A 71,212-nucleotide genomic window follows, 5' to 3' on the forward strand; every position below is an offset into this window, starting at 1 on the left:
CTTCCCGTACATTTTTGAGGCGGCCACTATGGCCGGAGGGCCGACAACCCCGGCCATAGCCTTCACGCACGCCTCAATAGTCATGTTGGGGTGGGTGTAGCTCTTCACCCCGCTTGTCTTGTCCTCTTTTTTATAAACCCAAAAATAAACCCTTAAACAAATAAACCCTTTAAATGACCCGATTAATCAAATTAAAATTTGGCCTCTTAAATCGATTACGCACTCCAGTCCCCGCGGCGCCCACCGGTCACGAAAGAGCTCGAGCTCGCCGGCGGACACCGCGTGCTCCATCTCCAGGGCCACCCGGCCGCGAACATGGCCGCGGAAGAGAGGGAGGCAATCCGGCCGGACGACCCCCTCGGCCGCCCGCTGCCTGGACCAATTAATGGCTTTCTTGGCCAGGCCCAGGAGCAGGCCCACGAGGAGGTCCTCCGACCTGCCCGCTCCCCTCCGCACCGGGTGACCGTAGATCAAGAGCGTGGGACTGAAGTGCAACCAAAATTTGAGGAGCAGCCCCTTCAAATAGTGAAAGAGGGGCTGCAACCTCCCACACTCGACATACACATGGAACACGGACTCCTCCAGACCGCAGAACAAACAGGCGGCCCGGGAGTCCGTGAACCTACTTAAAAACCTATTGCACGGGACTGCTCTGTGCAACACCCTCCAGGCCAAGTCCCCAATAGAACAAGGGAAGACTCCCGCATAGAGAGCCCCCCATTGGGGACCTCCGCCTCCGCCGGAAGGTAAAACGGCACGCCACGGCGTGTCCGGACGGCAGGCGAAGATGGCAAAGTGGAAGGTGTGCAAGAGCAGCCCGTACAGGAAACCCCTCCGCGCAGAATGGAAAGGCATGGAGGGCGTCTCCTCGAGACGGCTCAAGTTGTGAGGCACCAAACCCCTAGGGGAGCTTTGGGGCAGGGCGCCGATATGGAATTCCGTCCGAACGGGAGTAAGCCCGGGCGGGATCGCCCCACGCGCTTGAGCCGCCTCGATACACCTCGTGGCGCCGGGGCGCAACCTCGCCTTCACCGCCTCGATGGCATCGACCGCGAGCCGGACGTTGCCCCACGACATACGCCGCGCCAACTCCTCCGGCGCCATCCAGCCCGCTCCTCCGCCATCGAGTAGGTCCCCGACTCTAGTCACCCTGCCAGGCACAGCCCTCCGCTCCGCCAGCCGCCCGAACTCACGGACGCGGAGGTGCGGATTCCTGAACAGCGGCTCTCGAAGGACAGCCGCCATTCCTGACGGGGGAGAGCTCCGCCTGGAGGCGACGGAGTTCCAAACCCATAGCAGTTCCTGGTAAAAGACAGGCAGCTCCTGCAGGCTGGCACGCCTGCTGCCCACTTCCAGAAACAGGAGCTGCATGTCGTAATTGAGGCCGTGCAGCTGGCGGAAGAAATACGTCGCCAGCGCACACCATCTGGGAGGATTCTCGACGTACAGGTATCTCTGCAGCGTCTGAAGATGGAAAGTCGCAGCCTGGGTGCGAAGGCACACCAGCGCCTGACCGCCCTCCCTAAGCGGGAGACTCAGAACCGCGGCAGCGACCCAGTGTATCCTATTGTTCCAGAAGAAGTCGACGAGCTTCTTCTGTATCTTGGCGACAAACGCAGGGGGGGGATCAGAGTAACCAACCGGTACCACAACATGGCGGCCACCAGTTGGTTTATGACCAACGCCCGACCCCTGTAGGACAACACTCGGAGCAATCCTGTCCAGCGTCCTAAGCGAGCGGTGACTTTGGCCTCCAGCTCGTGCCAGTTCGCCGGCCAGGCGTCCTCGGCCGGGCTGAGGTAGACTCCCAAGTAGAGGAGGTGCGTCGTACTCCAGGCGAAGGGCCTGAACTCCTTCGGCAGAGAGTCCACCTGCCACTGACCCACCAGGAGTCCAGAACATTTCCCCCAGTTGATCCTGGCGGCGGATGCGTCCGAGTAAATCTGCTGGCATTCCCGCATCCTCCGCAAGTCAACGGGATCCGTGACCATGAGGAGCACGTCATCGGCGTAAGCCGAGAGGACCACCTCCACGCCCGGCCCTTGCAGAGCCAATCCCGCCAACCTCTTCCGCAAGAGGCGCAGGAAAGGCTCCACGCAAATGGCATATAACTGGCCGGACATGGGGCATCCCTGACGCACCCCCCTCCCGAAGCGAAGGGGCGCCGTCAAGGACCCGTTAACTTTAATCAGACACTCCGCGGCAGCGTACAGAAGTCGGATCCGGGCGACGAAATGCGTCCCGAACCCGAATGCGCGCAGAGTCCCGAAAAGATACTCGTGATCCACCCTGTCGAACGCCTTCTCCTGATCCAGGGAAAGGAAGGCGACCGACAGACCAGCCCTCTGGGAATGGTGGACCAGGTCCCGGACCAGATGGATGTTATCGTGAATGGTCCGGCCCGGGACCGTGTAGGACTGGTCGGGATGGATCAGGTGGGCCAGCACGGTGCCAAGGCGAACGGACATGGCCCTGGCAAAGATTTTGTAATCCGTGCTGAGGAGGGAGACCGGGCGCCAGTTCTTGAGGAGGCGGAGATCACCCCTCTTAGGCAGCAGGACGATCACCGCCCTGCGCCACGAGAGGGGCATCTCCCCGGTCGCCAAACATTCCCCCAGGACCCGCACGTAGTCGCCCCCCAGGACGCCCCAGAACGCCCTGTGGAACTCCACGGTCAGCCCGTCCAGCCCCGGGGACTTCCCCCTAGAGAGCTGGCGGAGGGCGCCGGACAGCTCCTCCAAACTCAGAGGAGCGTCCAATTTTTCGGCGCCGTCCAGGCCGACCTTCGGCAGGTCCTCCCACAAAACTCTGCGCGCTTCCTCGCTGGACGGATCCGGAGAGAACACAGCCCCGTAATAGGCGCGGATTCCCTCCGGATCCGAGACCGGAGATCCGTCGTCGGCCAGCAGCTCCAAAAGCTGCTTACGGACCCCCCGTCTTTTTTCCAGCGAGTAGAAGAAGGGGGAGCCGCGGTCCAGGTCCCGCAGGAACTGGATCCGCGACCTCACGTACGCGCCTCGGGACCGGACGAGCTGCAGGTCCTTCAGCGCGCCCTTCTTCTCTTCGTACGCCAGCCGCAGGGCCGGGTCCTCGGCGACTTGACCGAGACGGGACTCCAGGTCGAGCACCTCCTTCTCCAACTGCCCGACCCGGGCCTCCCGCCTCTTGGTCGACCCCTTCGCGTACTCCTGACAGAAGAGACGGATGTGAGCCTTGCCCACATCCCACCATAGCCTCAAGGAGGGGAAGCCCCCCTGCTTCCTTCTCCAGCCGGCCCAGAACCGACCGAACGAATCCCGGAACCGCACGTCCTCCAGCAGCAGGTTGTTAAAGTGCCAGTACGCGGACCCCCCCCCGGCGCGCAGCTGCACGAGCTCCGCCCACACCAGGTGGTGGTCCGTGCACGGCACCGGCCGCACGGAAGCCGTCGGAACGCAGGAGACGTATGCCCGGGAAATGTAGAGGCGGTCGATCCTGGACGCTCCTCCCCCAGACCTCACAAAAGTGAAGGCGCTGGAGTCGGGATGGAGATTACGCCAGACGTCCACCAAGTCGAGGGACCCGACCAGGTCCCTCAGCTTCCCCATCGCCGCTGGGCACGGCTGGGTACCCGTGCGGTCCCTCGCCTCGAGGGTACAATTAAAATCCCCCCCGAGGATGACGCACTCGCCCGCGTCGATGGAGCCCAAAAGAGTGGACACTTCTTCAAAGAAGCGCGCTTGCTGCGCACCAGCCTGAGGGGCGTACACGTTCACTAGATGGAACAGCACGCCCCCCAGGCGAACAGTGACCTGGAGCAAGCGGCCCGGCACGAGCTCCTTGACCCCCAAGATCTCCGGCTGAAAATGCGGGGCCAACAAGATAGCCACCCCACTGGAAACACTGGAGAGGTGACTCATGTTGACCCCTCCTTGCCACTCCAGGAGCCACGTGGCCTCGTCTCCCGGAACGGTGTGGGTTTCTTGCAGGAAGCACACCGCATACTTCCCGTCCCGAAGGACCGAAAAGTTATTAAATCTGCGGCTAGCCTCCCTGCTGCCGTTGACGTTGAGGCTGGCTATGGTTATCTTCATTTCAGAAGCACAACCAACCCCTACTTAAACCTAACGGGGGAAGGGAGGGCGGCCGCTAGCCGACCGCCACTCCCTTAGCAGCCCGGTGAGGAATGCCCGGAACCGACACAGCTCGGACGGGCTCACGCCCGCGTCCGCACCCATGGTCTTGTAGGCGACGCGGGCCGACCCGATGAGCAGCGCCAGCCCCGATCATCTGTCGAGGGCCTGCTGGGTCCTGCGGCGACCCTGGCTCGTGGCCACAAATTCCCGGAGCTCCCTGATGGGAATGAGAACGAGGGGGGTCCCGGCGAGGGGCGCGAGGTCATCCATCGCCTCGTCGGCGACGGACTCTAAGTCCTCCTCCGCCCCCACCACCGAGTCCCCGTCCTCCTCCGGGGGGTCGCCACCGGCGGCCAAACCGTCCACCACGCAATGCGCATCGGGCGGCCCGGCCGCGACAGCCGGCCCCGCCTCCGCCTGGATCCCACCCCCAGGATCGGTAGCGGAGGATTCCCCCCCGGGCTCCTCTAGGGGGGCCGGGCCAGCAGGCGGCGGCGGTTCGGAGATCCCCTCCGCCCCAGGCGCCGGAACGACCGGAGAGGCCGGAGAGATCGGAGAATACAAAAACCGGACCTCCTCCAAGTCGCCCGGCGCCGGAGACACAGACCGAGGGCCCTCCTCAACGACGCCACCGGCCTCCGACCCAGCAGACGGGGGAAAATTCTGACACACCTCGACGAGGTCGAGCAGCACCTGGGAAAAATCCGGGTCGTTCTGGGCGAGCTCGTCCTCAGACGACTCGCCCGACCCGGTCCCCTGCCCGCCCGACCCGTCGAGGGGCAATGCCACCAGCAATGGCTCAATAACCGCCGCGGGTTGTTCCGCGACCCCCCCCGCGGGCAGGGTCTCGTCCCCATCCCCGGGAGGCACGAGCTGGGCAGACGCTTCTGCCTCAGCCTCCCCAGGGACAGGCGACCCCTGCCGTTCGCCCGTAATGGTGTTAGCGGTGGGGTGGGGCGCAGTGCCCGCGGCGGGCGACGACTCCCCCTGACCGGAGGGACCTTCCTCCTCCCGGTCCTCCTCCTCATCCAGGGGGTCGCGCCTTCTTTTCAGCGCGGAGGGGTAAAGGGAGGCCTCCATTTCCTCAGGGGCCTCCCCTGCTCCTTCTGGTGGAGCAAGTTCTTTGGGTCCCCCGGGCCCGAGCCCGGCCGCAGGTTCTGGCGTGACCGCCTCGGCGGTCGCGGCCACAGGCTCGGGCACGAGGTCCCCCCCACCTCCGCACTCCGCGATTATCGCGATTACGCGCTCGGGCGTCAGGGCCTCCAAATTCAGGGGGACGCCCTCCGCGGGGGGACCCACCCTACGGTTTCTGGTCTTGTCCCGCGCCTTCTTTCTGACCGGACCTCCCTCCTCCCCCCCGCCGGAGGCCTGGATGTCGTTGGCCTCCGACGACGACCGCGCCCCGGTAGCACTCGATTGAGCGGGGGCGCGGCTAGACCCGGAAGGAGGAGCGGCGACGGCGCCAGCCTTGGCCACGCCAGATGACTTGGCGGCCTTGGAGGCGGGGCAGTTTTTCCGCACGTGCCCCACCTCCCTACAGGCGTGGCACCGCACGCCGTCCGACGTCCAAAAGACGCGGTACGAGGTCCCCCCGTGGAGGACCGTGAAAGCCCCGTCCGTCTCCCCCTCCCGCGCCAGCTGGATAAAGGCCTGGCGCCGGAAGGAGAAGACATGGCGAAGGCTGCTCTCCCGGAGTCCGAGCGGGATCGGGGAAATCCCCGACCTCACCTCCCCGAGTTGGTGTAGGTGGGGGAGGAGGAGCTCACAGGTGATAAAGGGCGGGACGTTTGATAACACCACCCTCTGCGCGGTGGCCTCCAGTGGGTCCACCGGCAGGAAAGTCCCGCCCACGGTGAGCCCCTGAGCGATGGCCAGGGCCACCGCCCGCTCGGACTCCAGGAAGAAGACAGCCTTCCCGTACATTTTTGAGGCGGCCACTATGGCCGGAGGGCCGACAACCCCGGCCATAGCCTTCACGCACGCCTCAATAGTCATGTTGGGGTGGGTGTAGCTCTTCACCCCGCTTGTCTTGTCCTCTTTTTTATAAACCCAAAAATAAACCCTTAAACAAATAAACCCTTTAAATGACCCGATTAATCAAATTAAAATTTGGCCTCTTAAATCGATTACGCACTCCAGTCCCCGCGGCGCCCACCGGTCACGAAAGAGCTCGAGCTCGCCGGCGGACACCGCGTGCTCCATCTCCAGGGCCACCCGGCCGCGAACATGGCCGCGGAAGAGAGGGAGGCAATCCGGCCGGACGACCCCCTCGGCCGCCCGCTGCCTGGACCAATTAATGGCTTTCTTGGCCAGGCCCAGGAGCAGGCCCACGAGGAGGTCCTCCGACCTGCCCGCTCCCCTCCGCACCGGGTGTCCGTAGATCAAGAGCGTGGGACTGAAGTGCAACCAAAATTTGAGGAGCAGCCCCTTCAAATAGTGAAAGAGGGGCTGCAACCTCCCACACTCGACATACACATGGAACACGGACTCCTCCAGACCGCAGAACAAACAGGCGGCCCGGGAGTCCGTGAACCTACTTAAAAACCTATTGCACGGGACTGCTCTGTGCAACACCCTCCAGGCCAAGTCCCCAATAGAACAAGGGAAGACTCCCGCATAGAGAGCCCCCCATTGGGGACCTCCGCCTCCGCCGGAAGGTAAAACGGCACGCCACGGCGTGTCCGGACGGCAGGCGAAGATGGCAAAGTGGAAGGTGTGCAAGAGCAGCCCATACAGGAAACCCCTCCGCGCAGAATGGAAAGGCACGGAGGGCGTCTCCTCGAGACGGCTCAAGTTGTGAGGCACCAAACCCCTAGGGGAGCTTTGGGGCAGGGCGCCGATATGGAATTCCGTCCGAACGGGAGTAAGCCCGGGCGGGATCGCCCCACGCGCCTGAGCCGCCTCGATACACCTCGTGGCGCCGGGGCGCAACCTCGCCTTCACCGCCTCGATGGCATCGACCGCGAGCCGGACGTTGCCCCACGACATACGCCGCGCCAACTCCTCCGGCGCCATCCAGCCCGCTCCTCCGCCATCGAGTAGGTCCCCGACTCTAGTCACCCTGCCAGGCACAGCCCTCCGCTCCGCCAGCCGCCCGAACTCACGGACGCGGAGGTGCGGATTCCTGAACAGCGGCTCTCGAAGGACAGCCGCCATTCCTGACGGGGGAGAGCTCCGCCTGGAGGCGACGGAGTTCCAAACCCATAGCAGTTCCTGGTAAAAGACAGGCAGCTCCTGCAGGCTGGCACGCCTGCTGCCCACTTCCAGAAACAGGAGCTGCATGTCGTAATTGAGGCCGTGCAGCTGGCGGAAGAAATACGTCGCCAGCGCACACCATCTGGGAGGATTCTCGACGTACAGGTATCTCTGCAGCGTCTGAAGACGGAAAGTCGCAGCCTGGGTGCGAAGGCACACCAGCGCCTGACCGCCCTCCCTAAGCGGGAGACTCAGAACCGCGGCAGCGACCCAGTGTATCCTATTGTTCCAGAAGAAGTCGACGAGCTTCTTCTGTATCTTGGCGACAAACGCAGGGGGGGGGATCAGAGTAACCAACCGGTACCACAACATGGCGGCCACCAGTTGGTTTATGACCAACGCCCGACCCCTGTAGGACAACACTCGGAGCAATCCTGTCCAGCGTCCTAAGCGAGCGGTGACTTTGGCCTCCAGCTCGTGCCAGTTCGCCGGCCAGGCGTCCTCGGCCGGGCTGAGGTAGACTCCCAAGTAGAGGAGGTGCGTCGTACTCCAGGCGAAGGGCCTGAACTCCTCTGGCAGAGAGTCCACCTGCCACTGACCCACCAGGAGTCCAGAACATTTCCCCCAGTTGATCCTGGCAGAGGATGCGTCCGAGTAAATCTGCTGGCATTCCCGCATCCTCCGCAAGTCAACGGGATCCGTGACCATGAGGAGCACGTCATCGGCGTAAGCCGAGAGGACCACCTCCACGCCCGGCCCTTGCAGAGCCAATCCCGCCAACCTCTTCCGCAAGAGGCGCAGGAAAGGCTCCACGCAAATGGCATATAACTGGCCGGACATGGGGCATCCCTGACGCACCCCCCTCCCGAAGCGAAGGGGCGCCGTCAAGGACCCGTTAACTTTAATCAGACACTCCGCGGCAGCGTACAGAAGTCGGATCCGGGCGACGAAATGCGTCCCGAACCCGAATGCGCGCAGAGTCCCGAAAAGATACTCGTGATCCACCCTGTCGAACGCCTTCTCCTGATCCAGGGAAAGGAAGGCGACCGACAGACCAGCCCTCTGGGAATGGTGGACCAGGTCCCGGACCAGATGGATGTTATCGTGAATGGTCCGGCCCGGGACCGTGTAGGACTGGTCGGGATGGATCATGTGGGCCAGCACGGTGCCAAGGCGAACGGACATGGCCCTGGCAAAGATTTTGTAATCCGTGCTGAGGAGGGAGACCGGGCGCCAGTTCTTAAGGAGGCGGAGATCACCCCTCTTAGGCAGCAGGACGATCACCGCCCTGCGCCACGAGAGGGGCATCTCCCCGGTCGCCAAACATTCCCCCAGGACCCGCACGTAGTCGCCCCCCAGGACGCCCCAGAACGCCCTGTGGAACTCCACGGTCAGCCCGTCCAACCCCGGGGACTTCCCCCTAGAGAGCTGGCGGAGGGCGCCGGACAGCTCCTCCAAACTCAGAGGAGCGTCCAATTTTTCGGCGCCCTCCAGGCCGACCTTCGGCAGGTCCTCCCACAAAACTCTGCGCGCTTCCTCGCTGGACGGATCCGGAGAGAACAGAGCCCCGTAATAGGCGCGGGTCTCCGCGCGGATTCCCTCCGGATCCGAGACCGGAGATCCGTCGTCGGCCAGCAGCTCCAAAAGCTGCTTACGGACCCCCCGTCTTTTTTCCAGCGAGTAGAAGAAGGGGGAGCCGCGGTCCAGGTCCCGCAGGAACTGGATCCGCGACCTCACGTACGCGCCTCGGGACCCGACGAGCTGCAGGTCCTTCAGCGCGCCCTTCTTCTCTTCGTACGCCAGCCGCAGGGCCGGGTCCTCGGCGACTTGACCGAGACGGGACTCCAGGTCGAGCACCTCCTTCTCCAACTGCCCGACCCGGGCCTCCCGCCTCTTGGTCGACCCCTTCGCGTACTCCTGACAGAAGAGACGGATGTGAGCCTTGCCCACATCCCACCATAGCCTCAAGGAGGGGAAGCCCCCCTGCTTCCTTCTCCAGCCGGCCCAGAACCGACCGAACGAATCCCGGAACCGCGCGTCCTCCAGCAGCAGGTTGTTAAAGTGCCAGTACGCAGACCCCCCCCGGCGCGCGGCGGCACGAGCTCCGCCCACACCAGGTGGTGGTCCGTGCACGGCACCGGCCGCACGGAAGCCGCCGGAACGCAGGAGACGTATGCCCGGGAAATGTAGAGGCGGTCGATCCTGGACGCTCCTCCCCCAGACCTCACAAAAGTGAAGGCGCTGGAGTCGGGATGGAGATTACGCCAGACGTCCACCAAGTCGAGGGACCCGACCAGGTCCCTCAGCTTCCCCATCGCCGCTGGGCACGGCTGGGTACCCGTGCGGTCCCTCGCCTCGAGGGTACAATTAAAATCCCCCCCGAGGATGCCGCACTCGCCCGCGTCGATGGAGCCCAAAAGAGTGGACACTTCTTCAAAGAAGCGCGCTTGCTGCGCACCAGCCTGAGGGGCGTACACGTTCACTAGATGGAACGGCACGCACACCAGGCGAACAGTGACCTGGAGCAAGCGGCCCGGCACGAGCTCCTTGACCCCCAAGATCTCCGGCTGAAAATGCGGGGCCAACAAGATAGCCACCCCACTGGAAACACTGGAGAGGTGACTCATGTTGACCCCTCCTTGCCACTCCAGGAGCCACGTGGCCTCGTCTCCCGGAACGGTGTGGGTTTCTTGCAGGAAGCACACCGCATACTTCCCGTCCCGAAGGACCGAAAAGTTATTAAATCTGCGGCTAGCCTCCCTGCTGCCGTTGACGTTGAGGCTGGCTATGGTTATCTTCATTTCAGAAGCACAACCAACCCCTACTTAAACCTAACGGGGGAAGGGAGGGCGGCCGCTAGCCGACCGCCACTCCCTTAGCAGCCCGGTGAGGAATGCCCGGAACCGACACAGCTCGGACGGGCTCACGCCCGCGTCCGCACCCATGGTCTTGTAGGCGACGCGGGCCGACCCGATGAGCAGCGCCAGCCCCGACCATCTGTCGAGGGCCTGCTGGGTCCTGCGGCGACCCTGGCTCGTGGCCACAAATTCCCGGAGCTCCCTGATGGGAATAAGAACGAGGGGGGTCCCGGCGAGGGGCGCGAGGTCATCCATCGCCTCGTCGGCGACGGACTCTAAGTCCTCCTCCGCCCCCACCACCGAGTCCCCGTCCTCCTCCGGGGGGTCGCCACCGGCGGCCGAACCGTCCACCACGCAATGCGCATCGGGCGGCCCGGCCGCGACAGCCGGCCCCGCCTCCGCCCGGATCCCACCCCCAGGATCGGTAGCGGAGGATTCCCCCCCGGGCTCCTCTAGGGGGGCCGGGCCAGCAGGCGGCGGCGGTTCGGAGACCCCCTCCGCCCCAGGCGCCGGAACGACCGGAGAGGCCGGAGAGACCGGAGAATACAAAAACCGGACCTCCTCCAAGTCGCCCGGCGCCGGAGACACAGACCGAGGGCCCTCCTCAGCGACGCCACCGGCCTCTGACCCAGCAGACGGGGGAAAATTCTGACACACCTCGACGAGGTCGAGCAGCACCTGGGAAAAATCCGGGTCGTTCTGGGCGAGCTCGTCCTCAGACGACTCGCCCGACCCGGTCCCCTGGCCGCCCGACCCGTCGAGGGGCAATGCCACCAGCAATGGCTCAATAACCGCCGCGGGTTGTTCCGCGACCCCCCCCGCGGGCAGGGTCTCGTCCCCATCCCCGGGAGGCACGAGCTGGGCAGACGCTTCTGCCTCAGCCTCCCCAGGGACAGGCGACCCCTGCCGTTCGCCCGTAATGGTGTTAGCGGTGGGGTGGGGCGCAGTGCCCGCGGCGGGCGACGACTCCCCCTGACCGGAGGGACCTTCCTCCTCCCGGTCCTCCTCCTCATCCAGGGGGTCGCGCCTTCTTTTCAGCGCGGAGGGGTAAAGGGAGGCCTCCATTTCCTCAGGGGCCTCCCCTGCTCCTTCTGGTGGAGCAAGTTCTTTGGGTCCCCCGGGCCCGAGCCCGGCCGCAGGTTCTGGCGTGACCGCCTCGGCGGTCGCGGCCACAGGCTCGGGCACGAGGTCCCCCCCACCTCCGCACTCCGCGATTATCGCGATTACGCGCTCGGGCGTCAGGGCCTCCAAATTCAGGGGGACGCCCTCCGCGGGGGGACCCACCCTACGGTTTCTGGTCTTGTCCCGCGCCTTCTTTCTGACCGGACCTCCCTCCTCCCCCCCGCCGGAGGCCTGGATGTCGTTGGCCTCCGACGACGACCGCGCCCCGGTAGCACTCGATTGAGCGGGGGCGCGGCTAGACCCGGAAGGAGGAGCGGCGACGGCGCCAGCCTTGGCCACGCCAGATGACTTGGCGGCCTTGGAGGCGGGGCAGTTTTTCCGCACGTGCCCCACCTCCCTACAGGCGTGGCACCGCACGCCGTCCGACGTCCAAAAGACGCGGTACGAGGTCCCCCCGTGGAGGACCGTGAAAGCCCCGTCCGTCTCCCCCTCCCGCGCCAGCTGGATAAAGGCCTGGCGCCGGAAGGAGAAGACATGGCGAAGGCTGCTCTCCCGGAGTCCGAGCGGGATCGGGGAAATCCCCGACCTCACCTCCCCGAGTTGGTGTAGGTGGGGGAGGAGGAGCTCACAGGTGATAAAGGGCGGGACGTTTGATAACACCACCCTCTGCGCGGTGGCCTCCAGCGGGTCCACCGGCAGGAAAGTCCCGCCCACGGTGAGCCCCTGAGCGATGGCCAGGGCCACCGCCCGCTCGGACTCCAGGAAGAAGACAGCCTTCCCGTACATTTTTGAGGCGGCCACTATGGCCGGAGGGCCGACAACCCCGGCCATAGCCTTCACGCACGCCTCAATAGTCATGTTGGGGTGGGTGTAGCTCTTCACCCCGCTTGTCTTGTCCTCTTTTTTATAAACCCAAAAATAAACCCTTAAACAAATAAACCCTTTAAATGACCCGATTAATCAAATTAAAATTTGGCCTCTTAAATCGATTACGCACTCCAGTCCCCGCGGCGCCCACCGGTCACGAAAGAGCTCGAGCTCGCCGGCGGACACCGCGTGCTCCATCTCCAGGGCCACCCGGCCGCGAATATGGCCGCGGAAGAGAGGGAGGCAATCCGGCCGGACGACCCCCTCGGCCGCCCGCTGCCTGGACCAATTAATGGCTTTCTTGGCCAGGCCCAGGAGCAGGCCCACGAGGAGGTCCTCCGACCTGCCCGCTCCCCTCCGCACCGGGTGACCGTAGATCAAGAGCGTGGGACTGAAGTGCAACCAAAATTTGAGGAGCAGCCCCTTCAAATAGTGAAAGAGGGGCTGCAACCTCCCACACTCGACATACACATGGAACACGGACTCCTCCAGACCGCAGAACAAACAGGCGGCCCGGGAGTCCGTGAACCTACTTAAAAACCTATTGCACGGGACTGCTCTGTGCAACACCCTCCAGGCCAAGTCCCCAATAGAACAAGGGAAGACTCCCGCATAGAGAGCCCCCCATTGGGGACCTCCGCCTCCGCCGGAAGGTAAAACGGCACGCCACGGCGTGTCCGGACGGCAGGCGAAGATGGCAAAGTGGAAGGTGTGCAAGAGCAGCCCGTACAGGAAACCCCTCCGCGCAGAATGGAAAGGCATGGAGGGCGTCTCCTCGAGACGGCTCAAGTTGTGAGGCACCAAACCCCTAGGGGAGCTTTGGGGCAGGGCGCCGATATGGAATTCCGTCCGAACGGGAGTAAGCCCGGGCGGGATCGCCCCACGCACTTGAGCCGCCTCGATACACCTCGTGGCGCCGGGGCGCAACCTCGCCTTCACCGCCTCGATGGCATCGACCGCGAGCCGGACGTTGCCCCACGACATACGCCGCGCCAACTCCTCCGGCGCCATCCAGCCCGCTCCTCCGCCATCGAGTAGGTCCCCGACTCTAGTCACCCTGCCAGGCACAGCCCTCCGCTCCGCCAGCCGCCCGAACTCACGGACGCGGAGGTGCGGATTCCTGAACAGCGGCTCTCGAAGGACAGCCGCCATTCCTGACGGGGGAGAGCTCCGCCTGGAGGCGACGGAGTTCCAAACCCATAGCAGTTCCTGGTAAAAGACAGGCAGCTCCTGCAGGCTGGCACGCCTGCTGCTCACTTCCAGAAACAGGAGCTGCATGTCGTAATTGAGGCCGTGCAGCTGGCGGAAGAAATACGTCGCCAGCGCACACCATCTGGGAGGATTCTCGACGTACAGGTATCTCTGCAGCGTCTGAAGACGGAAAGTCGCAGCCTGGGTGCGAAGGCACACCAGCGCCTGACCGCCCTCCCTAAGCGGGAGACTCAGAACCGCGGCAGCGACCCAGTGTATCCTATTGTTCCAGAAGAAGTCGACGAGCTTCTTCTGTATCTTGGCGACAAACGCAGGGGGGGGGATCAGAGTAACCAACCGGTACCACAACATGGCGGCCACCAGTTGGTTTATGACCAACGCCCGACCCCTGTAGGACAACACTCGGAGCAATCCTGTCCAGCGTCCTAAGCGAGCGGTGACTTTGGCCTCCAGCTCGTGCCAGTTCGCCGGCCAGGCGTCCTCGGCCGGGCTGAGGTAGACTCCCAAGTAGAGGAGGTGCGTCGTACTCCAGGCGAAGGGCCTGAACTCCTCCGGCAGAGAGTCCACCTGCCACTGACCCACCAGGAGTCCAGAACATTTCCCCCAGTTGATCCTGGCGGAGGATGCGTCCGAGTAAATCTGCTGGCATTCCCGCATCCTCCGCAAGTCAACGGGATCCGTGACCATGAGGAGCACGTCATCGGCGTAAGCCGAGAGGACCACCTCCACGCCCGGCCCTTGCAGAGCCAATCCCGCCAACCTCTTCCGCAAGAGGCGCAGGAAAGGCTCCACGCAAATGGCATATAACTGGCCGGACATGGGGCATCCCTGACGCACCCCCCTCCCGAAGCGAAGGGGCGCCGTCAAGGACCCGTTAACTTTAATCAGACACTCCGCGGCAGCGTACAGAAGTCGGATCCGGGCGACGAAATGCGTCCCAAACCCGAATGCGCGCAGAGTCCCGAAAAGATACTCGTGATCCACCCTGTCGAACGCCTTCTCCTGATCCAGGGAAAGGAAGGCGACCGACAGACCAGCCCTCTGGGAATGGTGGACCAGGTCCCGGACCAGATGGATGTTATCGTGAATGGTCCGGCCCGGGACCGTGTAGGACTGGTCGGGATGGATCATGTGGGCCAGCACGGTGCCAAGGCGAACGGACATGGCCCTGGCAAAGATTTTGTAATCCGTGCTGAGGAGGGAGACCGGGCGCCAGTTCTTAAGGAGGCGGAGATCACCCCTCTTAGGCAGCAGGACGATCACCGCCCTGCGCCACGAGAGGGGCATCTCCCCGGTCGCCAAACATTCCCCCAGGACCCGCACGTAGTCGCCCCCCAGGACGCCCCAGAACGCCCTGTGGAACTCCACGGTCAGCCCGTCCAACCCCGGGGACTTCCCCCTAGAGAGCTGGCGGAGGGCGCCGGACAGCTCCTCCAAACTCAGAGGAGCGTCCAATTTTTCGGCGCCCTCCAGGCCGACCTTCGGCAGGTCCTCCCACAAAACTCTGCGTGCTTCCTCGCTGGACGGATCCGGAGAGAACAGAGCCCCGTAATAGGCGCGGGTCTCCGCGCGGATTCCCTCCGGATCCGAGACCGGAGATCCGTCGTCGGCCAGCAGCTCCAAAAGCTGCTTACGGACCCCCCGTCTTTTTTCCAGCGAGTAGAAGAAGGGGGAGCCGCGGTCCAGGTCCCGCAGGAACTGGATCCGCGACCTCACGTACGCGCCTCGGGACCCGACGAGCCGCAGGTCCTTCAGCGCGCCCTTCTTCTCTTCGTACGCCAGCCGCAGGGCCGGGTCCTCGGCGACTTGACCGAGACGGGGCTCCAGGTCGAGCACCTCCTTCTCCAACTGCCCGACCCGGGCCTCCCGCCTCTTGGTCGACCCTTTCGCGTACTCCTGACAGAAGAGACGGATGTGAGCCTTGCCCACATCCCACCATAGCCTCAAGGAGGGGAAGCCCCCCTGCTTCCTTCTCCAGCCGGCCCAGAACCGACCGAACGAATCCCGGAACCGCGCGTCCTCCAGCAGCAGGTTGTTAAAGTGCCAGTACGTGGACCCCCCCCCGGCGCGCGGCGGCACGAGCTCCGCCCACACCAGGTGGTGGTCCGTGCACGGCACCGGCCGCACGGAAGCCGCCGGAACGCAGGAGACGTACGCCCGGGAAATGTAGAGGCGGTCGATCCTGGACGCTCCTCCCCCAGACCTCACAAAAGTGAAGGCGCTGGAGTCGGGATGGAGATTACGCCAGATGTCCACCAAGTCGAGGGACCCGACCAGGTCCCTCAGCTTCCCCATCGCCGCTGGGCACGGCTGGGTACCCGTGCGGTCCCTCGCCTCGAGGGTACAATTAAAATCCCCCCCGAGGATGACGCACTCGCCCGCGTCGATGGAGCCCAAAAGAGTGGACACTTCTTCAAAGAAGCGCGCTTGCTGCGCACCAGCCTGAGGGGCGTACACGTTCACTAGATGGAACGGCACGCCCCCCAGGCGAACAGTGACCTGGAGCAAGCGGCCCGGCACGAGCTCCTTGACCCCCAAGATCTCCGGCTGAAAATGCGGGGCCAACAAGATAGCCACCCCACTGGAAACACTGGAGAGGTGACTCATGTTGACCCCTCCTTGCCACTCCAGGAGCCACGTGGCCTCGTCTCCCGGAACGGTGTGGGTTTCTTGCAGGAAGCACACCGCATACTTCCCGTCCCGAAGGACCGAAAAGTTATTAAATCTGCGGCTAGCCTCCCTGCTGCCGTTGACGTTGAGGCTGGCTATGGTTATCTTCATTTCAGAAGCACAACCAACCCCTACTTAAACCTAACGGGGGAAGGGAGGGCGGCCGCTAGCCGACCGCCACTCCCTTAGCAGCCCGGTGAGGAATGCCCGGAACCGACACAGCTCGGACGGGCTCACGCCCGCGTCCGCACCCATGGTCTTGTAGGCGACGCGGGCCGACCCGATGAGCAGCGCCAGCCCCGACCATCTGTCGAGGGCCTGCTGGGTCCTGCGGCGACCCTGGCTCGTGGCCACAAATTCCCGGAGCTCCCTGATGGGAATAAGAACGAGGGGGGTCCCGGCGAGGGGCGCGAGGTCATCCATCGCCTCGTCGGCGACGGACTCTAAGTCCTCCTCCGCCCCCACCACCGAGTCCCCGTCCTCCTCCGGGGGGTCGCCACCGGCGGCCAAACCGTCCACCACGCAATGCGCATCGGGCGGCCCGGCCGCGACAGCCGGCCCCGCCTCCGCCCGGATCCCACCCCCAGGATCGGTAGCGGAGGATTCCCCCCCGGGCTCCTCTAGGGGGGCCGGGCCAGCAGGCGGCGGCGGTTCGGAGATCCCCTCCGCCCCAGGCGCCGGAACGACCGGAGAGGCCGGAGAGATCGGAGAATACAAAAACCGGACCTCCTCCAAGTCGCCCGGTGCCGGAGACACAGACCGAGGGCCCTCCTCAACGACGCCACCGGCCTCCGACCCAGCAGACGGGGGAAAATTCTGACACACCTCGACAAGGTCGAGCAGCACCTGGGAAAAATCCGGGTCGTTCTGGGCGAGCTCGTCCTCAGACGACTCGCCCGACCCGGTCCCCTGGCCGCCCGACCCGTCGAGGGGCAATGCCACCAGCAATGGCTCAATAACCGCCGCGGGTTGTTCCGCGACCCCCCCCGCGGGCAGGGTCTCGTCCCCATCCCCGGGAGGCACGAGCTGGGCAGACGCTTCTGCCTCAGCCTCCCCAGGGACAGGTGACCCCTGCCGTTCGCCCGTAATGGTGTTAGCGGTGGGGTGGGGCGCAGTGCCCGCGGCGGGCGACGACTCCCCCTGACCGGAGGGACCTTCCTCCTCCCGGTCCTCCTCCTCATCCAGGGGGTCGCGCCTTCTTTTCAGCGCGGAGGGGTAAAGGGAGGCCTCCATTTCCTCAGGGGCCTCCCCTGCTCCTTCTGGTGGAGCAAGTTCTTTGGGTCCCCCGGGCCCGAGCCCGGCCGCAGGTTCTGGCGTGACCGCCTCGGCGGTCGCGGCCACAGGCTCGGGCACGAGGTCCCCCCCACCTCCGCACTCCGCGATTATCGCGATTACGCGCTCGGGCGTCAGGGCCTCCAAATTCAGGGGGACGCCCTCCGCGGGGGGACCCACCCTACGGTTTCTGGTCTTGTCCCGCGCCTTCTTTCTGACCGGACCTCCCTCCTCCCCCCCGCCGGAGGCCTGGATGTCGTTGGCCTCCGACGACGACCGCGCCCCGGTAGCACTCGATTGAGCGGGGGCGCGGCTAGACCCGGAAGGAGGAGCGGCGACGGCGCCAGCCTTGGCCACGCCAGATGACTTGGCGGCCTTGGAGGCGGGGCAGTTTTTCCGCACGTGCCCCACCTCCCTACAGGCGTGGCACCGCACGCCGTCCGACGTCCAAAAGACGCGGTACGAGGTCCCCCCGTGGAGGACCGTGAAAGCCCCGTCCGTCTCCCCCTCCCGCGCCAGCTGGATAAAGGCCTGGCGCCGGAAGGAGAAGACATGGCGAAGGCTGCTCTCCCGGAGTCCGAGCGGGATCGGGGAAATCCCCGACCTCACCTCCCCGAGTTGGTGTAGGTGGGGGAGGAGGAGCTCACAGGTGATAAAGGGCGGGACGTTTGATAACACCACCCTCTGCGCGGTGGCCTCCAGCGGGTCCACCGGCAGGAAAGTCCCGCCCACGGTGAGCCCCTGAGCGATGGCCAGGGCCACCGCCCGCTCGGACTCCAGGAAGAAGACAGCCTTCCCGTACATTTTTGAGGCGGCCACTATGGCCGGAGGGCCGACAACCCCGGCCATAGCCTTCACGCACGCCTCAATAGTCATGTTGGGGTGGGTGTAGCTCTTCACCCCGCTTGTCTTGTCCTCTATGCCTCTGGCCTCACCTGTGTGTTGTTAAAGTATTTGTCTCCTGTCTCATTTGAATAATTATGTCACGTGACCACTCTGGCCTGTATTTAAGCTTCCTGTTTCCTGTCTTCTTTGGCTCAGTCCTGGGTTTGCCTGCCTGGTTGGAACAGTTCTTGCTGTGTCTCTGGTGTTCTCAAGTTTTTCTGTGTTTTCGAGTATCAAGTGAAGCATCTTTCGAGTTCTACCTGGTCTCGAGTCCTTGGATAGGTTTCCTGCACTTGGGTCCACTGCCGAAACCCTAGCAAAATGGCCCCGTGAATGCACAGCCCCGTGACATTGGTGAGTCCACACCTTGAGTATTGTGTGCAGTTATGGCCACCTTATCTGAGGAAGGATGTTCTTGCCATGGAGGGAGTGCAGCAAAGATTCACCAGACTGATACCTGGGATGGCAGGAATGACGTATGAGGAGAGATTGGGTCGATTGGGCTTATACTCGCTGGAGTTTAGAAGAATGAGAGGGGATCTCATTGAAACTTATAAAATTCTAACAGGACTAGACAGACTAGATGCAGGAAAACTGTTCCCGATGGTGGGGGAGTCCAGAACCAGGGGTCACAGTCTAAGGATAAGGGGTAAGCCATTTAGGACTGAGATGAGGAGGAATTTCTTCACCCAGAGAGTGGTGAACCTGTGGAATTCTCTACCACAGAAGACAGTTGAGGCCAATTCATTAAATATATTCAAGAAGAAGTTAGATATATTTCTTAAGGCTAAGGGGATCAAGGGAAATGGGGAGAAAGCAGGGACAGGGTATTGAATTTGGATGATCAGCCATGATCGCATTGAATGGCGGAGCAGGCTCGAGGGGCCAAATGGCCTACTCCTGCTCCTATCTTCTATGTTTCTATGTTTGGTGTGTTCTGTTAACCGAAGCTTCTCATCCTTTGGTTTCGCGCTGCCTTCAGTGTTCAATAGTTGTTCCTTTATACCTTTTTTCCCTTCAACATACATAGCAATTTGCAGCTGCTTGGGCTATCTCACCATTCTGACCTTCAATAGTACGGTCTATGATTTCCTCACTTTTTCTCCTGTGAGCTTTGAGTATTAGAACTTTTACATAGCCAGGCTTCCCACGAATTACGGCAGATGTCTTTTGCCTTTCCCTTAGCCCATTATCTAGCTTTTCTGAAACTTCAGCGATAAGGGATGTTAGGTGATGAAAACCCCTATTCTACTTTAAAACGTAAGTAATATTTGTTCTTCGCTGGCTTCTTGTTTTTAATATAACAGAAAATCTACACTACCTCAGCACTATTCTTGCAGCTAACATAATGTTGGCTTAATTTTACCATCATGCTTTGCTACTCAGCTATTCGCTATTTTATACAGGCTTTTTAGGTTTTTAACATACAATTTCACATATTATAGATATTTAATAATGGTTACAAAATCTTTACAATGTTTACTAAATCCTACAGGTACACTCTATCCTACAGCCTTCTCCTGGAGCTGCTGCAGGCCTTGTGGTGATGGTGACTCCACAATGAAGTTAGGCAGGGAATTTCAGGATATTAATCCAGTGATGATGAAACCTGGGTCATTGCTGATAAATCAGTCTGGTATTTATCAATAGGGGCATTATGTTTGTCCTCAGCATACTTGGACCATAGAGAGGAAAATCATCCGAGGTTCCTGCTCTTCCTGATCACTATGCAGTGAAATTAGGAATGTGTGTGTATAAGTCAGGGGAGAACATGAATAATCTCAATTGTGATGCTCCCTGTGATGGAGTCACCCTCCAAGCTTGCACACGGCCATTTGTATGGGATAACAGAGCACAACCAGTACCTATGGAAAAGTACCTTAGCAAATGTCAACCCCTTCAGCAAAGGAAGAAATGTGACAAAAAAGCAAAGACATTTTACATGAAAAGCTATCTTGGAATTATCTCCAGGTTTGTTGCATTTGACTATAAATATGTGTATAGTGTGTGTGCATAATATACATTCAGTATAGTCAGGTGCAAGTGTGACCCATAGGCTGCATATCAAGTGTGATGGATATATATATATATCTCTGTATGAAGTCCACTTGATAAACATTAATATTTTTGTTCATCCATAATTGAGTGGTACCTTAGATAACACCATTGATCTTTAATGAGAAAATTGGTAAAATTATGTTCAACTAGGTTATGGGGCTAAGCATACATATTCAACTTTGTAATGTTTTCAAGTGTCGACGACAGGTGATGTACTCACTTATCTCATACAACAAACGGTTAGTCAGTAATTTGTGGATTGCTGAACCTCTTATCCTACAAATATTCAGTTCCAGTGTTGCTGTTGATCTGTGGTTTCTAACTGAGTACCACATTAATTATTGCTCATTCTGGGTTTTGTAGGTATAACATTATACAGTGAGCCTTTACTGCCGTGGAACTGTGTGATGAGTGAGACCAGAAGCAGCATGAAACCTTGTTACAAGAATGATGGTGTCATCATTAAGTAGGAGCTACAGGTAAGGGGTAATCAATGAAAAATCATGAGAGAAAATTGAGACAGGGGGATCAAGAAACTGTGAGACATGAATAAGTAACTGATAGGAAGTAATAATGAGATGAGGTAAATACCAAAAAATGCACCCAAATCACACAATGTTACGTAATAATATAATAATCTGTATCATGTAAAGCACAGGAGAAAGTTGGGAGGAGGGGAGAGAGAGACTGAAGGTATAGGGAGTACTTAGTCTTTCATTGATGATATCACTTCTGTTGTGAGCAACAATTGGAGGATACTAGAGGAAGTGAGGACTTAATTGATTTTGATAACATTTTAAAATTCATAAATAAATAGACTAATATTTTAAAGGGTTCTGTTTCATGTTCCAAATTTTAGTGCACCTTAAGACACAGTTTACTACAAAACATGCGTGGAACAAGAAGCTGTGTGACAAGAATAAGTAACATGGGTGCTAAGATAATAATAATGGTATATCTATAAAACCATTTGATTTACTGTGTTCATCATGAGCCAAGTTCAAAAACTTTTCCCAAACAACACTGCTTCATTATTCATATTTGCAGTAATTCTTTAACAGAGCTGGTAGTTCTAGCCAGTCGATGGCCAGTCTGTGCATTATGTGCTTCTGAACAACCTGACGGCATAAAGTCAGTAGAGATGGAACTGCAGAGAGAAAAAGAAAAAAATGAAGTGACATTCTTAATCACACATAGCAATAGCTCATCAACTGGAGGTGTTTGTGCATTTGACATGTAACTATCAATCTGTGCATATGTATTTATCTGCGCACCAATTTGCATGTATGTCATGTATAATTTGATCCAGAGACACTAGCATTTGTCAAGGGCCACAATCCCAAGCAGTGACTTAGTTGGAGGACCAGCCACTTCATCTGATTTTTTTTTTATTATTTGGTTTTTTTCTTTTAAAGGGGGAACAGAGAGAATTCAAATCTGAATTCACACACTTCCTGACACCATGTATTGCCATTCCAAATGCACCTCATTATTATACTGTTATATCTGTCCAGTCTTGTTCTCCCAGCACACTATATACAAGCAGCTATTTCTCTAAATGGAAACATAACTGTGCAGTCATGCTGTGAGCCAATTCAATTCAGCTATTAGTTCAATTTATTATGTATTTAAAGATTCACAGGCTAGCCGTTGATTATTTTATGGAGAAATTGATCTTTGTTGGGCTATAAAAATGACTGCTGTCTATAAAGACAAAAAGAAATTGTCAATGATGGAAATCTGAAATAAACAGAAAATGCTGAGAGCATACAGCATGTTCCTCCAATTTATCTATATTGCTTTGTATTATAGACAAAATGTTCGACAATTTGCATCATCAAAACACATTCCATATTTGTATAGATGAAGTGGAGTGACTGATGAAGTAACAGACTATTTTGTACAAACATTCTGATCAAACTCAACAATTTTTACCATTATCCACACTAAATGCAAGATAGATGATGAATTGAATGCACTAAGTTTGCATCATGTGTTTTGTAAAATAAGAACAAATCCATTTTCAAAAATAGGGGCACAGTTTTTATTATAGCATATACATAAACATGCAATATATCTACCCTTATGCATAGGCATTCAGGAATATACACATAATGTTAGCCCTTAAATAAATCAAACTGAAAGATTATTATACTAATGTAATGAATCTGATCTGCTGATACTTACAACCATAGTCCACTTGTATAATCCTCACAGTCTTAGTGGAAGCAAACACGTCCACAACAACGTAGAGAGGCTGGTTTGTGGGGATTCCTCTGGCACAGGGACCCATGTCCTCCCCATTGATGACAATGTGCATGTCCCCCATATTAGCACGCATGGTATACAAGACCCCAACTCTGCTTCCTCTGGCAGTCGCAGGAAGAATGTTAGTCTTATACAGCTGATCTAAGATGTGACTGTACCTTCCTGGCCTGCTTCTTCCCACCAGCTTGTCCTTGGGGACCTTACATTTTCCGATTTGCAGATAGGCCTCCATAGAGCAGAGTGGTGTTGGGTCGGGATTGGACTCCTGATCATCACTGGAGACCTTGTTGTGATTCCTGGTTATTGCAAAAACCCAACTGCTCCCCAAGTTTACCAAATCAGGGAGGGAGTACTCAGGAACCGACTCTAGGTTTCTTGGATTGTGTGCTGTCAAGCCAACCCTTACGTTACCACACCACCCCAACTCTTTCTCTTCGATTTCTACAAGGAAAATTTTGTCAGGATCCAAAGGTTCTTCGCTGAAACAAACCGCGTTGCCAAAGCTCTCGGCCCTGGTGGCCTGGGTCTGAGAATCATCCAGCCTCACGTTGGTTCCGTGGATGTGGTGGAAACGCATATATAGATCGGACACTGCAGCCATTTCTCTGATCCTTCTGCTATTTTTAACCGCGGCAGGAATTTGTGTCACGTATCAGTTCAGAAGCTGACAGCTGGTATGGGGAAACTGACATAACTGAAGCCTGAGGATAACACTTGCTCTTTAGCTCCCCGGCGCCCTTATGCTTCACAGGGCACCAAACACATTTATAGTAGCACAGGTGACTGATACAAGCATTGACCCTCCTAAACCTTTGATATCCTTCAATAAGAGTCTGACTAACCAAACTGTAAGTGTTCACCTGTACAAAAAAGGCGAAATACTGCGGATGCTGGAAATCTGAAATATAAACAGAAAATGCTGGAAATACTCAGCAGTTCAGGCAGCATCTGTGGAGAGAGAAACAGAGTTAACGTTTCAGGTCTGGGACACTTTGTCAGAACTGGAAAATGTTACAGATTGTTGTGTATGTACCTTTAAGGGAAGAACTGGTTTTAGACTGCAGTACCGGCAGTGACCACCCCTGTATAAAAGGCCCTAGCAGGCTTCTGTATTTCAGTCTGACGTAAAGTTAAACTGTTCTCCCGAAGTTCGTGTATTATTGAGGCGCGGACTTTACAGTGGCGACGAATAAGTTTGAACTCCCCTGCAGTGTGGCATCGTCTCACGGAGATCTCACCCTGAGAGGAGGTTTCTTGGAGGTCGTAGTCTGAGCAACGGGCGTCGACCGCGGGCAACCACCCAAAGAATTCATCGGTGTTCGTTGAATTGCGGGAGAGGCTGTGGAGAGCTGTGCTTGACTCCCCAGTTAAGGTGTTCCAGCAAATCGTGCTGGTAGCAGGTAGTGTGCTGATCCTTCCGGACTGCGGCGGGCTCGAGCTCGATCGAGCGGCTCTACAAAACGGGCCACGCAGCATCTCCGGGGAAAGAAAACAAGAGAGAGAGAGGGTGGAGCGCACAGGGCGCGGTCGGTGCTCAAGAACCGGGCAGCAGAGAGAAAATAAATGGGGGGAAGGAAAGCGAGACGCGCCGACGCGGGTCGCCGCCATTACCCTGTAGAACGCTAGGAGCAGCGTGGCAGCAAGGGGAAGAAGGAAAAGCGCGGGAGGCGCCATTTTATCCCGTTGGGGAAGAAGGAAAAGCGCAGGAGGCGCCATTTTATTCCATTGGGGAAGAAGCAAAAGCGCGGGAGGCGCCATTTTAAATCACCCAAGATGCCGAAAAGTGGCAGTATCACTGCTTTCGACAACGAGGTAGAAGACTGGACCATGTATGTGGAAAGAATTGAAGTGTACTGCAAGGCAAATGAGGTGGCCGATGGAAAGAGGGCATCGGTATTATTGAATTTGATGGGCGCGGGTACGTACGGCCGATTGCGGAATTTAATTACCCCAGCTAAACCAATGGAGAAAAGTTTGGAGGAGATTGTTAATATCTTACAGGAACACCTAAGCCCTACACCGCTGCTGATAGCAGAAAGATTCAAGTTCCATAAAAGAAACCAGCACAAAGATGAGAGCAATGCTGACTATCTTACGGAACTACGCAAGTTATCGAAGCACTGCCAGTTCGGAGCAGGACTGGCAGACACCTTACGGGATAAGTTTGTCTGCGGGCTCCAGAGTGAAGGAACCCAGAAACGACTACTTTCGAAAAAGGACCTGATGCTAGAACAGGCTTTCAGCGTGGCAGTATCCTACGAAGCAGCAGCACGGGGAGCTGTGGAAATACAACAGAAACCACAAGAATACAGCGCTAACGAAATGGCGTATGGAGCAGAAAAGTGCTATCGCTGCAGCAGAACAACCCATGAGCAGAAGGACTGCTGGTTTAAGGACAAAGTATGCAGGCAATGCGGAAAAATGGGACATATAGCAAGAGTCTGCAGGTCGGGAAAGAAAACCAGCACGACAAGAACTACTAAGGAACAGTACAGGAAAGTAAAGAAACTGACAGACAGTAGTTCGGAAGATCAGGAGAGTGATAAGGACTCCGGGAGCAGGAGACTAAGTTGTCTAAAGTTACACAACGTGATCGCAAAGGAGGATCACCGAACCATTTGGGTCACCCTCACGATAGCAGGGTCCCCAGTAAAGATGGAATTGGACACAGGATCAGCCCTAACTGTCATGAATCGACGAGACTATGAGCGGCTATTCTCACACATACCCTTAAAGGACATGTCCATTGTATTGAAAACATACACAGGGCAAAAGGTTTACCCCAGAGGAAAAATAAGGGTGCCAGTTAAATATAACGGCAAGGAAACGCAGAAACTATATATGTATATACTACGAGATGGAGAACCACCATTAATGGGACGTGAATGGATCCGAAAAATACAATTGGATTGGCATTCCATTCAGGCGCTAACTGTGACTGACAAAAAGGATGATGACGTCGCACCTGGACGTCTGTCACAAATTCTATCTGACGCGGAAGAGGTGTTCCAACAAGGACTTGGGACTCTAAAAGGAGTAAAGGCAACCATAAAGATTGAAGATAACGCAAACCCAAAATTTTTAAGGCCAGACCGGTGCCATACGCGATCCGCCCAGCCGTTGAAGCTGAACTGGAGAGTCTGGAACGTTCGGGTGTGCTGTCCAAGGTGGACTGGAGCGAGTGGGCCACACCCATTGTTCCTGTAATGAAGAAAGCATTGAGCAGCATGCCTGGGGAGCTGAAGAAGGTTCGCATCTGTGGGGACTTCAAGGTGACTGTGAACCCAGTCCTGCACACAGTACAATATCCACTTCCGCGGATAGAAGATATTTTCGCCTCACTATCTGGAGGGAAACATTTTACAAAGATTGATCTGGCCCAAGTGGATCTACAAAATGAGGTGGAAGAAGCATCTAGAAAATACCTCACGATAAACACTCACAAAGGCCTTTACCAGTACAATCGACTGGTATTCGGGGTAGCATCAGCCCCAGCTATTTGACAGAGGGCGATGGAACAAGTCCTACAAGGGATCCCGGGGACCCAGTGTTATTTGGACGACATCCTGGTTACGGGCGAAAATGACAGTGAACACCTTGCCAACCTGGAGCAGGTGCTCACGAGATTACAGGAATATGGGCTACGAGCCAACCGCCCCAAATGCGAGATCTTCAGGAGACAAATCTCGTATTGTGGCCACATGATTGGTGAGGAAGGGTTGCATAAGTCGCCGGACAAGATTGAGGCTGTAGTCAAGGCTCCAGCACCAGAAAATGTGTCGCAACTGAGGTCGTTCCTCGGGTTGGTGAACTACTACCATAAGTTCTTGCCGAATTTATCTACAATTCTGCACCCCTGAACGCCCTGCTGCAAACTGGAGTAACATGGAAATGGAGTGATGAGTGTAAGCGTGCCTTTCAGAAATGTAAATGCCTAATCACTTCAAAAGAAGTATTGGCCCACTACAACCCAACACTACCGATTCGGTTGGCATGTGATGCGTCACCTTACGGCATTGGAGCGGTGCTGTCACACAAATTCCTTGATGGTTCAGAGAGGCCAATAGCCTTTGCATTGCGCTCGCTAACCTCAGCCGAGCGCAACTACGCCCAGATTGACAGGGAGGCCCTCAGCCTGGTGCGGGGGGTAAAGAAGTTCAATCACTATCTGCATGGGCAGAAATTCACTCTACTGACTGATCATCAGCCCCTGGTCTCCATTTTTAACCCAAAGAAGGGCGTTCCGGTGATGACGGCGCAACGGCTGCAAAGATGGTCACTTTTTCTAGGGGCACATCAGTACGACATAGAGTACAAGGGTATGAAACAGCATGGAAACGCTGATGGGCTGTCGCGCCTACCGTTGCCTACGGTAGAAGAAGCACCTGCAGTGGACCCTGTTGAGATATTCCATGCGACCATAGTCGAATGTTTGCCTGTTACAAACTCAAGTATAGAGAAGGAAACCCGAAATGACCCGACACTCTCTCGGGTCTATGATTTGACGGTGAAGGGATGGCCAGCATATGGCGACTCACTGTTGCCAGCATTCTCGCCAAGGAGAGAACAGCTGTCAGTGTGCCGGGGGACCTTGATGTGTGGATCCCGAGTGGTAATCCCACCCAAGTTGAGAGATAGTGTGCTCAATGAGCTTCATGAGGGTCATCTGGGAGGGGTAAAAATGAAGAGCCTAGCCAGGGCGTTTGTGTGGTGGCCGGGAATTGATAAAGAAATCGAGGATATGACCAAGAGATGCACAGGATGCCAGGTCCAAAACGCTCCACCACAGGCCCCGCTACATCCATGGGAGTGGCCCTCATCTCCATGGCAACGGGTACACATTGATTTTGCTGGTCCATTTATGGACTCAATGTTTCTAATCGCTGTGGACACCCATTCGAAATGGCCAGAGGTCATTAAAATGTCCTCCACCACCACGGAGAAAACTATTGCAGTCCTAAGGACCATCTTCGCCAGGAATGGGTTGCCAGAACAGATTTGCTCCGACAATGGGCCACAGTTTGTGTCTGAGGATTTCCGGAGGTTCCTGAAGAATAATGGGGTGAAACATTGCACATCTGCCCCATATCATCCAGCCACAAATGGATTGGCTGAGAGGTTTGTTCAGACCTTTAAAAAGGCCATAAAGGCAATGTATAATGACGATATACCACTACAACACAAGGTGGATAATTTCTTGTTTGCCTACCGGAATGCGACACATGCAGTAACCAACCAAGCTCCAGCCGTACTGTTTTTCAACCGAAGGCTAAGATGTCGCCTGGATTTGCTCAAACCAAACATAAGACGAGATGTTGAGGATAAGCAGTTCCAGCACATAAATGAGAAGCCAACCAGGAGCTTCAAGATAGGGCAACCAGTCTTGGCCCGCGACTACCGAACAGAAAAATGGCAGCCAGGAACAATATGCACACAGCAGGGACCACTAATGTACACAGTGGACGTTGGAGAGAGCATCGTGAGATGCCATGCTGACCAGATTCTAGAGTCACAGGAACAAGCCAAACCTATACCACGAGCATGTGCACCTGGTAATGAGCCTGAAGTACAGATTGCGTCTACCTCAGAAGCAGTGGTATTGGAAGCTGACGAACCAACCAATGACAATGAGCCAGAATCGACTCCACCGCAAGAACTGGATACTCGAGAAAGGCGCTATCCAGTCAGGATCAGGAAGCCTCCTCAAAGACTGAACTTATAAATGATTATTTCAGTTAATGTATATAGTACCGAGAAAATTGTAATTGTAATTAGTTATTATTTAGTTGTTAAATGAATGTTATGTACTGTTTATCTAAAAGGGGAGGAATTGTTGTGTATGTACCTTTTAAGGGAAGAACTGGTTTTAGACTGCAGTACCGGCAGTGACCACCCCTGTACAAAAGGCCCTAGCAGGCTTCTGTATTTCAGCCTGACGTTGTTCAGTAAAGTACCTGTTAAACTGTTCTCCCGAAGTCCGTGTATTATTGAGGCGCGGACTTTACACAGATGTAACAGGTTTTAAGCAAGTACAGGGGCAGGGAAAGGGGGATGGGTTAAGGAGGAGGAAAAAACATCTGTGATAGGGTGGAAAGCAGGAATGATTAAATGATAAAGGGATGATGGTGCAAGGCAAAAGGGAGTGGTAATGGGACAAGAAAAGAAACAAAAGATGGGTCTAGAGGAGTGGTAAATGGCAACAGCAGAATCATTACAGCACCTGCTGTCCGAAAAAAATGGGGGCCGTGGTTATGATCTGAAAATGTTGAGTCCAGAAGGGTGTAAAGTGCCTAATCGGAAGATGAGGTGCAGTTCCTCGAGCTTTCGTTGAGCTTCATTGGAACAGTGTAGGAGGCCGAGGACAGAGAGGTCTGAGTGGGAGTGGGGCGGAGAATTGAAATGCCAGGCGACTGGAAGCTCAGGGTCACACTTGTGAACTGAATGGAGGTGTTCAGCAAAGTGATCACCCAATCAGCATTTGGTCTCCCAAATGTAGAGGAGACCGCATCGTGAACATCTAATACAGAATACTAAATTGAAAGAAGTACAAGTAAATTGCTGTTTCACCTGGAATGAGTGTTTGTGGCCCTGGATGGTTGGAAGGGAGGGGGTTAAAAGGGCAGGTGTTGCAGCTCCTGCGCTTGCACAGGAAGGTGCCGTGGGAAGGGGAGCGGGTGTTGGTGTGATAGAGGAGTGGACCAGGATATCACAGAGGGAACTGCAAGGGCAGGGGCGGGGAAGATGTATTTGATGGTGGCATCATACTGGAAGTGGTGGAATGGCGGGGGATGATCTGTTGAATGTGGAGGCTGGTGGGGTGGAAGGTGAGGACAAGAGGAACCTATTGTGGTCTGGGGAAGGGGTTAGAGCAGAAGTGCAGGAAATAGGATGGACATGGTCAAGGGCCCTGTCAACCATGGTGGAGGGAAAAAGGAAAACATATCGGAAGCACTTGTGTGGAAGGTCGCATCGTCAGAACAGATGCAACGAAGATGGAGAAACTGGAAGAGTGGAATAGTGTCCTTATAGGAAGCAGGGTGGGAGGAAGTATAATCAAGATAGCTGTGGGATTCTTTGGGGCTATAGTAGATATTGGTTGACACCCTATCACCAGAAATGGAGTTAGAGAAGTCAAGGAAAGGAATGTGTCTGCTTGGAAACAATTTTATATAGGGCAGAGTGGAAAATAAATATACAAAATACATATTGAAATCACAGTTGTGCTCTTTAAATAGAATCTCAGCACCAGTGCTTCTTAAACAAAACATTTAACTGCAAAATACCTTAAACATAGAAACAGAAGATTGGAGCAGGAGTAGGCCATTCGGCCCCTCGAGCCTGCTCCGCCATTTAATGAGATCATGGCTGATCATCCAAATTCAGTACCCTGTCCCTGCTTTCTCCCCATATCCCTTGATCCCTTTAGCCTTAAGAAATATATCTAACTCCTTCTTGAATATATTTAATGTATTGGCCTCTACTGCCTCATGTGTTAGAGAATTCCACAGGTTCACCACTCTCTGGGTGAAGAAATTCCTCCTCATCTCAGTCCTAAATGGCTTACCCCTTATCCTTAGACTATGACCCCTGGTTCTGGACTCCCCCACCATCGGGAACCTCCTTCCTGCATCTAGTCTGTCTAGTCCTGTTAGAATTTTATAAGTTTCAATGAGATCCCCTCTCATTCTTCTAAACTCAAGCGAATATAAGCCTAATCGACCCACTCTCTCCTCATATGTCATTCCTGCCATCCCAGGTATCAGTCTGGTGAATCTTCACTGCACTCTCTCCATGGCAAGAACATCCTTCCTCTGATAAGGCAACCAAACTGCACACTATACTCAAGGTGTGGTCTCACCAAGGCCCTGTACAACTGCAGCAAAACATCCTTGCTCCTGTACTCGAATCCTCTCGCTATGAAGGCCAACATAACGTTTGCCTTCTTAACCACCTGCTGCACCTGTATGCTTACCTTCAGCGACTGGTGCACAAGAACACGCAGGTCCTTAAATTAAATTGTGGGAGTAGAACAAGGGGCCAGCAGTTCAAACTTGTTAACGGTCATTTTAGGATTGTTATACAGGAAATTCTTCATCACACAAAGAGTGATCAAGGTGTGGAATAAACTTCCAGTTAGAGCAATGGAGGCAAAAACTTTGGAAGCATTCAAGAAACAGTTGGATGCTACATTAGGATGTCTCTGATTGGATTAATTTAGATGAGGTAACGGTGCGGGAACAGGAAGAGAAGTGGACTTCCTCATCCGTAACTACCTTGTGATCCTGTGAATTAAACAAAACTATTGTTTTGCTATTTTTTGTGCACAAAATACTGAAATATATCACTAAGTTAGCAAAGAAAATGTCAGAGGATGTCATCCCGAAACATGCTGCCCTTCAGTGACATCATCCAAAAACACAACATCAGATTTCACATGTACGCTGATGACACTCACCTCAACCTCTCTCGACCACCACTGCCTCTAATTTGTCTCACTGTTTGTCTGACAACCAGTATTGGATGAGCAGAAATTTCCTCCAATTAAATATTGGAAAGACCAAAGCTTTGTTTTTGGCCCCCCACCACGAACTCTGTTCCATAGCCACTGACTCCATCCCTTTCCCTGGCCACTGTCTGAGCTGAACCAGACTGTTGCAACCTTGGCGTCGTATTTGACTCTGAGCTGAGCTTATAACCACATATCCTCTCCTTCACCAAGACTGTCTATTTCCACCTCCTTACTTGGGCCAGAACTTCGGGTCCCCACAGGTGAGTATGCACTGGGTACTCACGTGTAGGCCCAACGAAAGTGCCGGTTTCGTGCATGCACAGCGCATGCGTGGGAAACCGGAACTTCCGTTCCCTTAAAGGAAGGGGTTCACAGGTCAAACGCGTGTGCCGGAGAGGCAGCACGTACGCCTGGAACTTTCGGGTTTTTTTCAGGTTTTTCCGGGAGGCTAAGTCTCCAGCAGCTACGCTTATAAAAATCAGTCGCAAGGCCTGCTTTTAACAAGGTAAGTGGTGAATTAAGTAAAATTAAAAAACATTTTCCACAGGTTTATTATTTTTAAATACTTTAAATAAAGGTAAATTTATTTTTAGCCCCATTAGAAACTGTAATAAATTTTTTCAAAAATTTAAATTATTGATTAAAATAGTTATTTTAAAAATGTGATTTTTAAAAAAAATTTATTTGAAGTTTTAGTTATGTTTTGGGGCTGAATTGTATTCATAGATTTGACAGATCTTCCTGTCAAATCTATGAATACAGATTCCCTGCTACCATTGGCTCTCCATGGCCCACGTGATCCCAGGGGATGCTTCGAACTAACTGCGCCCCTGGGATACACAAGCACTGCGCGCCGGCAGTTGGAGCAGGCCCAGGATTGGAATCCCACGCGGGCCCACAGCACAACGGCCGGCGCGCTAGGTAAGTGCAGGTCGGAGGCTTGCACCCGCAGGAAACCTCCGACCCGAATTTCTGGGCCAATATTACCCATTTCCTCCCTTCCTCAGCCCATCTGCTGCTAAAACCTTCATCCATGCTTTTGTTACCTCCAGACTCGACTATGCCAATGCTCGCCCTCCAATCTTCCACCCTCCATAAACTTGAGCTCATCCAAAGCTCTGCTGCCCATATCCTGACTCTCACCAAGTCCCGTTCACACATCACCTCAGTGCTCACAGACGTACATTGACTCCCAGTCCAGCAATGCTTCAAATTTAAAATTCTCATCCTTGTGTTCAAATCCCTCCAGTGGCCATGCCCCTCCTTATCTCTGTAACCTCCTCCAGCCCTACAACCAATGTTCCCTCTAAGTTGCGGTCTAAGTGCACGGTCTCTTTAAATTTTTGCGCGGTCACACATACGCTGTATCTTCCAGCAGCAGCAGCTGGTGAGCGGCCAGCATGGGACCTCTGAATTGTTGGGGAACATTGCCTACAACCCTCTGAGAACTCTGCATTCCTCCAATTCTGGTCTCTTGCGCATCCTCGATTTCCTTTGCCCTTCAATTGGTGGCCTTGCCTTCAGCTGTCAGGGCCCTAAACTCTGGAATTCCCTCCCTAAACATCTCTGCAACTCTACCTCTCTCTCCTTATGTGTTACACTCCTTAAAACCTACCTCTTTTACCAAGCATTTGGTCACCTGTGCTAATATCGCCTTATGTGGCTCGGAGTCAAACTTTCCTGTGAAGCGCCTTGGGACGTTTTCCTACATAGAAGGCACTACATAAATGCAAGTTGTTGCACTTCTTCCACGGGGAGGGTCACTCTGACTGCCTGCCTCTCTTCTGGGTCTTGTCCATGCCCAGGTTGGCCCTGGAGAGGGACCATGCGGAGTCCACAGTAAGGCTACAGGCCTTCCATGACTGTTGGGCACTGCAGGACGTAAACAGTATAATTCTTTTTTCAGAAAATAGTGGAACAGGTTGTCGTGTGAACACTGAGTCACTGTATTCGGTCAAGTGAAAGCTGGACCTGTTCCTGGCTGGGGCGGAGATCACCTTGTACCAGACATAGGTATCCTGTAATGTAAATCAGAGCAAATGTGGTCTCCTGGACTAGTTTAGATCACCTAAGAGGATCAGAGAGGAATTTTTCCCCCCTAATAGGCCTGGATTTTTATGTTTTTTTGGTGATGGGGAGTGTACGTTTGTGATGCATAAGGTATCACAACTGTATGGACCAGTGGGTCTTTTCCTAGCCATCATTTTTGTATGTTCATATGATGCCCATCATTTTTTAAATTCATTTTGGCTACAATTCTGAACACGTCTCCTTCATCATCAGTACTTATATTTGTTTCTATCATTCTCTTTTTAATGCTTCTCTTTTCCTACCTTGTTAACTTCAGTTTAAATGTTTCCCAATTGTTTTTACAGATATTCAGGATCAGTTTTCTAGCCCCCCTTTTTATTAAGCTACCTTATAAAACAGCTCATGGGTTAAAAGCATAGAATATAAGGAAACAGGCTTATCAAGTCCATCCCGGAAAACAAACCATGTTCAATTTGCCTTATTGCACTACAACAGTGACTACACTTCAAAAGTACTTCACTGACTGTAAAACACTTTTTCTTTTTATTCAAGTTCTGATAGGGGAATAGAGACAAGACCCTAGGAGTCATTCAAGAGCCAGTTGAATGGAGTAATACAGGAGTGCAGGTGCTTCTTTCTGAATGGATGATGTACGGTGGGCTGCTTGGCTTTCATCTTCTGTATTAATCTTATTAAATGATCAATCCTGAGGCTGGCCTTCAAGACATTACAAGGAGGCAACTCCAGCTGAGTGACGCCCTAATACCTGGGGAGGAAGATGACTAGCTGTGGACCAATGCAATTGGATAATATGTAGTATTAATAGGTTTATTAAGATCACATAGAAAAATACTTTTTCCATGGGGAGGGTCGCACTGGCTGCCTGCCTCTTTTCTGCGGTCTTGTTAACGCCTGGGTGGCCCTGGAGAGGGGCCATGCGGAGTCCACAGGCCATTCTTCTTCTTCTTCTTAGGCAGTCCCTCGGAATGGAGAATAACTTGCTTCCACATTAAAAATAAGTTCTCAGGTGACTGTTAAGTCCAATGCGGGACCTACAGTCTCTGTCACAGGTGGGGCAGATGGTGGTTGAAGCGGCGGGTGTGTGGCGTGCTTGGGCTGACATGTGCTCCTTGCGCTGCTTGCGCTTGGCTTCCGCTTGCTCCCAGCAAAGAGGCTCGAGGTGTTCGGCACCTTCCCAGATGCTTCTCCTTGTTAGAAACTAGGGGTGCCTAAAAATGTATATGGCTTTTAAATGATAAGTTTCGTTTTCCTGGAAGCTTGCGTTAGAATTTGAGAGTCTTTTTAATCAGTTAGATTAGGTGAAACATAAACATTCCACACGGGGGCCCATAGGATGGTCCTGCCAGGCTAGTTATCTGTTGTTTGTAAGTTAGGGTTTTGACTTTGTTAATGTATCTTTAATTTGGCTAGTGAAGACCCAGCCTATGTTTCTTCCATTATTACTAATAACCATAATATAATCTCCACAGATAGAATTTGGAGTTTGTTTAGCAGAACTGCTTGTGAAGATAATTAAAAGTTAATTAGGAAACGACATAGGCCCGATTTTCGGTTTGTGTGGGAAATGGTCAGGTTTCCCCGAATGTGGGGTTTCTGACACACATAAAAAAGTGTCAGCCAGCTCCACGCAATTTTCCCTCAAGTGGCCAATTAATTCCCAGCATGTGGGAAGCCTTGATAATTGTCCAATTCGAGTCAGAAATCCCCACAGTATGATGTCATCATTCGTGGTGCTTTCAAGGTCCACAGCAAGCACTGCATCCTCTGAAGGCTTCCAAACGAACCATACAGGATGGCAGAGGAGCCTGCAGCAGCTGTGGCCAGTGCCAGACCCCGAGCTGCCTCCAAATTCGACGAGGCTTCACTGCAGGCATTATTGGATGGGGTAAGGGCCCACAAGGAGGTCCTCTTCCCTAGGTCAGGGAGGAAGAGGCCTCCCACTGAGACCAATGCTGCATGGATGCAGGTGTCAGCAGATGCCAACTCGCTGGGAGTCACCAGAGGAACCTTGGCATTATATCTCTAACTCCTTCCTTTACTCCCCCACAGTACCATCCAGAGCCCCCGTCCTCACTGTGGAGGAGGAAGAGGCGGTGCAGCCAGACTCCTCAGAGGAAGCTCCAACCTCTGAGGGTGTAGCGTCAGCAGAAGTAAGCGCACCCAGCACCAGCGCAGACACTCACACCTCGGGGGGACCTTCGGGACATAGAGTAGTGTTGTCACCTGGTGTTTCACAGCTCACAAGTGAGCCTCAGCAGATTCTGGAGACAGGGACAGCAGTAGAGAGTCCTCGTCGGAGGGCGCAGGACTCTGCCAGCTCAGCTCAGCTGCGCTGCACGTCGACCCTCTGCCTCTGGGTCCATCCGCAAGAGAAGAGGTGATGGATCTCCATGCACAGATGCAGGAGTCTCTGGCAGGTTTTGTCTCCAGGGTCGCTGCGAGTGTGGAGCGAATGGAGGAGTCCATAGCGACCATGAGCAGAGCCTTTGTGGAGTCATTGGCGCATGAACGCATCACCATGGAAAGGTTGTCAACTTCCATGCAGGAGATAACTCGCCAGGGTACGGAAAACATGGTGAGTGCTCATAAGAGAATGACATCTCTTGAGGAGCGTTGGCCATCTGTTGAACAGAGAAACCAGATCTTCATGGAAGTCCTTCTGAGTAGGACTGCCAGTGCAGAAACGGGTCCCACTGGCCCCCTAAAGCACAGCAAGGTGCTCTCAAGCCACTTCCAAGCACTGGCCCCATCTGGCCTGTGCAGCTTCAGGTGAGTGAGCAGCAGCCTGGTACTCCTGGTGCTCATCCTGCTGTTCCTGGTTCTGCTGCTGCCACCTCTGCTGTTGGAGATCCTCTAATGCCAGGAAGGGAAGATACCAAAGGCCTCCCATGCTTCTGGCAGATGCCTCCGTTGAGGGGGCGCTGAGTTAGGGTGGTGAGAGGGGCTTCCCAGGAACTCACACTGGAGAAGTGTGTGAGGCTCCAACTTTCTACAGCTGTTCCTAAGCCTTCAAAAAGTTCCCCCAAGCCTTCATCAACAAGGTCCTGCAGCCTGCAAATGCTGCCTCTTTAAATCTCTTCAGCCCTCATTGACCTGCAGCTGACAGCAAGCAAGCCAACTGTTTTCACACCAGGTCTCATCAGCGGGGTTCCCCGCAGGCATGTTTGATGTGGGGAAAGCCCCAAAGTCGCATCGGCCCCGGAAAATCTACCTCAACAAGGAGATAATTGCTCATTACTGCTCCGACGACCAGTCACGCCAGCGGCGGCCGGGACTGAGGCGGGTCACGTAGAAATGGCGGTCTGAAAGTCGGACGGGGCGGGGAATCAAGCTGGGGGGTCCCGACCCGCTTTTTCGCTGATTTTCGGCCCCCGGCCGCCTGGAAAGCCGCCCAACGGCGGCCAGAAAATCGACCCCATAGAATGAAAGGAATTTGAGAAGGATAAGATATCCATCTTAGAATGGGCCATTTGCTAGATGGTGAGATAGCGACTGGTTAATGTGCGACAGATCTGGCTGGGAAAAAGGGGGAGAGTGTAAAAAGAGATAAGATGGACTCCAATGGAGGAACCTTCAAAATGTAAAAACAAGGATGAGGTAATGAGACCTTCTTTTGGGGAGGGCTTTCATCCAAACATCAAGACAAAGAACTTAGGCTGTCATTGGTTGATGAAGTTTTGGAGGAACCTCTATAGGTTAACTGGTCTTGTCAATAACTTGGCCTCAGACCCACCCCTATAAAGAGAATAAAAAGTGACACCCCAAGGGCTTGCACACAGATGGTGGAAGCGAGAGCCGAACAGGGGGTCAAACGCTCTTTTAAGATTGATCCCATGCTCACCATCGAAGGCCAGAGAGAGAGACCAGAAGCCAGAGAACTGTTTACGCATGCCAGCCGTCTGTCTGATCGGGTCCAGTACCAGCTGCTTGTCAAGGTCGTATGTTTTTGCTGTATTACTAGTGTGTTATATTCTGTCCTAAACTCTGATGAAACACAATATACCCACCATATTGGTTTGCACTCGATCCTGTTTACCAGAGATACGTGAATCTCTACATCCGCCACGTTGTGCGGCCTTGGGCCTGGGAAACCCAGGTGTCAGTGGGGATGTTGCACTTTTTCAAGGAGGCTTTGAGGGTGTCCTTCAAGCATTTCCTCTGCCCACTTGGGGCTCTCTTGCCATGCCGGAGCTCCGAGTAGACCGCTTGTTTTGGGAGTCTCGTAACGGGCATGCGGACAATGTGGCCATCCATGAGCGGGCGATTCTGTGAGTAAACAGAGCGGGAGATTCTGTGAGTAAACAGAGCAGGAGATTCTGTGAGTAAACAGGGCGGGAGATTCTTTGAGCAAACAGGGCGGGAGATTGTGTGAGTAAACAGAGCGGGAGATTCTGTGAGTAAACAGAGCGGGAGATTCTGTGAGTAAACAGAGCGGGAGATTCTGAGTAAACAGAGCGGGAGATTCTGTGAGTAAACAGAGCGGGAGATTCTGTGAGTAAACAGAGAGGGAGATTCTGTGAGTAAACAGAGTGGGCGATTCTGTGAGTAAACAGAGTGGGAGATTCTGTGAGTATAAAGAGCGGAAGATTCTGTGAGTATAAAGAGCGAGAGATTCTGTGAGTATAAAAGCGGGAGATTCTGTGAGTATAAAAGCGGGAGATTCTGTGAGTATAAACAGCGGGAGATTCTGTGAGTATAAAGAGCGGAAGATTCTGTGAGTATAAAGAGCGAGAGATTCTGTGAGTATAAAAGCGGGAGATTCTGTGAGTATAAAAGCGGGAGATTCTGTGAGTAAACAGAGTGGGAGATTCTGTGAGTAAACAGAGCAGGAGATTCGGTGAGTATAAAGAGTAGGAGATTCTGTGAGTAAACATAGCGGGTGATTCTGTGAGTATAAAGAGTGGGAGATTCTGTGAGTAAACAGAGCCGGAGATTCGGTGAGTAAACAGAGCGGGAGATTCTGTGAGTATAAAGAGCGGGCGATTTTGTGAGTAAACAGGGCGGGAGATTTGGTGAGTATAAAGAGCGGGAGATTCTGTGAGTAGAAAGAGCAGGAGATTCTGTGAGTATAACGAGTGAGAGATTCTGTGAGTAAACAGAATGGGAGATTCTGTGAGTATTGATGTGCCTTCAATAACTCAAAGACAAGGGCCTAGAAATTCGGTTGGCTTTGCGCCCAGTTTTCGCCCAAAGAGGGCTTTTGCGCGAATAGAGGAAGAGGAGTTCGCGCTGATATTCAGCGCTGCGGTAATGGCGGCGGTAGCCGGTAGCGCTGCGCCGGCACCGATGACGTCATCGGTGTGCGCAGTGCCCCGGTTCCGCCCCGATGCCGGCCCAAATCCCATATTCAGTGGCCGCCGCCTCCTCCGTGGCGGCCGCTACTTACATCCGGAGACCAGGGCCTTACTGCAGCCTTAGTGGGGCGCATAAAGGTGGAGGTGCGGCCGGCCGCTTTTTCGGTGGCCGCCTGCCCGCACCTCCTTCCCCGGCCTCCTCCACCACCCCCCCCGCGGCATTGCCGGCTGCTTTCCGCGAGCCCGGCACTTCTCCGTGGTGCCGGGCTCATTTGCCGGCACAATCCAGCGGCGATCTCCCCATTGCAGGCACCTCCACCTTAAGAGAAGGAGGAGGCCTGCAGTACCGCAGCCTGCCACACCGCATCGGGTGGCGCAGCGGCGCCTACAGCGCTGAAATTCAGTTTCAGCGCCCCAAGCGGGGGCGGGCACACCCTGGAATATCGCCCGGTTCCGACTTGGGGCGCAAAAACCGAATATCTGACGGGCGCAACTGGCTCCGCGCTCAGCGCTAACTTTTGGGCGCAAACCAGCTGGCGGGCCCAAACTGAATTTCTAGGCCAAGGAGTTTAAGGATTCAACTAAAGTCTTTTAATCACTAAGAACATTGCAGCATTACAGGTCTTCCCACATCGGGTTCATCTGGTAGGAATGACTCATACAGCTTTTGAGACCTTTATATGGCAAAAGACAGGGGCGTAGCCAATACACACAATAGGAACAAAAGGGGGCGGTTCACACAATACAAGCAGGTAAAACACATGGGCTGATGAAGGCATATATTTCATCGCATTCACCCCTTCTACAGATTTAGTCTGTCCGGGGGTGTGATAGTCCTTCCTGAACGTCGCAACCGTACCTCGGGTTCCGACCGGGAGTCCGTGGTGCCCTCCTGGGCATACCCATGTGCTGGGGGTGTTGCAGGTACTTCTGGGGGTGGTGAGGATACCTCTGGGGATGGTGGAGGTTCTTCTGGGGGTGGTGGTGATGGGTCGTCGTCGTCGCTTCCTGCCCAGACGAGGTCCTTTATGGACACGGTGTCTTCACGCCCGTCAGCGTGCTTGACGTACGCGTACTGTGGGTTTGCGTGGAGTAGGTGTACAGCCTCCATGAGGGGATCCGTTTTGTGGCCCCTCACATGCTTCCATAACAGGACTGTCCCTGGGGTGGAGAGCCACGAGGGTAGGCATACTCCTGAGGCTGATTTGCGGGGAAAGACAAACATCTTCTCGTGGGGAGTGGCGTTAGTAGCAGTACACAGTAGCGACCTTATCGAGTGGAGTACGTCAGGGAGGACCTCCTGCCAGCGGGAGGTGGGGAGGCCTTTAGACCTTAGTGCTAAGGTGACCGCCTTCCACACTGTCGCGTTCTCCCTCTCCACTTGCCCATTACCCCAGGGGTTATAACTAGTGGTCCGACTCGTGGCTATCCCCTTTGACAGCAGGTATTGGCGCAGTTCATCGCTCAAGAACGACGCCCCCCTGTCAGTGTGGATGTAGTTAGGCATGCTGAACGTGCAAAACAGGTTGCCAAGGCACTTGATGACCGTGGCACTGGTCATATCTGGGCAGGGGTAGGCGAATGGGAAGCGGGAGTACTCGTCCACAATGTTGAGAAAGTACACATTGCGGTCGGTGGAGGGGAGTGGTCCCTTGAAATCTAAGCTCAGGCGCTCGAATGGCCGTGTAGCTTTGATCAGGTGGGCTCGGTCGGGCCTGAAAAAACGGGGCTTGCATTCCGCACAAGTGCGGCAGTCCCTGGTCATAGACCGGACTTCCTCGATGGAATAGGGCAGGTTACGGGATTTTATAAAGTGGAATAGCCGGGTGACCCCCGGGTGGCAGAGGCCATTGTGGAGGCCCTGTAGCCTGTCCCCCTGGATGCTGGCACACATCCCTCGTGATAGGGCGTCGGGGGATTCGTTGAGGGCCCCCGGCCTATATGTTATGTCGTACTCAAATGTGGAGAGTTCGATCCGCCACCTGAGAATTTTGTCGTTCTTGATCTTCCCCCTCTGTTTGTTGTTAAACATGAAGGCTACCGACCGCTGGTTGGTAAGCAGGGTGAAGCGTTTGCCGGCTAGGTAGTGCCTCCAGTGCCGCACTGCCTCCACTATGGCCTGGGCCTCCTTCTCTAATGAGGAGTGCCTGATCTCGGGCCCTTGAAGGGTTCTTGAGAAAAAGGCTACGGGCCGCCCATCCTGGTTGAGGGTGGCTGCTAAAGCGAAGTCGGACGCATCGCTTTCGACCTGGAAAGGGATTTTTCGTCCACTGCCCACAGCGCGGCCTTCTCAATGTCGTGTTTAATGCTGTTGAAGGCGGCGTGGGCCTCGGCTGTGAGCGGGAAGGACGTTGATTTCAGGAGGGGACGGGCCTTGTCGGAATAATTGGGGACCCATTGGGCGTAATAGGAGAAGAACCCCAGGCACCTTTTCAGGGCCTTGGGAGTGTTTGGTAGGGGTAGCTCCCGTAGGGGGCGCAATCGGTCGGGGTCCGGACCGATTTCCCCGTTTTCCACCACGCAGCCCAGGATACAGTGGCGCGTGGTGCTAAAGACACACTTATCCTCGTTGTAGGTGAGATTGAGTCTGAGGGCGGTTTTCAGAAATCTCGCGAGGTTCGAGTCGTGGTCTTGCTGGTCATGGCCGCAGATGGTGACGTTGTCTAGGTATGGGTAGGTGGCTGTTAACTGGTTCTCATCGACCATGCAGTCCATCTCCCGCTGGAAGACCGAGACCCCGTTCGTTACCCCAAAGGGGACTCTGAGGAAGTGGTAGAGACGTCCGTTCGCCTCGAAGGCGGTGTATGGACGGTCCTCCGGCCTAATGGGGAGCTGGTGATATGCCGATTTTAGGTCGATGGTGGAAAACACCCGGTATTGTGCGATTTGGTTAACCATATCCGCTATGCAGGGCAGAGGGTAGGCGTCTAGCTGGGTGTATAGATTAACCGTCTGGCTATAATCTATCACCATCCGCTTCTTTTCGCTACCCTTAACTACTACTACCTGGGCGCGCCACGGGCTGGTACTGCATTCGATGATACCCTCCCGCTTGAGTCTTTCTACTTCCGACGCAATGAACCGTCTGTCCTCCCAGCTGTACCGTCTACTCTTGGTCGCTATGGGTCGACAGTTGGGTGCGAGGTTGGCGAACAGAGAGGGCGGCTTGACCTTCAGGGTAGCCAGACCGCACACTCTGAGGGGTGGCTGCGACCCACCGTAGGTAAGCGTGATATTTTGGTGGTGGCACTGGAAGTCCAGACCCAAGATCACGCTCACACAGAGATCTGGCATTATCAATAGTTTAAAATCTCTGTAATCATTGCCTTTTACCGACAACATAACCGCGCAGAAACCTGTAATTTTTGAGGTATGAGTCTTATCGGCCATGGCGATTTTGCCCTGTGTGGGGACTATCGTTAGAGAAAGTCGTTTTACCAGGCTAGGATGAATAAAGCTTTCGGTGCTCCCGCAGTCAATCAAGCATTTAACCTTGTTCCCGTTTACCTCTATGTCCATCATCGATTTAGACAACGGATGCGGCCTGGATTGATCCACTGTGATCGAGGCCACCAGTGGGTCCTGGAGGTCCGTGTAGTTGGGGCAAGATGGTGGACTCCATGAGGGTGGACAAGATGGCTTCCAAGATGGCTGCTCCCACGGCGCGCACGCGGCGGTGGTGGAGTTGGAGGCGGGGTTCCCTCTGCAGACTTTGCTGAAATGTCCTTTCTTCCCGCATTTAAAACAGGTGGTGCCCTTCGCTGGGCACAGATGCCTGGAGTGTTTGTCCTGGCCGCAGAAGTAGCATTTCGGGCCCCGATGCATCGCGGCAGTAGTGGGGCTCCTGGGTGGAGGCTGGGGCTCCGATGGTGCTGGGCTGGCCTGAGACCTGGGAGGTGAAGATGGCTTCCAAGATGGCGGCCCCCACGGCGCGCACGAGGCGGAGTGGGCCGCGTGGCCTGGGGAACAGAATTCAGAGTTCTTCTGAGCCATATCCAGTGATCGCGCTATATCTATAGCCTGATTTAAGTCCAGTCCCTCCTTTTCAAACGGTTTCTGCCGAATGTAATTTGAGCTGAGGCCCGCAATAAGGGAGTCTCGAATCAGCTCCTCCGTGTACACGATGGCAGACACGGCCTTACAGTTACAGTCTCTGCCCAGTACTTTTAGGCTTAGTATAAAGTCCTCTAGTGACTCACCATGCCGCTGCGTACGAGTAGTCAGAAGATGCCTGGCGTACACCTCGTTTATTGGCCGCACGTAGTGGGCCTTCAGAATGGTGCAGGCATCCCCATAGCTGGTGGCATCTTGGATGAGAGGGGAGACCCGATGGCTCACCCAGTTTCGCAGGATTCCCAGTCTCATGTCTCCGGTAGCGGTTGCGGCTGCTATGGTGGTGGATGAGTTTGCAATGAAAAATTCGAAGCATTGGAACTAGTGTCCGAACTGTGTGGCTGCATCTGAGGCATGGGGGTCCAGATCCAAGCGCTCTGGTTTCAGGAGTCGATCCATCCTGGTGTTTTAGTGATTAAAATTGATGTGCCTTCAATAACTCAAAGACAAGGGCCTAGAAATTCAGTTGGGCGCGCCAGCCATTAGCGCCTTAGGGGGAGTAGATCTCGAGCGCTAGGCGCTTATCGCCCGGGCGCAGCACGATCTGCGCCTCTCCCCAACTTCAGGACACATTTAGCGCCGGCGCAAAGTCTTAGCGCGCGCCCTGCTGCGCGCGCAGATCATGACGTCATTTAATAGTGCAACGCCCTTTGTGCGCCCCAAACCGGAACTTCACTCGCGCCAGCCCATTGTGCGCCGGGCGTCCCGAGCAACTGTGAAGTGGAACGGTACACAGGCCAGCCGGGCCGGGGGGAGCGCTAATTAAAGGGCACTTACCCAGCAGTATAAAGGCCAGCCATTTTGCAGCATTCACTCTTGTGCAACGGTTTTTTGGACTGAGACCAAGGAGGAGAGTTTACTGCTTTGGACCAACACTTGGACAGGTATTTTTGGCTCAGGCCAGAGCTTACCAATTATCTTTGCCTTCATTCAGAGCTCAGTGTTTGCCAGCATATAATGGGGGCTGCATTGGGTGGCAACGCTGAATTTCAGCCTTATGCCAGAAGGGCTTACAAACGCCGTGAGAGAGTGGCAGCCCTGGCTAGACGCAGAGGGGGCAACAGGCGTCGCCAACTGAGGCCTTACCCACACAGGGTATACCGCCCGCAGACCTCCTATCTGACCATGTCTGCCGCGATGTGTGTTAGGAGGCTGCGATTCCGAAGGGAGGTGGTTGCAGACATCTGCTGGCCGCTTCAGAGAGATCTGCAGCCACAGCTGATGCGCAGGACGTCTCTGTCGGTGGCAGTGAAGGTGACGGTGGCTCTCAACTTCTATGCCTCTGGCTCCTTCCAATCCGCTACTGGGGACATCACTAACATCTCCCAGTTCGCCGTGCATTGCTGCATCCGCCAGGTGACCGAAGCCCTTTTCAGAAGGAGACATCAATTCATCTCCTTCCCCATGACCCTGGACAAGCAGCAGCAGCGTGCAGTGGGGTTTGCAAGAATAGCGGGCTTCCCCATGGTGCAGGGCACCATTGACTGCACGCATGTGGCTTTGCGGGCACCTCTTGAGCATGCCGATGAGTACCGCAACCGGAAGGGCTACCATTCCCTCAATGTACAGCTGGTGTGTGACCACAGGCAGCGCATCCTAGCTGTCAATGCCCGCTTTCCAGGCAGCAGCCACGATGCCTTTATCCTGCGACAGACAACTGTGGCTGACATGTTCCAGGCACAGCCTCCCCCAAGAGGATGGCTTATCGGGGACAAAGGCTATCCTTTGTGTACCTGGCTCATGACCCCGCTCCGCGCGCCCACGACCCCTGCTGAAGAGGCATACAACGAGAGCCATCAAGCGACGAGGAACCTCATAGAACAAACAATCGGCGTGCTCAAGCAACGGTTCCGCTGTCTCGACCGCTCCGGGGGAGCCCTCCAGTATTCGCAGGATCGAGTCTCCCAATTCGTCGTCATTTGCTGCATGCTGCACAACCTGGCTATCCGCAGGACTCAGGCACTGCCACCTCACGTTGGACCACCACCTCAGGAGGAGGAGCAGGAGGAGCATGAGGACGACGAGGACGAGGAGTACCAGCCCAGGAGGGACGCACAAGGTCCAAGGGCTGCCCGTCGTCGGCTTATTGAACGTCACTTCTAGGCCCCCTGTCAAGGAATGGCTTGTGCCAATGATAGAACATGATTGCAGCCGCTCCGCAAGCCCTCAGCCGGTTAAGGCAACAAACACTTCAAAGATCAAACATGGACAATGTGAATAAATAAAATGCTTTATTGTACAAACTCTGGGCCCTTCCCACATGAAAACCAAAAACAGATGAAACCCCCAAAAAACACTCAAACACATTACTCGCTCCCACAACCTGGGGAGGATTAACAAAATAGGGCAACTAAAATGGCCGTCATTCTCTGCCTTTGTCCAAAACAAACATCACATCATCAGCCTTCAAAAAACAAACATCCAATTCTTGGCCTCAAGAAACAAACACAAATGGCCACACATTCGACTATTTGGCCCGCTATGGCGATGCCTTGGCCATCTTTGGGTGGCCCCTGCCCGCCCTGCTGCTCCGCCTCAAAGTAAGGCCATTGGCTGCTGCAAGGCTGGGGGCAGGCTCCTGAGGGGCACATGTCGTGACGGCAGATGCCCTTTGGGGTCGGCCTAGTCGAGGTCTGGCCGCCGAGCGGCCGGCTGTTGATTGCTGCAGCTGTGGCTGGCCAGCATCAGTCGCTGCAGCAGCTCCTGGCAGCTCCACTGGGGGAGTGGCAGTGGCGGCTGGAGGAATGGCGGCAAGCTGGCGGATGGCAGGCGCTCGCTGGTCGCCTGAGACACTGGCACTCGCCCGGGCCAGCACTGCAGCATTCGCACCAATCTGCCGAGGGACAGACCGATGTGCTGCTGCAGCGCGCCGGGTGCCCTGGTGATGCCTGGCTGACACCGCGAGTGTGGCAGCAGTGAGTGCCCGTGTTGACCTGTTCACTGACCGCAGCAGAGCAGCCAGTGACTGGACGGCACCACTAATCACCTGGCCAGTCGCTGACAGATCTGCCCGGTATTCCGCCCGACTGGTGGCCTCTAAGGGCCCGAACTCGGCCACACTCCGAGAGAGCGAATCGATGGACTCAGGCAACCGTGCCACTGCCGCCATGAGCTCCGTGTGCCGGCGCTCCGAGTCCGCGGACAAGTCTTCGAGGCGTTCCATCTCCTCGGCGAAGAGCATCTCCTGACTGGAGGCCGGACTCTCCCTCTGGGGAGAAGGCCACCGAGCTGGCCGACCCTTCCTCCGTTGCTGGAGGCCGCTGGGCCCAGCAATTGGACTCCCCTCCGACGCATCCCCCCTCTGGGGAGAAGGCCGCCGAGCTTCCACCCCCCTCCCGCCTTTCTGCAGCACGCAGGTCCCAGGAGCTCCCCTCCCCTTCGACACTTCCGCCACGCTGCCCTCCAGGGAAGACGTGTCCCCTACATTGGCCTGGGTGGCCGCGGCTAAGGGTTCCCCTGATGGGCCGCCTTCCTCTTGCTCCTCCTCCTGCTCCTCCTCGGAGGGTCTGTCACTGGCAAGTTGAGGGACCTCCTCTTGACCATCTGAAAGCAGGAAGGCACAAGAGTAGCTTTAGAGTGAGGAGAGGGCATCAGTGCGGGATGCATGAGTGGTGGCATTCAGCGCATTGGTCGGACAGTGGCAAAGGATGTAGATCTGATGCGCAAGTGGGACGAGAGAGGTGCAAAAGGTGATGTCCTTACCATTGCTGCCCAGAACAGGGTCGGCATCTCCACATGCAACGGGCCCAATCACCCGGCCACCCATGAGGCGCTCCACGCGATGTTGCAGGTCGGTGAGTGGCTGGATATGGGGTCGTCCTCCCCCGGTCGGAGTCTGGCTCTTGCGATTATTCGCCAGCTTGGCCTGCAAGAGAAAGGACGGCCTCTAAGTACAGTGTGTCGCCGTGATCTTGTGTGCACTGCCTCCCATGGTGGAATAGCCTGGCCAGTGTGTCGCCGTGATCTTGTGTGCACTGCCTCCCATGGTGGAATAGCCTGGCCAGTGTGTCGCCATGATCTGGTGTGCACTGCCTCCCATGGTGGAATAGCCTGGCCAGTGTGTCGCCATGATCTGGTGTGCACTGCCTCCCATGGTGGAATAGCTTGGCCAGTGTGTTCAGTGCAGAATGTGCAATTGATGCTCATGCCTGTGTCATAGCTGCTGGAGGAAGGCTGGCCATTAGAGCTTTCAGGTCCCTTTGCCCATAATGTGAGGTGCACATGCAAGGATGAGGAGGTCATTGGAAAGGGTACTCACCCTGACAATGCGTGTGAGGTCATTTAACTTTTTGCGGCATTGGGCACCGGTCCTGGGGACGTCGCTGTTGGCTGACAGCTTGCTGGCGACATGCCTCCAGGCTCTCCTGTAGACGCGGACCGTCGCCTTCTTGCCATTGTCCGGGTACAAAACATGGCGCCTCTTCTCCACAGCAGCAAGCAGCACACTCAGATCATGCTCTGAGAAGTGCTGCGCACGTTCACGGGCCTTCTCCATGTCTTCAGGCACTATTTGGGTCCAACAGCAGTGTTCAGGCCTAGCTGGAGGGCTCCACTATCCAGGGCGTGGCAGCAGACACAGTCGACCCTTCCCCCTTAAGAGCTGGCCAGCGCCAGGGTGTCTGCTGTCAGTCACGAGATGGCCGCACCTGCACTGCGCCCGGCCTCGGCGCTATCGATCACCACCTCCGGCTTAGCGCCCAAAGAGAGGCGTCCAACAGCAGTTTTAGCACTCGCCCGAACTAGTAGGGCGAAGCTAATGAATATCGGAGAAGTGGCCTAGATTTGGCGGCGGCCGCAAACTTTAGCGGACGCCCCACTTTAGCGCCCCAAAAGTGGCGTCAATGAATTTCTAGGCCAAGGAGTTTAAGGATTCAACTAAAGGCTTTTAATCACGAAGAACATTGCAGCATTACAGGTCTTCCCACATCGGGTTCGTCTGGTAGGAATGACTCATACAGCTTTTGAGGCCTTTATATGGCAAAAGACAGGGGCGTAGCCAATACACACAATAGGAACAAAAGGGGGCGGTTCACACAATACAAGCAGGTCTGATGAAGGCATATTTCATCACAAGATTAAAGTGCGGGCGATTATGTGAGTAAACAGGGCGGGAGATTCTGTGAGTATAAAGAGCGGGAGATTCTGTGAGTAAACAGAGCGCAAGATTCTGTGAGTAAACAGAGCAGGAGGTTCTGAGTAAACAGAGCGGGAGTTTCTGAGAGTAAACAGAGCGGGTGACTCTGGGTATAAAGAGCGAGCGATTCTGTGAGTAAACAGAGCGCAAGGTTCTGTGAGTAAACAGAGCGGGCGATTCTGTGAGTATAAAGAGTGGGAGATTCTGAGTATAAAGAGTGGGAGATTCTGAGAGTATAAAGAGTGGGAGATTCTGTGAGTAAACAGAGCGGTAGATTCTGTGGGTATAAAGAGCGGGAGGTTCTGGGAGTAAACAGAGCGGGAGATTCTGAGTAAACAGAGCGGGAGATTCTGTGAGTAAACAGAGCGGGAGATTCTGTGTGTAAACAGAGCGTGCGATTCTGTGAGTAAACAGAGCTGGAGATTCTGTGAGTAAACAGGGCGGGAGATTCTGTGAGTACACAGAGCGGGCGATTCTGTGAGTAAATAGTGCGGGCGATTCTGTGAGTAAACAGAGCGAGAGATTCTGTGAGTAAACAGAGCGGGAGATTCTGTGAGTATAAAGAGCGGGAGATTCTGTGTGTAAACAGAGCGTGCGATTCTGTGAGTAAACAGAGCGGGAGATGTGATGAAATATTCCATTCATCACTGCCTGTGACTGTGGTTGGTTTCAGTTTCATTTCCCTTACCTCTGTTCCGTTTCCTCACCATTGTATTGTACTATGTGTAGGGCTCCGCCCATACCTGGCCCATTGTATTGTACTATGTGTAGGGCTCCGCCCATACCTGGCCCCTATGTAAGCTGGCCCAGCCTGCAGCACATCCAGTATGGCAGAGCTCTGGATGGAAGATACCTCTCTCCTGTGTGTTACCTTCTAAGTCAATAAAAGCCTTGTTTTGTTTCGCTAACATCGAGTCTTGGATTTATTGAGGCACATCAGGAGATTCTGTGCGTATAAAGAGCGGGAGATTCTGTGAGTAAACAGAGCCGGAGTTTCTGGGAGCAAACAGAGCGGGTGATTCTGTGGGTATAAAGAGCGAGCGATTCTGTGAGTAAAGAGAGTGCAAGATTCTGTGTAAACAGAGCGGGAGATTCTGTGAGTAAACAGAGCGGGAGTTTCTTGGAGTAAACAGAGCGGGTGATTCTGTGGGTAAACAGAGCGGCCGATTCTGTGAGTAAACAGGGCGGGCGAATCTGTGAGTATAAAGAGCACGAGGTTCTGTGAGTAAACAGAGCAGGAAATTCTGTGAGTATAAAGAGCGGGCGATTTTGTGAGTAAACAGGGCGGGAGATTTGGTGAGTATAAAGAGTGGGAGATTCTGTGAGTAAACAGAGCAGGAGATTCTGTGAGTAAACAGAACGGGGATACTGTGAGTAAACAGGGCGGGCGATTCTGTGAGTATAAAGAGCGCGAGATTCTGTGAGTATAAAGATCGGGAGATTCTGTGAGTAAACAGCGCAAGATTCTGTGAGTAAACAGGGCGGGCGATTCTGTGAGTATAAAGAGCGCAAGATTCTGTGAGTAAACAGAGCGGCCGATTCTGTGAGTAAACACAGCCGGAGATTCGGTGAGTATAAAGAGTGGGAGATTCTGTGAGTAAACAGAGCAGTAGGTTCTGTGAGTAACAAAGCGGGAGATTCTGTGAGTATACAGAGCGGGAGGTTCTGTGAGTAAACAGAGCTGGAGTTTCTGGGAGTAAACAGAGCGGGTGATTCTCTGGGTATAAAGAGCGAGTGATTCTGTGAGTAAACAGAGCAGGCGCTTCTGTGAGTAAACAGAGCGGGCGCTTCTGTGAGTAAACAGAGCGGGCGCTTCTGTGAGTAAACAGAGCGGGCGATTCTGTGAGTATAAAGAGCACGAGATTCTGTGAGTATAAACAGCAGGAGATTCTGTGAGTAAACAGAGCGGGAGATTCTGTGAGTAAACAGAGCGGGAGATTCTGTGAATATTGATGTGCCTTCAATAACTCAAAGACAAGGAATTTAAAGGATTCAACTAAGGCTTTTAATCACTAAGAACATAGCAGCATAGCAGGTCTTCCCACATCGGGTTCATCTGGTAGTGAGTGACTCATACAGCTCCTGAGCCCTTTATATGGCAAAAGACAGGGGCGTAGCCAATACACACAATAGGAACAAAAGGGTGTGGTTCACACAATACAAGCAGGTAAAATACAAGCAGGTCTGATGAAGGCATATTTCATCACATTCACCCCTTCTACAGATTTAGTCTGTCCGGGGGTGTGATAGTCCTTCCTGAACGTCGCAACAGTACCTCGGGTTCCGACCGGGAGTCCGTGGTGCCCTCCTGGGCATACCCATGTGCCGGGGGTGTTGCAGGTACTTCTGGGGGTGGTGAGGATACCTCTGGGGATGGTGGAGGTTCTTCTGGGGGTGGTGGTGATGGGTCGTCATCGTCGCTTCCTGCCGAGGCGAGGTCCTTTATGGACACGGTGTCTTCACGCCCGTCGGCGTGCTTGACGTACGCGTACTGTGGGTTTGCGTGGAGTAGGTGTACTGCCTCCACGAGGGGATCCGTTTTGTGGCCCCTCACATGCTTCCGTAACAGGACTGTCCTCGGGGTGGAGAGCCACGAGGGTAGGGATACTCCTGAGGTTGATTTGCGGGGAAAAATGAACATCTTCTCGTGAGGAGTGGCGTTAGTAGCAGTACACAGTAGCGACCTTATCGAGTGGAGTACGTCTGGGAGGACCTCCTGCCAGCGGGAGGTGGAGAGGCCTTTAGACCTTAGTGCTAAGGTGACCGCCTTCCACACTGTCGCGTTCTCCCTTTCCACTTGCCCATTACCCCGGGGGTTATAACTAGTGGTCCGACTCGTGGCTATCCCTTCGACAGCAGGTATTGGCACAGTTCATCGCTCATGAACGACGCCCCCCTGTCAGTGTGGATGTAGTTAGGCATGCCGAACGTGCAAAACAGTTTGCCGAGGCACTTGATGACCGTGGCACTGGTCATATCTGGGCAGGGGTAGGCGAATGGGAAGCGGGAGTACTCGTCCACAATGTTGAGAAAGTACACATTGCGGTCAGTGGAGGGGAGTGGTCCCTTGAAATCTAAGCTCAGGCGCTCGAATGGCCGTGTAGCTTTGATCAGGTGGGCTCGGTCGGGTCTGAAAAAACGGGGCTTGCATTCCGCACAGGTGCGGCAGTCCCTGGTCATAGACCGGACCTCCTCGATGGAATAGGGCAGGTTACGGGATTTTATAAAGTGGAATAGCCGGGTGACCCCCGGATGGCAGAGGCCATTGTGGAGGCCCTGTAGCCTGTCCCCCTGGATGCTGGCACACATCCCTCGTGATAGGGCATCGGGGGATTCGTTGAGGGCCCCCAGCCTATATATTATGTCGTACTCAAACGTGGAGAGTTCGATCCGCCACCTGAGAATTTTGTCGTTCTTGATCTTCCCCCTCTGTTTGTTGTTAAACATGAAGGCTACCGACCGCTGGTCGGTAAGCAGGGTGAAGCGTTTGCCGGCTAGGTAGTGCCTCCAGTGCCGCACTGCCTCCACTATGGCCTGGGCCTCCTTCTCTACCGAGGACTGCCTGATTTCGGGCCCTTGGAGGGTTCTTGAGAAAAAGGCTACGGGCCGCCCATCCTGGTTGAGGGTGGCTGCTAAAGCGAAGTCGGATGCATCGCTTTCGACCTGGAAAGGGATGTTTTCGTCCACTGCCCGCAGCGCGGCCTTCTCAATGTCGTGTTTAATGCTGTTGAAGGCGGCGTGGGCCTCGGCTGTGAGCAGGAAGGACGTTGATTTCAGGAGGGGACGGGCCTTGTCGGAATAATTGGGGACCCATTGGGCGTAATAGGAGAAGAACCCCAGGCACCTTTTCAGGGCCTTGGGAGTGTTTGGTAGGGGTAGCTCCCGTAGGGGGCGCAATCGGTCGGGGTCCGGACCGATTTCCCCGTTTTCCACCACACAGCCCAGGATACAGAGGCGCGTGGTGCTAAAGACACACTTATCCTCGTAGGTGAGATTGAGTCTGAGGGCGGTTTTCAGAACTCTCGCGAGGTTCGAATTGTGGTCTTGCTGGTCGTGGCCGCAGATGGTGACGTTGTCTAGGTATGGGTAGGTGGCTATTAACTGGTTTTCTTCGACCATGCGGTCCATCTCCCGCTGGAAGACCGAGACCCCGTTCGTTACCCCAAAGGGGACACTGAGGAAGTGGTAGAGACGTCCGTTCGCCTCGATGGCAGTGTATGGACGGTCCTCCGGCCTAATGGGGAGCTGGTGGTATGCCGATTTTAGGTCGATGGTGGAAAACACCCGGTATTGCGCGATTTGGTTAACCATATCCGCTATGCGGGGCAGAGGGTAGGCGTCTAGCTGGGTGTATAGATTAACCGTCTAGCTATAATCTATCACCATCCGCTTCTTTTCGCTACCCTTAACTACTACTGCCTGGGCGCGCCACGGGCTGGTACTGCATTCGATGATACCCTCCCGCTTGAGTCTTTCTACTTCCGACGCAATGAACCGTCTATCCTCCCAGCTGTACCGCCTACTCTTGGTCGCTATGGGTCGACAGTTGGGTGCGAGGTTGGCGAACAGAGAGGGCGGCTTGACCTTCAGGGTAGCCAGACCGCACACTGTGAGGGGCGGCTGGGACCCACCGTAGGTAAGCGTGATACTTTGGTGGTGGCACTGGAAGTCCAGACCCAAGATCACGCTCACACAGAGATCTGGCATTATCAGTAGTTTAAAATCTCTGTAATCATTGCCTTTTACCGACAACATAACCGCGCAGAAACCTGTAATTTTTGAGGTATGAGTCTTATCGGCCATGGCGATTTTGCCCTGTGTGGGGACTATCGTTAGAGAAAGTCGTTTTACCAGGCTAGGATGAATAAAGCTTTCGGTGCTCCCGCAGTCAATCAAGCATTTAACCTTGTTCCCGTTTACCTCTATGTCCATCATCGATTTAGACAACGGATGCGGCCTGGATTGATCCACTGTGATCGAGGCCACCAGTGGGTCCTGGAGGTCCGTGTATTCGGAACAAGATGGTGGACTCCATGAGGGTGGACAAGATGGCTTCCAAGATGGCTGCTCCCACGGCGCGCACGCGGCGGTGGTGGAGTTGGAGGCGGGGTTCCCTCTGCAGACTTTGCTGAAATGTCCTTTCTTCCCGCATTTAAAACAGGTGGTGCCCTTCGCTGGGCACAGATGCCTGGAGTGTTTGTCCTGACCGCAGAAGTAGCATTTCGGGCCCCGATGCATCGCGGCAGTAGTGGGGCTCCTGGGTGGAGGCTGGGGCTCCGATGGTGCTGGGCTGGCCTGAGACCTGGGAGGTGAAGATGGCTTCCAAGATGGCGGCCCCCACGGCGCGCACGAGGCGGAGTGGGCCGCGTGGCCTGGGGAACAGGATTCAGAGTTCCTCTGGGCCATATCCAGCGATCGCGCTATATCTATAGCCTGTTTTAAGTCCAGTCCCTCCTTTTCAAACAGTTTCTGCCGAATATAATTTGAACTGAGGCCCACAATAAGGGAGTCTCGAATCAGCTCCTCCGTGTACCCGATGGCAGACACGGCCTTACAGTTACAGTCTCTGCCCAGTACTTTTAGGTTTAGTATAAAGTCCTCTAGTGACTCACCATGCCGCTGCGTGCGAGTAGTCAGAAGATGCCTGGCGTACACCACGTTTATTGGCCGCGCGTAGTGGGCCTTCAGGATGGTGCAGGCCTCCTCGTAGCTGGTGGCATCTTGGATGAGAGGGGAGACCCGATGGCTCACCCAGTTTCGCAGGATTCCCAGTTTCATGTCTCCGGTAGCGGTTTCGGCTGCGGCTATGGCAGTGGATGAGTTTGCAATGAAAAATTCGAAGCATTGGAACCAGTGTCCGAACTGTGTGGCTGCGTCTGAGGCATGGGGGTCCAGATCCAAGCGCTCTGGTTTCAGGAGTCGATCCATCCTGGTGTTTTAGTGATTAAAATTGATGTGCCTTCAATAACTCAAAGACAAGGAAATTAAAGGATTCAACTAAGGCTTTTAATCACTAAGAACATAGCAGCATAGCAGGTCTTCCCACATCGGGTTCATCTGTTAGTGAGTGACTCATACAGCTCCTGAGCCCTTTATATGGCAAAAGACAGGGGCGTAGCCAATACACACAATAGGAACAAAAGGGGGTGGTTCACACAATACAAGCAGGTCTGATGAAGGCATATTTCATCACAAGATTAAAGTGCGGGCGATTATGTGAGTATAAAGAGCGGGAGATTCTGTGAGTATAAAGAGCGGGAGATTCTGTGAGTAAACAGAGCAGGAGATTTGGTGAGTATAAAAGCGGGAGATTCTGTGAGTATAAAGAGCGGGAGATTCTGTGAGTAAACAGAGCGGGAGATTCTGTGAGTAAACAGAGCAGGAGATTCGGTGAGTAAACAGAGCAAGAGGTTCTGTAAGTAATGTAAAGTCTGTAGGTATTATGGCGAATTAATACACAGACTACAAGAGTAACTTTAACAGGACTTTACTATTCGAAGGTCAGGGCGAATCTGCCCAATAAATCCTGACACAGCACTTATATACCGGTGTGGTCACCGTCGGTATTACAGTATACAGCAGCCAAGATAAAGTGGTGCCACACCTAAAATAGTTCTCTTAAAGGTGGACGGTTACATACAATAGTTCTCTTAAAGGTAGAACAATTACATACACTACAATCCTCCCTTTTTAGCTTACAACATACTTATTCCCCATTAACATAACATCATAACATATATACAACTTATGCAAAACAGTTCACAGATTCAGTCTCTCTGGAGGCTTCCTGACTCTGTCCGGATAATGCCTCGGTGGTGTAGTAGTTTTCGGCGGGGTAGTAGGTTCTTCTGGAAAGGTCGATTCGGCTTGAAGGACAGTGTCAGGTTCATCTGATTCCAGTATTACCAGATCGGAGGTAGGTGCTCTGGGTATCTCTGCTTCAACATTAGCCGTGTAAGGTTGTGGAGTAGGTTGGTCCTTTGTGGATGACCCTATGATCTGGTCAACATGACGCCTTATTATGCTGTCACCAATGTCCACGGTATACATCAGCGGCCCTAGCCTTTTCCCAATAGTTCCAGGCTGCCATTTCTCGGTACGGTAGTCCCGGGCCAAAACTTGTTGACCTATCTGAAAGGATCTAGTTGGCCTTTCATTCATGCCCTGAAATTGCCGGTTCTCTACGTCCCTTCTGACGTTTGGCTTAATCAAATCCAGCCGGCATCTTAGTCTTCTATTGAAAAACATCATGGCGGGAGTTTGGTTTGTGACCGCATGTGTTGCATTCCTGTACGCCAACAAGAAGTTATCTACCTTATGTTGTAGGTTGATGTCTTCATTACCCATGGCCTTTATGGCCTTCTTGAAGGTCTGGACAAACCTTTCAGCTAATCCATTGGTGGCGGGATGGTATGGGGCTGACGTGTAGTGCTTGACCCCATTCCTTTTTAAGAACTTCCTGAATTCTTCGGACACAAATTGCGGTCCATTATCAGAACAGATCTGTTCCGGCAGCCCATTCCTGGCAAATATGGTCCTTAATACTGTGATGGTTTTTTCCGTGGTGGTGGAGGACATCTTTATTACCTCCGGCCACTTGGAGTGTGCATCCACCGCGATTAGAAACATTGAGTCCATAAATGGACCAGCAAAGTCAACGTGTACCCTTTGCCAAGGAGATGAGGGCCACTCCCATGGATGCAGAGGAGCTTGTGGTGGCGCGTTTTGGACCTTCTGGCATCCTAGACAGCTCTTGGTTATTTCTTCGATGTCTCCATCAATACCTGGCCACCACACAAACGCTCTTGCTAGGTTCTTCATTTTCACTCCACCCAGATGCCCCTCGTGAAGCTCCTTTAGCACCTTATGCTGAAGTTTGGGTGGAATCACCACTCTAGATCCACACAGCAAGGTTCCTCGGCACACTGACAGCTGTTCTTTTCTTTGCGAAAATGCGGGCAGCGTTGGTTCGCCATGTGCTGGCCATCCCTCCACTGTTAAATCGTAGACTCGTGAGAGAGTCGGATCATTTCTTGTTTCATTTTCGATCATCGAATTTGTTACTGGTAGACATTCCACTATGGATGAGTGGAACATCTCTACCGGGTCCACTGTAGCCGCCTCTTCTACTACTGGCAACGGTAGGCTCGATAACCCATCAGCATTTCCATGCTGTTTGGACCTTTTGTATTCGATGTCATATTGGTGTGCCCCAAGTAACACGGACCACCTCTGTAGCCTTTGCGCTGTCATAGTGGAAACGGCCTTGTTAGGGTTGAATATGGACACCAACGGCTGGTGGTCTGTCAGTAATGTGAACTTCTTGCCCTGCAGGTAATGATTGAATTTCTTTACTCCCCACACAAGGCTGAGGGCCTCCCTATCTATCTGAGCATAATTTCGCTCAGCGGAGGTCAATGATCGGGACGCAAATGCGACTGGCCTTTCCGAGCCATTTGGTAACTTGTGTGAAAGTACTGCTCCAATTCCATAAGGGGAAGCATCACAAGCTAGACGAAGAGGTAACGTTGGGTTGAAATGAGCCAACACTTCCTCAGAGGTAATCAACGCCTTGCTTCTGCGAAAGGCCTTCTTACAGTCCTCGCTCCACTTCCATGGTACTTCTTTCCGCAACAGAGCATTCAGCGGATGCAGCACCGTGGATAGATTTGGCAGAAACTTGTGGTAATAATTAATCAACCCCAGAAACGATCTCAACTGTGATACATTTTCCGGAGCGGGGGCCTTCACGACAGCTTCTATCTTGTCAGGTGACTTGTGCAGCCCCTCTTGGTCAATGACATGACCGCAGTACGAGATCCGTTTCTGGAAGAACTCACATTTCTGGCGATTAACTCGAAGGCCATATTCCTTCAACCTGGTGAGCACCAGTTTCAAATTTGTGAGGTGTTCCTCCTCGTCTTCTCCCGTAATCAGGATATCGTCCAAGTAACACTGCGTGCTTGGAATACCCTGTAAGACCTGTTCCATGGCCCTCTGCCAAATTGCTGGAGCCGAAGCTACTCCAAAAACCAGTCTATTATAACGATACAAGCCTCTGTGCGTGTTGATTGTGAGATACTGGCGCGACTCTTCCTCGACTTCCATTTGTAAGTATGCTTGTGCCAGGTCTATCTTGGTGAAGTGTTTCCCGCCAGACAATGAAGCAAAGATATCCTCAATCCGCGGAAGCGGGTATTGTACCGTGTGAAGCACCGGATTAACTGTGATCTTGAAGTCTCCGCAGATGCGGACCTTTCCCGGTCCCCCTGGCTTGTTACTTGATGAAGACTTCATGACGGGAACAATGGGCGTGGCCCACTCACTCCAGTCCACCTTAGACAGTACCCCTGAACGTTCAAGCTCTTCCAGTTCTGCCTCCACAGCAGGTCGTATCGCGTAAGGTACCGATCTGGCTTTGAAAAATTTTGGGCTTGCATGTTCTGCAATCTTGATTTTTGCTTTAATTCCTCTGTGTTCCCAGTCCTTGCTGGAATACCTCTTTAGCTTCGTCCAATATTCTGGACAACCGTTCAGGTTTGACATCTTCCTTTCCGGAATCTACCGTCATTGTGTTTAGTGAATGCCAGTCTATCTTTATTTTCCTGATCCACTCCCGTCCCAGAAGTGGTGGACCTCCCTTGGGCAGCACATACATGTCCATCCCTTGGTGATCTTTGTCCTTGTATCTCACCTTGACTTTTATCTTTCCGATGGGGTATACTTTGTGCCCCGTGTATGTCTGCAATACTATCTCCGTATCCCGTAGGGGAATATGTTTGAATAACTTTTTGTAATCTTGCTTATTCATGACCGTCAACGCCGATCCAGTGTCCACTTCCATCTTCACTTGGACTTTTGCAATCTGTAGTGTGACCCAGATAGTTTGTCGGTCAGCTTCTTTACTCACATTGTGAATCCTCAGACTACCCAGTTCCTTGCTGTTGGAGTCTGAGTCCGAATTCTGTTCATCTGGACTCTTCCCAGTCACCTTATGTACCTTTCTGTACTTCTTCTGCGGTGACTTATTATTGCTGGTCTTCTTTCCTGACCGGCATACCTTAGCTATGTGACCAAGCTTGCCACATTTCCTACATTCCTGGTTTTTAAACCAGCATTGGTTCTGGTCGTGTGTTGTCTTCCCACAACGATAACATTTCGTTGTACCCGAAGTCATTTGATCCACACTGAGTACCGCTGTCTTCCGCTGCATTTCCGCCGTGCCTCTCGCTGCGGCTTCGTGCGATGCTGCAATAAGGACAGCCTTATCAAGTGCAAGATCGTTCTCTTCGAGCAGTCGTTTTTGTGTTCCTTCCTTCGACATCCCGCACACGAACTTGTCTCTCAGTGCCTCTGTCAGATTTACCCCAAACTGACAGTATTTTGCTAGCCTACGCAGTTCAACCAGGTACTCCGCGTTGCTTTCCTCTTTTCGTTACGTTCTCACGTAAAATTTAGATCGTTCCGCTAACATCAGCGGTGCGGGGTTAAAATGATCCTTCAGGACAGCAACAATATTAGTGAAAGACTGATCCGCCGGTTTAGCTGGTGATAGAAGATGCTTCAATAACCCGTATGTCTTCGCACCCATTCACAGAATCACAGAAACCCCACAGTGCAGATAGAGGCCATTTCGGCCCATCGAGCCTGCATCGACACATATCCCACCCGATCCCCGTAACCCCTACACCAACACATGTCCCACCCTATCCCTGTAACCCCATGTATTTAATCCCCCTAACACTAAGGGTCAATTTATCATAGCCAATCAACCTAACCCGCACATCTTTGGACTGTGGGAGGAAACCGGAGCACCCGGAGAAAACCCACGCAAACACGGGGAGAATGTGCAAACTCCACACAGACAGTCGCCCGAGGCCGGATTCGAACCCAGGTCTCTGGCGCTGTGAGACAACAGTGCTAACCACTATGCCACCATTGAGTTTAGTAAGGTTAGAGCTTTGTCATAATTTGCTATCTTATTGACCTTACAATATATCTCGATGCGTTCTACATACGTGGCCCAATCTTCCACATCGGAATCGAAACCGTTGATGTTACTACGCTTAGGCATCTTCACACTCTTCCTGAGAAACAACAACAAAATATTTCTTTAACTTTTTTTTTTCAAAATGGCGGTTTCCCGCGCTTGTCTTCTTTCCCCGCCGACTTTCAAAATGGCGGTTTCCCGCTTCTGTCTTCTTCCCCGCCTACTGGCGGCTTCCCGCGTTTCTTCCCCTGGCGGGAGGGGTAAGCTTTTCCCTCGGGTGACGACCGCTGGCTTTCGGGGTTCGCAGCCTGCGCGTCGGCTTCTGTGCGTTCCTTGTTCCCTTTTCGCGGCAGGGCAACCGGCGCTGGGTACAACCCGTTGACGGCGAACAGTTTCAGCCGCTGGGCTGGATCTCGCTCAGTCTCCCTCGCTCGGGCTCTGTCTCTCCCGCTCGCTCGGGCTCTGTCTCTCCCTCAGCGGCTTCCAATCGCGCCTCCCAGCCCTCTCGCAGTCCGGTGCTTTCCTCCCCGGCTGTGGCTGAGTTCTCCGCGATTTATTTATTTTTATCTCTTCCCGCGCCTTACGATCCCGGTCGCAGCGCTTCGTGGCCTCGGTCGCTGCCCGGCCTTTTTCGCCGGTCGCGGTGTAGCTGTCTCACGACGCCGTTGCGTCTCCCAGCCCGCTTGTACCGTGGCTTCCGTGCTCCACGCTGCCCCAGTCTCAGCGCCTCTGGGCCCGACTTCTGTCCGGCTCCTTTCCCCCCGACCATGGTCGAGTTCACCGCCCTTATCCTCCGTTTATTTTTTTATTTTCCCTTTACTCACAGTCACCGTGGCCGACTTGCTTCTCGTGCTCATCTGCTCACTCACCACCATGGCAGAAGGGACAATCAGTGCCTGTTGCTGATGGAAGGCTTCGTGTCTGAATTCTTCCTTCTTCCTTGCTCTGCAGACTCGAGTTTTCTCTCAGCAGAACGACGAGGGCGGGTGCCTCTTCTCGACGCTCGTTAACTGCTTCGGAAGTATTGTTGCCGCAGGGTAAGATCGAACTCGTCGCCACTGTAAAGTCTGTAGGTATTATGGCGAATTAATACACAGACTACAAGAGTAACCTTAACAGGACTTTACTATTCGAAGGTCAGGGCGAATCTGCCCAATAAATCCTGACACAGCACTTATATACCGGTGTGGTCACCGTCAGTATTACAGTATACAGCAGCCAAGATAAAGTAGTGCCACACCTAAAATAGTTCTCTTAAAGGTGGACGGTTACATACAATAGTTCTCTTAAAGGTAGAACAGTTACATACACTACAAGTAACAGAGCGGGAGATTCTGTGTGTAAACAGAGCGGGAGATTCTGTGAGTAAACAGAGCGGGAGATTCTGTGAGTAAACAGAGCGGCCGATTCTGTGAGTAAACAGAGCGGATGATTCTGTGGGTGTTACGAGCGAGCAATTCTGTGAGTAAACAGAGCCCAAGATTCTGTGAGTAAACAGAGCGGCCGATTCTGTGAGTAAACAGAGCGGGAGATCCTGTGAGTAAACAGGGTAGCCGATTCTGTGAGTATAAAGAGCGCGAGATTCTGTGAGTATAAGGAGTGGGAGATTCTGTGAGCAAAGAGAGCGGGAGATTCTGTGAGTAAACAGAGCAGAAGGTTCTGTGAGTAAACAGATCGGGAGATTCTGTGAGTATAAAGAGCGGGAGATTCTGTGAGAAAACAGAGCGAGAGATTCTGTGAGTAAACAGAGCGGGAGATTCTGTGAGTATAAAGAGTGGGAGATTCTGTGAGTATAAAGAGTGGGAGATTCTGTGAGTAAACCGGACGGGAGATTCTGTGAGTATAAAGAGCGGGAGATTCTGTGAGAAAACAGAGCGGGAGATTCTGTGAGTATAAAGAGCGGGAGATTCTGTGAGAAAACAGAGCGAGAGATTCTGTGAGTAAACAGAGCGGGAGATTCTGTGAGTAAACAGGGCGGGCGATTCTGTGAGTATAAAGAGCGCGAGATTCTGTGAGTATAAAGAGCGGGAGATTCTGTGAGTAAACAGAGCGAGAGATTCTGTCAGCAAACAGAGCCGGAGATTCGGTGAGTAAACAGAGCGGGAGATTCTGTGAATATAAAGAGTGGGCGATTTTGTGAGTAAACAGGGCGGGAGATTCTGTGAATATAAAGAGTGGGCGATTTTGTGAGTAAACAGGGCGGGAGATTCTGTGAGTAAACAGAGCAGGAGATTTGGTGAGTATAAAGAGCGGGAGATTCTGTGAGTAGAAAGAGCGGGAGTTTCTGTGAGTATAAAGAGCGGGAGATTCTGTGAGTAAACAGAGCGGGAGATTCTGTGAGTATTGATGTGCCTCAATAAATCCAAGACTCGATGTTAGCGAAACAAAACAAGGCTTTTATTGACTTAGAAGGTAACACACAGAGGAGAGGTATCTTCCATCCAGAGGTCTGCCGTACTGGATGTGATGCAGGCTGGGCCAGCTTACATAGGGGCCAGGTATGGGCAGAGCCCTACACACAGTACAATACAATGGTGAGGAAACGGAACTGAGGTAAGGGAAATGAAACTGAAACCAACCACAGTCACAGGCAGAGAATACCAATGAGTGATGAATGGAATATTTCATCACATTCACCCCTTCTATAGATTTAGTCTGTTCGGGGGTTTGATAGTCCTCTGCGACTGACGTGGCTGTTGTGGTGCCGCGGGTGTCGGCTGGGTGTCCCCGGTGGCCTCCTGGGTCTCTGCCGGGGGTGCCGCCAGGGTTGTTGAAGGGGTAGTTGGTGGGGGTGCCGTTGGTCGATGTTCTTCCGGGGGTGATGAAAGAGTAGTGGGTGGGTAAGAGTTGCTGTGATCGTTGTTGCTGCTGTTGTCGTGGTTGTTGTCGTTACCGGCTGGAGCGACGTCTTTTATGGACACGGTGTCCTCCCTTCCGTCGGCGTGCCGGACATACGCGTATTGGGGGTTGGCGTGGAGTAGGTGCACTAACTCCACGAGAGGGTCCGTCTTGTGGCCCCTCACATGCCTTCGCACGAATACCGGACCCAGGGTGGAGAGCCATGACGGCATGGATACGCCTGAGGTGGATTTCCGGGGAAAGACAAACATTCGCTCATGAGGCGTGGCATTAGTGGCAGTACACAATAGCGACCGTATCGAATGGAGCACATCTGGGAGGACTTCCTGCCAGCGGGAGATAGGGAGGCCCTTGGTACTTAGAGCTAGAGTGACTGCTTTCCATACTGTCCCGTTCTCTCGCTCCACTTGACCGTTACCCCGAGGGTTGTAGCTGGTGGTACGGCTTGTGGCGATCCCCCTGGACAGCATGTACTGGCGTAGCTCTTCACTCATGAAGGACGCCCCCCTATCCGTATGGATGTAGCTCGGCATACCGAACAGGCAGAACAGGCTGTTGAGGCATTTAATGACCGTGGCGCTGGTCATGTCTGGGCAGGGGAGGGCAAATGGGAAATGGGAGTATTCGTCCACAATGTTCAGGAAGTAAACATTGCGGTCGACGGACGGGAGGGGGCCCTTGAAATCTAATCTGAGCCGCTCAAAGGGCCGTGTAGCTTTGATTAAGTGGGCTCTATCTGGGTGGTAGAACCGAGGCTTGCACTCAGCGCAAGTGCGGCAGTTCCTGGTCAGAGACCGAACTTCCTCAATCGAGTAGGGAAAGTTGCGGGACTTTATGAAGTGGAACAGCCGCGTGACCCCTGGGTGGCAGAGGTCATTGTGGAGGGTCTGTAGCCGATCCCCGGTGGCGCTGGCACACATCCCTCAAGAGAGGGCGTCGGGGGATTCGTTAAGGGCCCCTGGCCGGTAAATGATGTCATAATCGAAGGTGGAGAGCTCGATCTGCCACCTAAGAATCTTATCATTTTAAATCTTCCCCCTCTGTTTATTATTGAACATAAACGCTACCGACCGCTGGTCGGTAAGTAGGGTGAAGCGTTTGCCGGCTAGGTAGTGGCGCCAGTGGCGCACTGCCTCCACGATGGCTTGGGCCTCCTTTTCCACGGAGGAGTGTCTGATCTTGGGCCCTTGGAGGGTCCTCGAGAAGAAAGCTACGGGCCGCCCCGCCTGGTTGAGGGTGGCCGCCAAGGCAAAGTCAGACACATCACTTTCCACTTGAAAGGGAGTGTTCTCGTCCACTGCCTGTAGCGTGGCCCGCTCAATATCCCGCTTAATGCTTTTGAAGGCGGCGTGGGCCTCAGCAGGGAGCGGAAAAGAGGATGCTTTCAAGAGGGGGCGGGCTTTGTCGGAGTAGTTGGGGTCCCATTGGGAATAATAAGAAAATAACCCCAGGCACCTTTTCAGGGCTTTGGGAGTGTTGGGCAGGGGCAGCTCCCGTAGGGGGCGCAATCGGTCGGGGTCTGGTCCGATTTCCCCATTCTCCACCACGCTGCCTAGTATGCAGAGGCGCGTGGTGTTGTAAACGCACTTGTCCTCGTTGTAGGTGAGGTTGAGTTTTTGTGCGGTTTTCAGGAACCTCTCGAGGTTCGAGTCGTGATCCTGCTGGTTGTGACCACAGATGGTGACGTTGTCGAGGTAGAGGAAGGTTGCCTGCAAGTGGTGGTCATCGACCATGCGGTCCATCTCCCTCTGGAAGACCGAGACCCCATTCGTCACCCCAAAGGGGACTCTGAGGAATTGGTAGAGGCGTCCGTTCGCCTCGAAGGCAGTGTACGGGCGGTCCTCTGGTCTGATAGGGAGCTGGTGGTACGCTGACTTGAGGTCAATGGTGGAGAACACCCGGTATTGGGCGATTTGGTTCACCATTTCTGATATGCCGGGTAGCGGGTAGGTGTCTAGTTGGGTGTACCTGTTGATCGTTTGGCTATAGTCGATCACCATCCGTTTCTTCTCGCTACCCCTTACCACCACCACTTGGACGCGCCACGGGCTGTTGCTGCGTTCAATAATGCGCTCTTTCAGGAGCCTGTCTACCTCGGTCGCGATTAACCGCCTGTCCTCCCAGCTGTACCTCCTGCTTTTGGTCGCTATTGGCCGGCAGTTAGGGGTAAGGTTCGCGAATAGCGAAGGCGGCTTTACCTTCAGGGTAGCCAGACCGCACACTGTGAGGGGCGGCTGGGACCCACCGTAATTGACCGTGATGCTTTGGTGGTAGCACTGGAAATCCAGGCCCAAGATCACGCTCGCACATGGATTCTTCATGATTAATACTTTAAAATTATCGTATACAGTTCCGTTAACGGACAATTGTACCGTGCAGTAACCCATAATGGTCGATGTCTGGGTTTTATCCGCCATAGAGATGGTACCCCGAGTAGGGACCACCTTTAGGGAGAGTTGTTGTACCAGTTCAGGGTGGATAAAACTCTCCGTGCTTCCACTGTCAATTAAACATTTAACCCCACACCTGTTTACCTCGATGTCCACCACTGATTTGGATAGCGGGTGCGGCCTGGTCTGGTCCACTGTGACCGATGCCACTGTAGGGCCCTGATCGAGACAAGATGGCGTCCACGCTGTCTGCTCACAAGATGGCGGACCCCACGAGGTCGGGCAAGATGGCGTCCAAGATGGCCGCTCCCACGGCGCACATGCGGCGGTGGCGGGTTTTCCGGCGGGGTTCCCTCTGCACACCTTCCCGAAGTGCCCCTTCTTACCGCACTTAAAGCAGGTGGTGCCTTTCGCCGGGCACAGGTTTCTGGTGTGCTTTGGCTGCCCGCAGAAGTAGCAGTTGGGTCCCCGATGCGTCGCGGCTGTCGTAGGGCTTCTGGGGGGAGAGCGGGGCCCCGACGGTGTCGGGCTGCCGGGCGGGGAAGATGCCTTCCAAGATGGCGGCGCCCTTGGTGCACACGTGGCGGCGTGGACGGCGCGGGCTGAAGAGTCGGCGTCCGAGTTTCTCTGGGCCACATCCAGGGATCGCGCGGTGTCCGCAGCCTGTTTCAGGTCCAATCCCATTTTTTCCAGCAGTCTTTGCCGGATGTAAGTGGAGCTGAGGCCTGTGATAAAGGCATCGCGAACAAGCTCGTCGGTGTACACTGCGGCTTTTACATCTCGGCACTTGCAGTCTTTGCCAAGCATTTTCAGGGTGCCTAGGAACTCCTCCACCGATTTCCCCAGGTCGCTGTGCGCGAGTAGCGAGCAGATGCCTAGCATACACCTCATTCGTAGGCTGCTGGTAATGCGCCTTTAAGATTTCATAGGCGGCCAGGTACGTGTCGGCGTCTTGGATGAGGGGGTAAACCCGGTGGCTTACCCAATTCCGCAGAATTCCGAGTTTCATACTCGTAGCGTCTTTGACGGCTGCGGAATTGTCCAGGAAGAATTCCATACACATAAACCAGTGTCCGAAGCGTGCTGATGCGTCCGGAGCATGCTGATCCAAATCCAAACGTTCGGGTTTCAGGAGTTGATCCATAGTGTTGAAAAATAAGTTAATAAAATTGATGTGCCTCAATAATTCCGAGACTCGATGTTAGCGAAACAAAACAAGGCTTTTATTAACTTAGAAGGTAACACGTAGTGGAGAGAGGTATCTTCCATCCGGAGGGCTGCAGTACTGGATATGAGGCCAGACTGAGCTTGCTTACATAGGGGCCAGGTATGGGCGGAGCCCTACACACAACACATTCCAATATACAATACAATGGTGAGGAAACGGAACTGGGGGAAGGGAAATGAAACTGAAACTGACCACAGTCACAGGCAGTGATGAATGGAATATTTCATCACAGGGAGATTCTGTGAGTAAACAGAGCGGGAGTTTCTGTGAGTATAAAGAGCGGGAGATTCTGTGAGTATAAAGAGCGGGAGATTCTGTGAGTAAACAGAGCGGGAGATTATGTGAGTATAAAGAGCGAGCGATTCTGTGAGTATAAAGAGTGGGAGATTCTGTGAGTAAACAGAGCGGGAGATTCTGTGAGTATAAAGAGCGGGAGATTCTGTGAGTAAACAGAGCGGGAGATTCTGTGAGTATAAAGAGCGAGAGATTCTGTGAGTATGAAAAGTGGGAGATTATGTGAGTATAAAGACTGGGAGATTGTGTGTCTAAACAGAGCGGGCGATTATGTGAGTATAAAGCGCGAGCGATTCTGTGAGTAAACAGAGCAGGTGATTCTGTGAGTAAACAGAGCAGGAGATTCTGTGAGTAAACAGAGCAGGAGTTTCTGGGAGTATAAAGAGCGGGAGATTCTGTGAGTAAACAAAGCGGGAGATTCTGTGAGTATAAAGAGCGGGAGATTCTGTGAGTAAACTGTGGTAAACCACTGTTATACCTGTCTGTATGTGTATGTGTATTCTACTAGGTACAGGTCTGGACATGCCTCGGCTGACTCCTCCTACTATTCCAGGTATATAAGTGACTACCTCCCAGTCCCTTAGTATTCTGGATGGGTCGACCACTCGAGACAAGACCTTCATTCTTTAGTTAATAAAAGCCTGGTTGTTACTCGCTTAACCTCAGTCTTTTGAGTAATTGATGGCGCATCATAAACAAAGCGGGAGATTCTGTGAGTAAACAGAGTGGCACATTCTGTGAGTAAACAGGGCGGGAGATTCTGTGAGTAAACAGGGCGGGAGATTCTGTGAGTATAAAGAGCGGGAGATTCTGTGAGTAAACAGAGCGGGAGATTCTGTGAGTAAACAGAGCGGGAGATTCTGTGAGTATAAAGAGCGGGAGATTCTGAGAGTATAAAGAGTGGGAGATTCTGTGAGTAAACAGAGCGGGAGATTCTGTGAGTATAAAGAGCGGGAGATTCTGTGAGTAAACAGAGCGGGAGATTCTGTGAGTAAACAGAGCGGGAGATTCTGTGAGTATAAAGAGCGGGAGATTCTGAGAGTATAAAGAGTGGGAGATTCTGTGAGTAAACAGAGCGGGAGATTCTGTGAGTATAAAGAGCGGGAGATTCTGTGAGTAAACAGAGCGGGAGATTCTGTGAGTATAAAGAGCGGGAGATTCTGTGAGTATAAAGAGCGGGAGATTCTGTGAGTAAACAGAGCGGGAGATTCTGTGAGTAAACACAGCGGGAGATTCTGTGAGTAAACAGAGCGGGAGATTCTGTGAGTAAACAAAGCGGGAGATTCTGTGAGTAAATAGAGCGGGAGAATCTATGAGTATGAAGAGCGGGAGATTCTGTGAGTATAAAGACGAGAGATTCTGTGAGTAAACAGAGCGGGAGATTCTGTGAGTAAACAGACCGGGAGATTCTGTGAGTATAAAGAGTGGGCAATTCTGTGAGTATAAAGAGCGGGAGATTCTGTGAGTATAAAGAGTGGGAGATTGTGTGAGTAAACAGAGCGGGCGATTATTTGAGTATAAAGAGCGAGCGATTCTGTGAGTAAACAGAATGTGATGAAATATTCCATTCATCACTGCCTGTGACTGTGGTCGGTTTCAGTGTCATTTCCCTTCCCCCAGTCCTCATTGTATTTATTGGAATGTGCTGGAATGTGCTGTGTGGGTAGGGCTCCGCCCATACCTGGCCCCTTTTGTAAGCTAGCTCAGTCTGGCCTCAGTCTCCAGAAGGAAGATACCTCTCTCTCTTACGTGTTACTTTCTAAGTTAATAAAAGCCTTGTTTTGTTTCGCTAACATCGAGTCTCGGAATTATTGAGGCACATCAATTTTATTAACTTATTTTTCAACACTATGGATCAACTCCTGAAACCCGAACATTTGGATTTGGATCAACATGCTCCGGACGCATCAGCACGCTTCGGACACTGGTTTGAGTGTATGGAATTCTTCCTGGACAATTCCGCAGCCGTCAAAGACGCTACAGACGCTGCGAGGATGAGACTCGGAATTCTGCGGAATTGGGTAAGCCACCGGGTTTACCCCCTCATCCAAGACGCCGATACGTACCTGGCCGCCTGCGACATCTTAAAGGCGCATTACCAGCAGCCTACGAATGAGGTGTATGCTAGGCATCTGCTCGCTACTCGCGCACAGCGACCTGGGGAATCGGTGGAGGAGTTCCTAAGCACCCTGAAAATGCTTGGCAAAGACTGCAAGTGCCGAGATGTAAAAGCCGCAGTGTACACTGACGAGCTTGTTCACGATGCCTTTATCACAGGCCTCAGCTCCACTTACATCCGGCAAAGACTGCTGGAAAAAACGGGGTTGGACCTGAAACAGGCTGCGGACACCGCGCGAACCCTGGATGTGGCCCAGAGAAACTCGGACGCCTACTCTTCAGCCCGCGCCGTCCACGCCGCCACGTGTGCACCGAGGGCGCCGCCATCTTGGAAGGCATCTTCCCCGCCTGGCAGCCCGACACCGGCGGGGCCCCGCTCTCCCCCCAGAAGCCCTACGACAGCCGCGACGCGTCAGGGACCCAACTGCTACTTCTGCGGGCAGCCAAAACACACCAGAAACCTGTGCCTGGTGAAAGGCACCACCTGCTTTAAGTGCGGTAAGAAGGGGCACTTCGGGAAGGTGTGCAGAGGGAAACCCGCCGGAAAACCAACAGCCGGAAAACCCGCCACCGCCGCGTGTGCGCCGTGGGAGCGGCCATCTTGGACGCCATCTTGCCCGACCTCGTGGGGTCCGCCATCTTATGAGCAGACAGCGTGGATGCCATCTTGTATCGATCAGGGCCCTACAGTGGCATCGGTCACAGTGGACCAGACCAGGCCGCACCCGCTATCCAAATCAATGGTGGACATCGAGGTAAACGGGTGCCGGGTTAAATGTTTAATTGACAGTGGAAGCACGGAGAGTTTTATCCACCCTGAACTGGCACAGCAACTCTCCCTAAAGGTGGTCCCTGCTCAGGGTACCATCTCTATGGCTGATAAAACCCAGACATCGACCATTCTGGGTTACTGCACGGCACAATTGGGCGTTAACGGAACTGTATACGATAATTTTAAAGTATTAATCATGAAGAACCTATGTGCGAGCGTGATCTTGGGCCTGGATTTCCAGTGCAACCACCAAAGCATCACGCTCAAGTACGGTGGGTCCCAGCCGCCCCTCACAGTGTGCGGTCTGGCTACCCTGAAGGTAAAGCCGCCTTCGCTATTCGCGAACCTTACCCCTAACTGCCGGCCAATAGCGACCAAAAGCAGGAGGTACAGCTGGGAGTACAGGCGGTTTATCGCGACCGAGGTAGACAGGCTCCTGAAAGAGCGCATTATTGAACGCAGCAACAGCCCGTGGCGCGCCCAAGTGGTAGTGGTAAGGGGTAGCGAGAAGAAACGGATGGTGATCGACTATAGTCAAACGATCAACAGGTACACCCAACTAGACGCCTACCCGCTACCCCGCATATCAGAAATGGTGAACCAAATCGCCCAATACCGGGTGTTCTCCACCATCGACCTCAAGTCAGCGTACCACCAGCTCCCTATCAGACCACAGGACCGCCCGTACACCGCCTTCGAGGCGAACGGACGCCTCTACCAATTCCTCAGAGTCCCCTTTGGGGTGACGAATGGGGTCTCGGTTTTTCAGAGGGAGATGGACCGCATGGTCGATGACCACCACTTGCAGGCAACCTTCCCCTACCTCGACAACGTCACCATCTGCGGCCACAATCAGCAGGATCACGACTCGAACCTCGAGAGGTTCCTGGAAACCGCACAAAAACTCAACCTCACCTACAACGAGGACAAGTGCGTTTACAACACCACGCGCCTCTGCATACTAGGCAGCGTGGTGGAGAATGGGGAAATCGGACCAGACCCCGACCGATTGCACCCCCTACGGGAGCTGCCCCTGCCCAACACTCCCAAAGCCCTGAAAAGGTGCCTGGGGTTATTTTCTTATTATTCCCAATGGGTCCCCAACTACTCCGACAAAGCCCGCCCCCTCTTGAAAGCATCCTCTTTTCCGCTCTCTGCTGAGGCCCACGCCGCCTTCAAAAGCATTAAGCAGGATATTGAGCGGGCCACGCTACAGGCAGTGGACGAGAACACTCCATTTCAAGTGGAAAGTGATGCGTCTGACTTCGCCTTGGCGGCCACCCTCAACCAGGCGGGCGGCCCGTAGCTTTCTTCTCGAGGACCCTCCAAGGGCCCGAGATCAGACACTCCTCCGTGGAAAAGGAGGCCCAAGCCATCGTGGAGGCAGTGCACCACTGGCGCCACTACCTAGCCGGCAAACGCTTCACCCTACTTACCGACCAGCGGTCGGTAGCATTTATGTTCAATAATAAGCAGAGGGGGAAGATTAAAAATGATAAGATTCTTAGGTGGCGGATCAAGCTCTCCACCTTCGAGTACGACATCATTTACCGGCCAGGGGCCCTTAACGAATCCCCTGATGCCCTCTCACGAGGGATGTGTGCCAGCGCCACCGGGGATCGGCTACAGACCCTCCACAACGACCTCTGCCACCCAGGGGTCACGCGGCTGTTCCACTTCATAAAGTCCCGTAACTTACCCTACTCGATTGAGGAAGTTCGGTCTCTGACCAGGAACTGCCGCACTTGCGCTGAGTGCAAGCCTCGGTTCTACCGCCCAGATAGAGCCCACTTAATCAAAGCTACACGGCCCTTTGAGCGGCTCAGCTTAGATTTCAAGGGCCCCCTCCCGTCCGTCGACCGCAATGTTTACTTCCTGAACATTGTGGACGAATACTCCCGGTTCCCATTCGCCTTCCCCTGCCCAGACATGACCAGCGCCACGGTCATTAAATGCCTCAACAGCCTGTTCTGCCTGTTCGGTATGCCGAGCTACATCCATACGGATAGGGGGGCGTCCTTCATGAGTGAAGAGCTACGCCAGTACATGCTGTCCAAGGGGATCGCCACGAGCCGTACCACCAGCTACAACCCCCGGGGTAACGGCCAAGTGGAGCGAGAGAACGGGACAGTATGGAAAGCAGTCACTCTAGCTCTAAGGACCAAGGGCCTCCCTATCTCCCGCTGGCAGGAAGTCCTCTCGGATGTGCTCCATTCGATACGGTCGCTATTGTGTACGGCCACTAATGCCACGCCTCATGAACGAATGTTTGTCTTTCCCCGGAAATCCACCTCAGGCGTATCCATGCCGTCATGGCTCTCCACCCCAGGTCCGGTACTCGTGCGAAGGCATGTGAGGGGCCACAAGACGGACCCTCTCGTGGAGCCAGTACACCTACTCCACGCCAACCCCCAATACGCATATGTCCGGCACGCCGACGGAAGGGAGGACACCGTGTCCATAAAAGACGTCGCCCCAGCCGGCATCGACAACAACCACGGCAATAGCAGCAACAACGATCACAGCAACTCTTACCCACCCACTACTCTTTCATCACCCCCGGAAGAACATCGACCAACGGCACCCCCACCAACTACCCCTTCAACAACCCTGGCGGCAGCCCCAGCAGAGACCCAGGAGACTACCGGGGACACCCAGCCGACACCCGCGGCACCACAACAGCCACGTCGGTCGCAGAGGACTATCAAACCCCCGAACAGACTAAATCTATAGAAGGGGTGAATGTGATGAAATATTCCATTCATCACTGCCTGTGACTGTGGTCGGTTTCAGTGTCATTTCCCTTCCCCCAGTCCTCATTGTATTGTTTATTGGAATGTGCTGGAATGTGCTGTGTGGGTAGGGCTCCGCCCATACCTGGCCCCTTTTGTAAGCTAGCTCAGTCTGGCCTCAGTCTCCAGAAGGAAGATACCTCTC

The 71,212-nt window shown here is 54.0% G+C and overlaps 1 protein-coding gene across 1 annotated transcript; it reads right to left on the bottom strand.

Annotated features, from left to right (window-relative positions):
* Positions 1-20,354: 20,354 nt before the first annotated feature.
* neurl2 (neuralized E3 ubiquitin protein ligase 2) lies at positions 20,355-23,934 on the bottom strand. The gene is made up of 2 exons (XM_086005245.1): positions 22,442-23,934; positions 20,355-21,401 (listed from the first exon to the last, which is right to left on the bottom strand). The coding sequence occupies exons 1-2, from the start codon at positions 23,121-23,123 to the stop codon at positions 21,286-21,288; spliced, it is 798 nt and encodes a 265-aa protein (XP_085861371.1). The 5' UTR covers positions 23,124-23,934; the 3' UTR covers positions 20,355-21,285.
* Positions 23,935-71,212: the final 47,278 nt, after the last annotated feature.

Source organism: Somniosus microcephalus, chromosome 13 (assembly GCF_052327205.1).
Source record: "Somniosus microcephalus isolate GS21.2 chromosome 13, FLI_Smic_1.0, whole genome shotgun sequence".
NCBI lineage: Eukaryota > Metazoa > Chordata > Chondrichthyes > Squaliformes > Somniosidae > Somniosus > Somniosus microcephalus.

What these genes read in the sequence shown, in the direction of transcription:
- neurl2 (XM_086005245.1), bottom strand. Translation starts at nt 23,123, where the DNA reads ATGGCTGCAGTGTCCGATCTATATATGCGTTTCCACCACATCCACGGA. An exon ending in TATACAAGTGGACTATGGTT is followed by an intron (nt 21,402 to 22,441) that starts GTAAGTATCAGC and finishes TTCTCTCTGCAG; the next exon opens with TTCCATCTCTACTGACTTTA.